Source organism: Nelumbo lutea, chromosome 4, assembly GCF_056320005.1.
Source record: "Nelumbo lutea isolate HS-2025 chromosome 4, American lotus-T2T, whole genome shotgun sequence".
In the NCBI taxonomy this organism is placed as follows: domain Eukaryota; kingdom Viridiplantae; phylum Streptophyta; class Magnoliopsida; order Proteales; family Nelumbonaceae; genus Nelumbo; species Nelumbo lutea.
Window position 1 is genome coordinate 37,739,365 of NC_142687.1, and position 55,786 is coordinate 37,795,150.

The following is a 55,786-nucleotide window of genomic DNA, read 5'->3' on the forward strand; positions in this document are numbered from 1 at the left end:
AAGCAAAGAGGAATTTCAGTAAGTTGTCAATGAGATTATGGCGAGAGCACTACAGAGCGCACTATTGCAAGTAGCATATAGGCTTTCTTCACAAACAAGATCTGACCTTGGATAGACTTATGGAAAACACAAATACTCTCTTGGTATCCGAGAAGCTAATCTTAGAAATCCTTTGTGGCATTTGTTGGGGAGAAGCACATAATGCGCTCCAGCTTTACTCTCATTAGGGTCATCCAAGGTTTCCATTGAAGTTTAACCAGTGGACTAGATAAAGACAATTGATTTATTTGTCACACTATCTTTCTATCTGCCAATACAGGATTCTAGTAACACTCTGAACTACTTTGTCATGAAGACTCAGTTTGGAAGGAGTACAAATACAAATATGTAGAGTGTAAAACCTTGTATTTTGTATTATTTTCTATGTATTTGTACTGTACATATTTGTATTTGTACCCTTTCCAAACTGAGCTGAAGGGTTGATCAATAAGCAGAACATAATAGGACTTTTTACAATGTGAGATACAATAAAGGCAGCCTATATATTACAAACAGGGAAAATTAAAGAACTGAGAACAACGTTGCTGCAAACTATGATATATGCAACTATGAACAAAGAAGAAGCAACTGCATCACATACATTAATCCACCTTTCCCACACAAGGAGGAAAAAAAGCAAGACCGATAAAATACTCAAGGTATGTTTAGACGATATATCAAAACGAATTTTATTCCTCTCAAGACATATATGAGCATTGCTACTTTTGAAGTTCATATTTACTGTTTCATTGGCCCAAAAATCATTTCTCACTACCTCAACTCATGTCTTTTTTTATCTGCCCCTGGCTCTTCTAGACCCTTCAACGTTACAGATCACTTTTTCTTTCTGGTATTGTAGATGGTTTTCTTTCTGATCACGCCAACTTGGTCTACATTCCCTCATTTTATCATTTATGCACGCTACTCTGTAGGATCCTTGGAATCAGTTCATTTTTTATCCTATGCTTTCTAATTTTCCAACTAATCCATCTCAAAATATGCATCTAATTGAATTATAAACATGGAAATCAACCTAGACATATAAAACAGGACATCTTAGTACCACTGGATATACACTTAATTGTTTTACTTTCTACCCATGCTTGCACAGATCAATTTGCAAACACCCATTAAGAGTTCAGAAAACCTCTCTTACTCTTCCTCACTCTTTTAGCTAAGGGTGTCAATGGACCAGTTTTGGATTGGACCCCATCCAGTCCAAAATCAATTTGGACAGATTGAATGGACCAACAAGACATTGGATTGGACCAATTTGGTCCAACATATTTATTAGATTGGATTGGACCTGATCCATCCGTAATAAATTTTTATTGGATTAGGTTGGATTAAGCCAATATCTGGTCCATTGATATAAGATAAGAATATAGGTCTCACAGGACCAGGTTTGGGTTGAAACCAATCTAAATCAAAATGAATTTGAACAGATTGGATGTTCCAGACATTGAATTGGACCGGTCCAAAATGGTCCAAAATATTCATTGGACTGGATTGGACCTGGTCCATTTATAATGGACTCACATTGACACCCCTACTTCCAGCAGTGCTCTGCCTTGTTTTCTTTTTTGAAGAAACACCGCTCTCATGCTTCCTTTCTTCAGCAACCAGAGTGGTATGGATGATTATTTTATTCAGTCCAATCATACAAGTACCCGATTAGAGCCACTAGTGAAAGAGAGGGGAAAAAGGGTTTCCGAGAAACCGCATGCAAGAAAAATAATTTGCTGTACTCATATTTTACACTTTGATAAATCCACCCACTAATTTCTGTTGCTTTTTAATTCCTTTTCAGAAAACCATTCAACTCGTATCCTCTGCCAATATTCCAATCGATGGGATTCAAACCAAAGAAAACAGCATAAAACATGGATTCTACTTACACTTCTAGTTCTATAAATCAAAGCTTCCACCTTTGGAAATCACAAAAACACGATTCAAGTCTGTAATTGTAAGGATAGATTCCTCATTATTTACTTCATGAAACGAAAATTGGCATTCAGAACCAACTAATGAAAGAATTTACGCTTATAATTTGAAGCAGAGCTTTCACAATTTCAGGAAACCCGAGACTAGTTTACTGATGAACCCAATAAAGCATACTAGGAAAACAACGGATTAAACAGAAGAAATCGTGCAATGGTGTTGAGTACGAAGAGTAATACAGAAATGCATGACGTAAAGAAATGGTATTTGGATAAGTAAATGGGTTGGCACCAGTTTCTGCCAATGACTTCGTCGGCATAGTAGCCGGTGGAGCTCTCAAAGACGGTGTTGACGTAAATGATCGGAAAGTCGGCTTCCAGAGCGTCTGATACGACAATGGAGGGCAGAGTCCCGGGATAGAAGAATCTGCCTGGCGTCAATTGAAGCTCGCTTTGCTTTTTCTCCGCGTCGGTGCATTTTAACCCCTGTACACAGCTTTGATACTCCTCGTCCATGGGAACCAGAAACAAATTCAGCTCTCTTTTTTCTATTAGAAGATAGAAATATGAAACTGACTGAAGTTGGTATTATGGGAATCATGTATATATAGAGAAAAAAAAAAAGCGAAATTTTTGTATTTTTTATTTTGTAAATTTACAAAAATACGAGACATGTATCAGGTTTAAAAAATAACAGTATTTCATTTTTTTTCATTTTTGTCAAGAAAAACAAAAGTGTACAAGTGTATACTGTTATTAGTTACGAGTCATGAATAGCGAGTTGGGATCTCACTCAAAACACGTTCTAAAACCCTACCAACAAGACCCAACACTGTACATCTCACTCTCACCGTATAAATGGGGCCTGCCACGGTATGAGATGTGTGGTGTCACATCATGGTGGAATGTAAACATCTTCTCATATGCTAAGACATTTATAATCGTATGTTGTTATTCATGGGGAGATGTTCCTAATAGGGTGAATGAATCCGAGTTTTTTATCTTCATAGAACCCTCGCTCATCACATCAATCCCACGACACATTGTAATTGGTTGAAGCGTTGCTGCATATTATACAGAGTTTGGATGGATTCCTCATTTAGAATGCCCCATATGCAGGGGCGGATTCGAGTTGAGCCAAATAATATTAGGTTCGAGTTTGGCTCGAGACTATTTTATAAGGCTCGAGTTCGAGTTTGATCTCGAGTTTGATTCGAGTCAGAACCTTGAACTCGAGCTTGGCTTGAGTCAAAAGTTCATAAGCTCGAGCTCGGTTCATTTTATATTTTATAAAAATATTTATTATATATTTTATAAATATTTTATTATAAAAATAAAAACTATATATAAAAAATTATTTTATATTTAAAAATTAAGAATTATAATAATTAATAATTATAATATTTTTATTAGATATATTATTTTCTATAAATTATATATATATATATATATATATATATATATATATATTATATATATTTGAGCCAGCTCGTGAGCCTTACGAGCCGAGCTCTAGTAGGCTCGAGCTCGGCTCGTTTATTAATTGAGCCACTGAATTGGGCTCGAGCAACTCGTTGCCACCCCTACCCACAGGCACATCCCGTGCACGAGTTCACATCTGTGCCTCATAGCGCATCCCCACTGTGTATTGGGAATATCTCTTGATGAGGACATTATCATTTCTAATAGTATCATTGGGAGATGCTCCTACTACACGGCGGAGATGTGTTGTGGGATGTTGTGGGGCGCCCCCTTGTGGGGTGCAGATCTAAACTCGTCGTGCATGTGGAACATCTCTCCATGATTGATACAGCACAAGGGATGTACATGTAAGGTGTGCAATGTGGGGAATTCATTCATATTTTATGTTTCTATTCATGAGGAGATGTTTCTAATGCACGATTACAATGTGTTGTAAAATTACTATGGGGAATGTTTTGTGGGAAGTAAATCCGAATGACCCACTGTATTATTGGCTACTAGGGGTGGAAATGAATTGAGCTTTTCACGAGCTACTCGAGCTCGGCTCGGCTCGGCTCGTTAAGTTCATGAACCTAGTCGAGCCTATGTATATGAGAGAGAGAGAGTGTGTAATACTTATTATACATATTATGTGCTTTTGGAAAAAATCTTATTGGTGGAGATACAGATATATAGTGGCCCCATTCACATTCTAAAGAAAGCAATTACCAAACAAAAAAAAAAAAGAGGGAAAAATCAATCCAACCAGCCAAAAACCCTTTTAGTTTCAAGCTTCAACCCTCCCTCTCCCTGTGATTGCAACTTTGCGACTGTGATTGGCGACTATGAAACTGCGACCTTGCCTCACCCAGTCACCCTCAAGCTCTCTCACTCTCAGACTTAGTTGAATCGACGCCTGACACCGGCAGACCAGCCGTACTCATAGCTCTCAGCCAAAAACCCTTTCAATTTCAAGCTTCAACCCTCCCTCTCCCTGTGACTGTGACTGCAAAACTACAACCCTACCTCACCTAGTCTCCCTCAAGCTCTCTCATTCTCAGACTCAATCGAATCGACGCCCGACACCAGCGGATTGGCCGTACTCACAACTCTCAATCAAGTCTCAACTCTTAGCCTCTCAGTCTTCTTACAACCGACGCCTGACAACTGATGTAGCAACGCCCGACAGTATTGTTACCTCTCACCTCTCACAGTCTCAATCTCTCAGATTCTTCTTCTTCTTCTTCTTCATTATTGAGCATGAGCTGAATCGAGCTCGAATATATGATTTTTTCATTCGAACCAAATTCGAGCTTGTATTTTCAGTTCAAATCAAGCTCAAGCTTTGTAATGTTATACTGAGTTGAGCTTGAATACCCAAATATTCAGCTTGGCTCAGCTCGAATCCACTCCTATTTACTATTGAGTCGGATTGACTTTTGGAAAAAGCCAAGTGGATTTAGATTGGTCAAATTGCAACACCCATTTTTTAATTTTAATAACCATTTTTATAGTTGCATTCAAAACTTTGCAAAATTTTATAGAACTTCACCAGCAAACAAAAACATTTAAAGATAACGGTAATTACTTAAACCTCTATACTTTCACCTCGATCTCTTCAAAACCTTCGCTTTAAAATAAGCAAATGCACCACTTTAATGTTATGTGGGAAGGTATAGGTAGAGTTATCATGGATACGACATCTTGACTCAATTATTACCCTTCCCATGAATGTATATATTGAAATGCCGAAATTGGGATTTCATACTAATATAAAATGATTCCAATACATAATAATAAAAATACATTTATCATAAAAGATAATAAATATTAATTTTAGTATATATAATTATATAATAAATAAAGATTAAGAGTTTAAAATTATTATTAATAAATATTATTTTTTTAAAGTTATTTTCTCGATTTATTACTTGATATAAGTGAAATTATTTATTTATAATATTATGTAAAATTTTTAAATTATTATTAATTTCAATATTATGTCATAATTATTTTTCTATTTTTTAGATATTTTTTTAAATTTATTACAAATTTTTTTTATTTTAACTATTTAAAATTTAGTTATGTTAAATATTTTGTTACTTAAAATATTTAATTATTTAAATACGTAAATAATATGTAAAATATTTAAAATTTAAAATATTAATTATTTATTGAATTTAATTAACCATAAAATCATAATTTATACTATTATTACATAATTTCAATATTAATTTTGCAATATATTAAATTATTATTAATTTCAGTATTATGTTATAATTATTTTTTTACTTTGAATAAAATTTTTAAATTTATTACATAATTTTGTTATTTTAACTATTTAAAATCTAGTTATGATAAATATTTAGTTAATTAAATATTTAAATAATCTATAAAATATTTAAAATTTTCGTTATTTGAATTTTATTTATTTAAAGCTATTACATATTATGAAATATTTAAAAAACATTTAAATTAATAATCTGGAAAAACATAATTTAAATTGTTAGTATATAATTTCATGATATATTTTTTAAAAATATAAAATTATTTTTTATATTTTTAATAAATATTTTAAAGTTATTATATAACTTTATTAGAATATTTAAATAATTCTTAAATTTTTAATCCAAACTTTCTTTAGATAGATATAGATAAAAAGTAGGGTAGATGATAAATAGGAATTAGAGATAATTTAGGAGAGAAACTCCCTACTAAATTAGAGATAATTTTGGAGATAAATAGGAATTAAAGATAATTTAGAAGATAAATAGGAATTAGAGATAATTTTGGAGACAGTGGGTGTTAGTGGGGAAGGTAGTTTAGGAGAAATTTTAGGAGAAGAGATTATTTAAGTTATTGGGAAAGTGCATCTCATTTGTTGTTTAAAAAATGATATGGAATAAAAAAATAAAAAAAAAAAGAAAAAATTCTTGACTACTTTGTTTTAATATATACATATAGATTTTTATTTATTTTAAATAAATTTATTTAAGAAATACTATTATTTGAAAACATTTTGAGGATTCGGGTCCCCACGGTAAACCCTTCCCTGTCGAGGATCGGGGATGGGGGTTAATTTCAAAATCGGGGTTGGGGACGGGGAACATGATGCTCGCCCTATAGCCATTCCTACACACCTTATAGTTTTACATATTTACTTAAACCTACCTTATAGTTTTCATTTTACTAAATCATCCCATATATTTTACAATTTATTTAATTATTCAACTTTTCATTAAGGAGTGTTTGTTTTGCCATTAGGCCCACGATTTTTTATTCCAAAAATACCCTTAACACTTTTTTGTATAAAAAACAAAATAGACCAAATATAGCCAATAGAGTGGTTGCCCGTGTCTTATTAAGGGAAAAAATAGTATTTTTATTTTATTTTGATTAAATTTACTTAAATGAACATTAGGGTCAACACTGTCATCTAATGGAAGATTGATTAAATTCATTGAAAATTATAAGTGGTGTTTTAGTAAAATGTTAACTATACGGTAGATTTTAGTAAATCCATGAAAGTATAAGGGGTATTTTAGTATATGACCCTTTCTATTATTTAGCTTTCTCTTAATAAATCCCATTCATCGCACGGGTCCCTTCTAGTATATATATATATATATATGTATGTATCAAAACATATTTATAATTTGAAATTTTTATTTATTTTAAATAAATTTATTTAAAAAATACTATTATCTGAAAATATTTTGGGGATTCGGGTCCCCACAGGGAATCCATCCCCATCGAGGGTCGGGGATAGGGGTTAATTTCAGAATTGGGGTTGGGGATTGGAAATATGATCCTTGCATCGTATCCATTCCTACATACCTTATAGTTTTACATATTTACTTAAACCTACTTTATAGTTTTCATTTTAGTAAAACATCCCATATATTTTACAACTTATTTACTTAATCAACATTTCATTAATGAGTGTTTGTTTTGCCATTAGGCCCATGATTTTTTATTTCAAAAATACCCTTAACACTTTTTTTGCATAAAAAATAAAATTGACCAAATATAGCCAATAGAGTGATTGCATGTGTCTTATTAAGGGCAAAAATAATATTTTTATTTTTATTTTCTTTTGATTAAATTTTATTAAATGAACATTAAGGTCAACACTGTCATTCTCCGCTGTCATCTAATGGAAGATTGATTAAATCCATTGCAAATTATAAGTAGTGTTTTAGTAAAATGCTAACTATATGATAGATTTTAATAAATCCATAAAAGTATAAGGGGTATTTTAGTATATGACCCTTTTTATTATTTAACTTTCTCTTAATAAATTCCGGATCCCGCTAGTTTAAAATTAAGACGTAACATTTTTTGTCAACCCAACCTGAATTAAAAAAAAAAAAAAAAAAAACTCAACCCAACCCTATCAATTTGCCGGGTCCTGTGCGGACACAAATCATGTTCAAATGTATTGGAACAGATTTTTTTTTGGGAGGAGATCCGGACTCTTCCAACCAACTGTTGGGAGCATTTCATTGGTAGCACATCCCTACCCATCTGTCCATGATAACGCACATTTTACTGCACCCAATTAAAGTGTGACACGTCAGTATTATTCAAGTTGAACAATTTATTTGTGCAAACAAATGAAATGAGAGACTCTCCATATTTTTAAATTGTAAAATAAAACAAAATACATTGAAACAATAAAAAGTTAAAAACATTTTGGTGGAGAATCCCATTTTATTCATAAGGTTGTTTCACCGGTTGGAGGGTTTTCCACTGCTGACAGTGACAGTCTGCCTCAACACTGGGAAAAAAGGGTCTTCCCGGAATCAATTGCATTCTTTAAAATGAGGGTTTTACTAAAATTATCTTAGTAATCATCTATCAGATTTATCCTAGAAAAATTAGAAACCTTCACACATCATTAACAAAATAATCAGTTCAAAATAGACAAAATCCAGAATTAACCCAATGTAATCAGTTTGGTTCAATTCAATTGATCGAATAGAATATTTTATGAATTTTAAATTAACAACTATCACAACCGAAATTATAGAAAGTTGAAATGTACGTGTCAATAGGATATTTTTGCATAGAAATATGCTAGTGGGTAGGAGTAGGGTGTTGGGACGTATTGACACTGTACATCTCGCTATAAAACTAGGGCCCACGCCCATCATAATAAGAGTGTGAGGTAGCATGTATGAGATGTACGGACGGTGTTTTATGTTGTTGGTGGAGTGGTAGGACGTATTATGTTGGCAGGTAATCCAGTCTCAGCGGGAAGGTCCGGTTTTAAACACATAATATTTAAAGTAATTAGGTCAAAGTGGTGATCCGTACATATATGAGTTTCTGAAACTAGCTACTTAATGTCCTTCTGTGCCAGTTCTAACCACACAATATTTCAAGCAGTTAGGTCAAGTGGCCTGCCACAACCTATCCTGCATTGACAACATTAGGTTTTGGTAACAAAAGCTTTGATAAGAGAAACTAAACTTAGAAAGAAGAACCAGGCCCTCAACTTCTACTTCTGATTTTTCAAGTGAGTTTTCTATGAGTGAGACAAAACCTGTTTATAGTGGGTGTGAAATATGGAATCCTCTTTGCAAAAAATAAATAAATAAAGACATGGTAGCAGCTGAGAGAAGGCTTAAGGAAAGGAAACATTAATCTAAAGCAACCTTCTTCTCTGATGGGGCTTGAGATGTAAGATAAAATCAGAGAGTCAGGGGCAGAATTGTACTTATAAATTTATGTGGTTATTATGATCTCTCAAGGACTATGCATAGACCATATAAGACTAGTTATTTCCCGTTTCGGCCGGGCTAGATGAAAACACTTTCATATGGGAAAGCATATATGTTTGGCCTAAAAAAATGGATGATCATGTGGGAGAGGTCATACCACGTTGGTCACTCATTGGCCAGAGAAATTAAAGCACACAAAAAAAATGAATTGGTGTTTCATCAATTCAATTGACTAAATTGCAGTTGATTTGGGCTCTCTCACTTTTTTACCAAATATAGCTTAAACTAGCCAAGGGCTTTATTTATAGTGAAATTGAAGATGGAGCTTTATAAAATTTTCAATTAAATGGTATTTATCTAGGTTCAATTCAAGTATTATTATTATTATTATTATTATTATTATTATTTTTTTTTTGGGATGGGGGATGGGCTATATATGGGATTATGTCTAATTTATCCAATCACATTTAAGTTGAGAGTAGCCAATTTCTTATTCTCTAGATAAATTTGTGTTTTTATTTTAACTTAAAGTTAATATTTATTATTTTTTTAGAAAAAAAATTTATTAATTTTTATTGATTTATTATTATTTTTAAATAAAATTACAAAAAAAAAATCATATTGTAACAATTCTACAAACCACCTTTGTGTTTTGACCCTTACAAATGCCTCATTCTACAAACCAGGTTGGTCACTCGTTGACCAGAAATTAAAGCACATTAAAAATGAATTGATGTTTCAATTCAAATGACTGACTAGCCGTTGATTTGGGCTCTCTGATTTTTTTACCAAATATAGCTTATATGCTATCGGTGTAGAGTATTAGTTTACTCCTGGATCCTTGATTTCTTTCTTGTCACCCAGAGTCTCTTACAAACTATTCCCACATCGTTACTCATAATACACTATCATATGTATTGGACAGATCTCTCCGTGAATGATAAAGGAGATATTCCCAATGTGTTGTTATAATGTCTTGCGGGTAAGGATGTGAAAAAAATATGTGGATATTGGCTAGTGCCCAAATGGATAAAGTAATTTTTAGTTATTCAAATTTAAATTTCATTCTCCAAGACTCCAATCATAAAATATATTAGAATTAATTCAATAAAAGTACAATCAAATCAAAGATGTGCTCAATTTCCAGCCTCCAAGTCTTTTATTTTTAAATGCTTTTCCATGTTAGAAAAAAAAAAAAATTGTTTAGTTATAAACCAAACCAACCTGAGCAGTCAAACCCCTGATAGTAGGGGTGTCAATTGGACTGGATTTGTTCCAATCCGATCCAGTCCAATATGAGTCTATTATAAATGGACTAGGTCCAATCCAATCCAATAAATATTTTGGACCAATTTGGACCTATCCTATTCAATGTCTGAACCGTTCAATCCATTCAAATTCATTTTGATTTAGATTGGTTTCAACCCAAACCCGGTCCATTTGACACTTGTATTCTTATCTTATATCAATGGACTAGATATTGACTTAATCCAACGCAATCCAATATAAACTTATTACGGACAGACCAGATCCAATCCAATCTAATAAATATTTTGGACCAAATTGATTCAATCCAATATATCTTATTGATCCGTCTAATCCGTCCAAATTGATTTTGTACTGGACGGAGTCCAATCCAAAATCGGTCCGTTGACACCCTTACCTGATAGAGATATTAAGCGGCATGCCGTGGCTTGTTGAAACTCCATAATAAGCATCTAGTCTTGAATTGATTTTTCTAAGATAGAGAAACTGATACCAAGGTTAATTACTTTAAAAATAAGGACGGCAGCTTAATTATAAAATGGGTCTGATAAATCATTATACAATAATGTAAAAAAGCAATTTCCTTTATGAACATACTCCATATTGGACATATGATATTTGAATCTTACATAGAGTTAAGTAAGAAATCTGTACGTAGCAGGGTCTGGTCAAGAATTAATTGGATTGTGATGCATGGGGTGGTTTAAACAAAATGCCCATGTTACATTCAGTAAATTGACTGTTGTGGGTCAAATTAAATTGTTTCATGTATAACTTTTGGAAAATTGTCTAAAATTCATAATGGCTTTTTAGCATTTCATTTAAATTTATGTCAAAACATCTAGGCACCATAACTTAAACAGACTAGTGGGTGTTGGTAAATTACTATTTTACCCTTTATTGTATTTGACCAATTTAACAATATCCCAGAAATACCCATGTTATTGTTCCACCCAAAAACCCATTTTTCAGCTTCCTTGGAATACTTTCAAGCAATACAAAAGTGTCTCACAACCAATAGAAATCTTATAAATAAGGCAGTTCGACACTTAGGGCATTTTATTTATACAAATATATTTAATAAGGCTGACTTTTCATTAAGGGGCAGTTTGGTCACGAAAATTGCATTTATGTTGACATGGACAACTTTTGTTAATGTACATTTAGGGTGCTCTAATGGATGGTGAGTTTTGGAAAATAAAAACTTACTGACATGGAGTTACTTAGAAATGCTGAAAAGTCATGGTGAGTTTAAGAGAAATGCTGAAAAGTCATGGTGAGTTTTAGACAATTTCTTTATTTTTTATTTTGAAAAGTTATGGTGAGTTTAAGAGAAATGCTGAAAAGTCATGGTGAGTTTTAGACAATTTCTTTATTTTTTATTTTTTTTTCTATTTGGTACCACTATTGTCATTGCCACATAAGCATTTCTCAATGTAGAAAACACCAAAAAGAATATTTTATTGGGTGCAACTATGATATGGAAAAGATATAATATCCGAAAAATAATTGACCAATAAAGTGGAATCTTAAACGTTGAAGCAAATAAGGAGTAATTTATCAAAATTCATGGGTGAGTTTTGATTGGTCAAAAATCTTTCCACACCATATCTTTCTTGCACCATAGATTTACCCTATTTTACTAGACCACACATTTTCTGATTTCGAATGTATGGTATGGGAAAACATTTTCTGGAAAAGCTCATTACCAAACATTAGGTGTTGTTTGAAAAAAAGGATTTTGAATGTAGTGCTAATGTGGCACCATTTTTTGAAGAAACAATATTGGTTCCAAACACTAGCAAAGTTTTCCCACATTCCTACCACTAGGCATTGGGAACATTTCCCATGAATGATAAATGAGATATCTCGAATGCGTGCCTATATTGCATCAACTGTCCAATGTAGTACTCGACTAATACAATGAACATACAAGGATCAAGAGACTTTGAAACACCTAAGATCCATCATGCTATAGTTATCAAGGAAATTCTGATATAAATACCCGTATCCATCATAGCAGTCAAACCTTTGCGGAATGAATGATGAACGAGTGCCTGAGTCAACAGGTGTGGTTTTCCTCAGTTAAATCCTTCCTTTGCTTGAGGTTTTCTCAGCTCTCTATCTCTGATGGGGAGAGAATAGAGGGCAGCTAAATGATTTAACATATTGGGAACCATAACCTAGGAGTCTTTATATTTTGACTTAATAAGATCCCATTAAGCCTATATGGGTCAAAATATGGTATCCACCCATTAAACCCCATACCTAGTTATTAAAGTCTATCGGCTTTACATAAATGAATCACTTAATTAAGCCCACTTATAAAATAGCCCATCAATGCAATTGTTTCATTGAATATGTATGCCCACATAATAGAGATTAAAACCTAACAATCTCCCACTTGGGCTACATATGAAATCTGAAACAATTATATTGAACAAATTCCTTATGTGTACACCTTTTATGCTATTTTCTTTAGACTTCTCCTTAGTTTCAATCTGGTCCATTTCCTATACGAATATGAGATCATGACGGCTTTTGTCACATACAAGCGTGATTAAACCTTTCATGCTCACCATATCAATACATTCAACAACATAGATCAAGTATGGATGAGTGGCATGGAAATTACATGCAATGTGATCTCAAAACATGCCTATTTCCAACTGGTTCTACTTTATTCTTTAGAGAGATCATTCAAAAATTCACAAACATATTCAGAGATATAGATGATGAAATGAATCATAAGACTTTATTATGCATAAATTTAGATGATGTAGCACAATCCGGTCACTCCTAGCTGGCACTCGCGTGGCTCCTGAGATGTACCTAAAACAAGAGGAAGGAGGAATAACTCCCGGGGGGTTTCCCGACAGGAACACTCCGATGCTTAAGTTAGTATTGCATACAAGAAGCGAAGGGAGAACGAAGGATAAGAGTGTAGGTTGCGCTAGTGATTTTCAGATACCTTGTTCCTTGAGGGTAAGTTCCTTATAGCTGAATTCCTTTGCTCATGGCCCTCTGACTTCTGACAGGGCAGACATGCCTGCAATTCGCAGGTTTGTCAGGTACGGCGGTCGGGCAGGGAGCCCTCCTATGGTATACCGAGCTGTTCTTTTGCGAATTGCCCTGAGCTGGGCCATCCCTTAAGTGACGGGCTGCCTGCAGCCAGTTATGCCGAGCTAGTCGACCCGAGGTCTTTGTGCCTCAGGGCATCCAAAGAAGAATCGGTGCGTTCTTACTTGGGAGTGGCCCGAGATCCATTGGGAGGAGCTCGGGTCTCAAAAGGGGTCAGGGTGCCCCGAACTCGGGACCCTCCAAAGTCCCTTGACCCCGGGGAGGAGGTGCGGGCGAGGCGGCTTTCGGTGAGTAGTTTACCTGCCGAGCTGCCATGATGAACTCGGTGGGACTTCCCCACCGAGTTATGCTCTTGTCCGTTGTTCTGTCATGCTGAGTCACTGTTTGAGCTAGGTCACGCCTACGTGTACCTGAGCTACGAGGTCGGGCCAAATCACCCTTCATCAGTAGACATGCAAAACATGCCTTAATCCATAGAACATCCAAAAGTAAAAGAAAAACTCTCACTAAATCAAGGTATCTTAAAATATGCCTATACCCATACGAGCAGTGTGGTGGCAATCCCCTGGTCAACGGATCCGCTATCATGGAGTTTGTCCCTATATGCTCTATACAAATCTGACCACTCTGAACAACTTGATGTCAATATGTTTTGACTTTACAGAGCTTCTGTTGTTGTTGGAATACAAAACTGTACACTTATTGTCACATAATAATTTTAATGGCCTTTCAATGCCATTAACTACACGCAGCCTAGTGAAAAAATTACGTAGCCATATCCCATGATTGGATGCCTCAAAACATGCTATGAACTCTGCAGCCATGGTTGAAGAAGCTATGAGCATCTGTTTGGCACTTTTCCAAGACATAACTCCCCCAGCCAACATAAAAACATAGCCCGAAGTGGATCGTTTACTGTCTTGGCATCCCGCAAAATCAGAATCAAAATACCCAATGATCTCCAAACTGTCTGATTTCCTATAAATCAACATGAAGTCCTTTGTTCTCTACAAATACCGCATGACCCGTTTGGCTGCTTTCCAATGATCCAGTCCTGAGTTACTTAAATATCTGCCCAACAGTCCCACTATAAATGCTATATTGGGACAGGTACAAACTTGAGCATACATCAGACTTTCTATTGCTGAGGCATAGGGAACCTTTTGCATCTCCTTTATTTCAAGGTCTGTTTTGGGGCATGATTGCAACTGAACTTGTCTCCTTTAGCCACAGGTGTATCTCCTGACGAACAACCTTTCATGCCGAATCTGCTTAGCACTTTTTCGATATAGCTCTTCTGTGACAATCCAAGAATACCTCGAGAGCGACCTCGTAGTATTTGTATGCCTAGCACAAAAGAGGCATCCCCAAAATCTTTCATCTCAAAATTCTTAGTGAGAAATTACTTGGTTTCATGCAATAAGCCTATATCGTTACTCGCCAGCAGTATGTCATCGACATATAGCACCATGAAGATAAACTTGCTCCCACTGAACTTGTGGTATACACAATCATCAACCACATTTACCTCAAAACCATATGAGGTAATCGTTTGATGAAATTTGTGATACCATTGACGAGAAGCCTATTTGAGACCATAGATGGATTTCTTTAATTTACAGACCATAGACTTTGAATATTTGGATTCAAAATTTTATAGTTGAACCATATAAATCGTTTCATCAATGTCTTCATTGAGAAACATTGTCTTTACATCCATCTGATGTAGCTCTAAATCAAAATGAGCTACAAGTGTCATTATTGTCCTAAAGGAGTCCTTTGAAGAAACCGGAGAAAATGTCTCTTTATAGTCAATGCCTTCCTTCTGAGTGAATCCTTTGGCAACTAGACGAGCCTTATATCTTTCGACATTACATTTTGAATCCCTTTTGGTTTTAAATATTCATTTACAACCAATGGGTTTCGAACCTTCAAACAACTCGACAAGATCCCAAACGTCATTGTCTTTCATGGATTTCATCTCTTCTTGCATGGCATTGATCCTACATTGAGAATTAGAACTTTGAAGAGCTTCGCGAAGGTTGATTGGATCATCTTCCGCTAAGCCTATAGAATCTTCTTGTTCTAGGAGGAACACGATATAGTCATCTGGAATCGCACTTCTCCTTTGTCTGTTAGATCTCCTCAATGGCATTTCTTGAGGTTGTTGAGTTTGCTCTATAGGAGGAATTTCATTGTTGTCTTGAACCGAAATTGCTTCTTGAACAATGTCAGAAATTATTGTCTAATCACCGTCAATAATAATATCGGAAAGAGAAATGAGTTTCTCTTCTTCCAAGACAACTATTTCGTCAAAAGAGACGTTCCTTAATTTTTCCCCTCCAAACTCTACATCCTCAAGAAATCTCGCATTTCTCGTCTCAAAGAAGGACTGGGTAGTGGGATCATAAAACTTAAATCCTCGAGAGCGTTCTGCGTATCCAACAAAGTAGCAGCTAACTATCTTAGAGTCCAATTTCCTTTCGTTAGGCCTATAAGGCCTTGCTTCAGCTGGACATCCCCAAATGTGTAGGTGCCTTATACTGGGCCTTTTTCTAGTCCACAATTCATATGGTTTTAGTTACTGCTTTGTTGGGTACTCTGTTAAGGATATACAATGCAGTTTTTAATACTTCTCCCCAAAGTGATTCAGGTAAAGAAGAATGACTAATCATACTTCTTACCATGTCCTTAAGCATCCTGTTTTGTCTTTCAGCAACACTATTCATGTTGGGTTTGCCCGGCATAGTGTACTGTGGAACGATACCGCATTCCTTTAGGAAGTTCTCAAAGGGTCCTAGACGTTGTTCTCCTGATCCATCATATCTGCCATAATATTCTCCACCACGGTTAGATTTGACTGTTTTAATTTTCTTACCAAGTTGAAGTTCGACTTCAACTTTATAAGACTTGAAAACGTCTAGGGATTGAGACTTCTCACTTATTAAATATAGGTACCCTTATCTTGAGTAGTCATCTATGAACATAATGAAGTATTGTTGACCATTCCATGCTAGTGTAGGGAATGACCCACAGATATCCATATGTATTAGTTCTAAGACTTCTATACATCTGTTGGCACTTGTTTATCTTTATGTTCGTTAATTTTCCCTTAATGCACTCAATACAGACTTGGAAATCTGTTAAATCAAGGGAATCAAGAATTCCGTCCGACACAAGCCTCTGAGTTCTCTGTTTAGAGATGTGATCTAAACGCTTATGCCATAAGGAAGTAGAATTCTCAACTAATTTACGCTTTGTACCTATAGAACTTTCATGTAGGATTTCATTATGGGAAGCAATGGTTTCCAGCATATAAAGACGATCAATTAAAATACCGGTACCAATAACATTTGAATTTAGAGAGATACTAACTTTATTATTTCCAAAACCACAAAAGTATCCACATTTGTCCAAATAGGAAATAGAAATTAAGTTCCGTTTAAATGATGAAGCTACAAAAGTCTCAACTAAATTCAAATAACAACCAGTTTTTAAAAATAATCTAAGATGTCCTACAGCTTCCATAGGAACTTTATTGCCATTGCCCACATAGATGTATCTTTCAGCATCAGTTGGTGGTCAGCTCCAGAGGCAACCCTGCATAGACATACTTATGTGAGTAGTAGCGCCAGAATCTATCCACCAAGTGTCTATAGGTAAGCTAAATTAGCCTCAGAACAAACTAAAGTGAGAGACTTACCCTTCTTTACACGCCAGGTGGTGTATTTGGAACACTCTTTCTTCATGTGTCCTGCCTTCTTTCAGAAAAAGTAGGTGAATTCATCATCTTGCTTCTTCGCCTTTTTCTGTAAGGGTGTTCCATTTGCAGTATCCTTAGCCCTCTTCTTTTTATTATTCTGAGAGGTCGATGCTAAGTGAGCACTTTCAGTCTTTTTCCTTTAGATCCTTTCTTCTTATTGCACACATTGAGAAATGAGCTCATTAAGAGTCCATTTATCCTTTTGAGTATTATAACTCACCTTAAATTGACTGAATTGTGCAGGAAGAGAAATGAGAGCTAAATGCACGAGTAAATCATCATTTATCTCTAACTTTAGTGCCTTTAGTTTTCCAGTAAGGTTTGACATCTCTAGTATGTATTCCCTTATGTTTCTCTTTCCCTTGTACCTCATAGAAATCAAAGTAGCCAAAAGGTTGCTAGTTTCCGCTTTCTCATTCTTGGCGAAATACTGTTGTATTGCCACAAGGGATTCCTTAGCATTATTGCTCTCAGAAATAGAGCCCTGAAACACTTCTGGTATGGAACATTTCATAATCATTAGACTCATGTGATTAGAGCGATCCCATTTCTCAACTTTAGCCTCATTTGAATTATCCTCAGTCGGAACGGGTCGCTCAGTCCTTAATGTAAGGTCTAAATCCATGCAGCCGAAAACGATTTCCATATTTTCTTTCCAGACCTTAAAGTTTGTACCATTTAGCATAGGAATGGCACTGATTTGAGCATAAACATTATTTGCAGTTGCTGAAACTGAATAGAGAACAAAAACAACATTTAATCAATAATACGAATTACAAAATAAGATACATAGCACAACTTGACATTTAATGTTTGCACAGAAATATCAATTGTAAATGGTACTCTCAACGCAACAATCAAACATTGATAATAAATCCTATCAAACAACAACCTTTCTTTGGACCGACTATTATTCACATGGATAGCAACTTTATAATATCAATATTTATCATTGCATGTGTGTTCACTGCCTGGCCAAACATCAACCTTCCTTTGGGCCGATCAATGTCCGTATAAATAATGAATACATAAAATCCTTACATTTCAAATCAAATTAATTTTACACAGCAGAGGCTACTTTGGTAACATGTTGTTTCAATCAACTTAATTTGAAAATACTGTATGCAACCAGTGTAAGTAAAATCCTTAGTATTGCATACATGACAAAAAAAAACTCAATGTTACTGTTATACAGATCTGATGCACGTAAATCACATATGTATATACATATCACAACCAGAATTATTTATTTATTTATTTTTTTTATGATTCTGGAAACGCATTGAGTTGCTACAATGCGTTTTTTTTGTCAAAACAGCCTTGCTTCATGGCTGTTTGGCATGCACATAGCCGAACGACTGTGCAACCTCAAACAAGTTACATAGCTATTCGACTATGTGCACGTAACCATACTGCGAATAATCATCGGTGAAGGTGATGAAGTATACGTGTTGGTTATGACTCCTAACATTCAGGGGCCCACATACATCACTATGTATAAGGTCAAGCGTGCCCGTACATCTTTTAGGCTCACCGTCGAATGGGAGTTTTGTCATCTTACCACGAAGGCAAGGCTCACAGGTGGGAAGATCTTCTACAGTTAGAAAATCCAAAGGACCATCCTTTACCAACCTTGTGATTCGGTTAATACCGATATGGCCAAGATGGTAATGCCACAGGCACGTGGGACTAACGGTATCACAAGTTCTCTTGGGAACGTTAACCGACATAGTTTTGGCTATGTTGGATTATAGAGAAGGATGTAGAACATAGAGACCGTTCTCTAGTTCCCCACATGCGATGAATTTGTTGTTTCTTTTAATAGTAATCGTATTGCTAAAGAAACATAATATCCATCAACACACAATTTCGAGTCAGAAATCAAATTTCTTCTTAAATTCTGTACATAAAGACAATCTTTAAGTACAAGTGATCATTCTCTAAAAAAACAATTTTACACTATCGATGGCCATAGCTGCAACGCTTGCAGAAGTTCCCAAGAAGAGCGTCACCTCTCCCTCACTCAGTCTTCTGCTTATTCTGAAACCCTGCAATGTGTTACATGCATGAGTCGAAACCCCATAGTCAATACACTAGGATGTAGAAGTAACCAACAAATTGGTTTCTATGACATAGGATTCGGGATTACCTTTCTTGGATTCTAGGTAGGCATGACAATTCCTTCTCCAGTGGCCGGTCTGGTGACAATGGTGATAGGCATCGAATGCCTTGTCCGTCTTTTGTTTCTTGGATTTGTTGCCCTTTTTTGGGGGCCTCTTCTTAGACCTCCTCTTCTTACCACGCTTGCCTACTTCCATAAGCATGGCGACGGGCTCATCCTTACAAATCAGCTCCTCAGCTCGTTGCAACATATTGCTAAGCTCTTGTAAGCTGATTTTCAACTTATTCATGTTATAATTCATGACAAACTAATTGTAGGACCGAGGTAAAGAGTTCAGAATGGCGTCTACCTTGGTGACATAGTCTAGCCCGGACTTTAGGGCTTTCAGCTCGTTTATGTATCCCATCATCCAAAGACAATGGTCATGCACTTGCTGTCCCTTGGTCATTTGAGCGGTCATGAACTTCTTCAAGATCTTCTGCCGAATAGAACGATTCTGCTCTTTGTACCTAGTTTTCAGACTGTCCAATATGTCCTTGGCCAACTCGATCTGATTGAACTGCCTTTGTATTGGATTGTCCAAAGAAGCTATGATATAGCAGTAGGCCAGGGAGTTCTTCTCCTCCCACTCCAGGTACTCCCTTCTACGGGCCTTAGAAGCCCGATCACCTGGACGCTCTAGGGCGGGGTTTTTTGCAACTTTATCCAGTTTTTCAGAAGTCAGTAATAGCATGAAGTTACGGTACCAGTTAGCGTAATTAGGGCCCTTAAGTTTGTTGTCATCAAGAAGCTTGGTGAATTGTCTGTTAGCCATTTTCTGGTAAAATAGCAAATATTAGTCCACAACCTAATTTGATTCATGTTCATTACATAGATATGGCTTTTAATTTATGTTCCATTCCCATTTGTTCATCTCCGAGATTTCCCTCCTATCTCAGTGATAGAGATAGTGACTTGTCTCTAGAAATGTGGGAAACCACATAGGGTGCATGGAGCCAACTGTTTCAGCTACAAAACCCCACCACCTTTCTATGAAGGATCATATCCACTCATCATATGAGTTTTCCCTTTGTCCTCTGCAGACAAGGTTCATAGTCATTTTTAGGTAAACCTTTCTGTCCAGTGAGTGCTCACCCGTCATATTCGTGAACGCCAAGGTACCGTGAGAGAGTTCTCATTTTCTGGTGAAACCCCTCCCACATCGGTCTATGATGCCCCTATCATCTTATGAAACACTCAGACAAGCCCAACAACAAATGGATAGCCCATTTTCTGGTGTGTTTCCTCATTACTAAAGGACCCATCCTCATGCTAATGACGAAAGGCCTTTAGAGAGTTCATCACATGAACCTCCCTATCACATGCACTCATATTTGCAGGAGGGAACAAAAAATTATGCCCTAGTTTGATTTAGGTCAAGACAAAGTGACTCTCACTAACTTTCATAAAGTCAGATTTTGGTGGGCCAAAATCGGCTAGGGTTCCGCACATATCCTCTTCAGGAGGTGTGGGGCCCACCACTAAGGGAGGTCATCTAATGACTAGCATGGACACCATGGCAATGATGTGCATTCAGCCATGGTGTGCGCAAGAGCCACTATTGAATCAGCATGGGCCAAGCACTTATGGCCCATGAATGTAGCACATCACACATCCATGCATCACATGTAGGGAAAAATTGATCCAATCAATTAATATCTGTAAAGCCCATTTTAAAGCCTATAATATTAACCATTAACATTATCTAGGTATATGGGCCGAAATTAGGGTTGATCAATTCGGTTCATATAGCTTTATCTACGAAGTGGGCTTTTAGCAGTTTTAACAAATTAAAACTAGGCCTTTACAGGTTGGGCTGATTTAAATATTCAATTAATTAGCAATCCTTAGGCCCATTAGTGGGAGAAATAAGGCTTACATTCAGCCTTGATCGAACCCTAGATTTGCTCCAACCAGTTTGGACCAATCTGGTTCGAATGGGTATAGGGTTTGAACTTTAATTAAATATTTAATTCAAGAAATTAATCTAAAATTAAAAACTGATAAAGGAAAAATAAGAACCAATCATATAGGGCTGTTCACACAATCCATCCTGCAAAATAGAGGTTAGATCACAGTTTGTAGTTTCATAAACTGCAAATCGCAGATAACGATTTTCTCATCTGCAAAATCTCCTTCCTTGCACCGCCATTTTCGATCCAAAATAAAAATAAATAGAAAACCTAAATTCTATTATAATTATATCAGATCGAATGCCTATACATTCAGTCTAAAAAAATTATTTTATAGACCAAATGTAATAAAAAAAAAAAACAAGAAACTGCATAATCGTAGGTTCCCTGCCCCAATCAAGATTTCGATCTCCATGTGTACGAACAACCCATAAATCAAGAAAATTATAAAGAACAATTCTAAATAATAATCAGATTTATAAAATTTAATTTCTGATTAATCACCCATCAACAAGAAACAAATTTTCCAGAAAAACCTTATAACTGTGCAAATCGGGTAGAATGCCTTTTGCCCATTTGCGCAGGTTCAGATTTGATCCAATTCGGTTCAAGATTTGAACCATGGCTCTAATACTACTAAAGGGATGAAATATCCATCGTATGGATGCCCGAATCTTGCAGAATAGAATGGGCGAATTTCAAAAATTTCTCTCCACCCTACTGGGAATTGTATTCCCTATTTTAGAAAAATCGTATTTTTCAAGGATCAATCTTGAACCATGAACCGAACCAGATCTGAACAGAACTAGTAGGAAAGGGATATATCTGATATGGAGAAATAGTATCTCCCAATGAAAGTGTTCACGCCCAAGGAAGGAACCAAAAACTGCTCCCACTGAAGATGGCGCAGTGCAGAATGGAGCAGAATTAGCAGCGTTCTTCACAAGAACCAGATCCTTCGCAAGAATCAACTGGATGGCACGTGAGCACTACTTCTAATCAGCCCTTTCACAAAGGACTAATATCAAGATCGAATCTTGATCACTCCTATTGACAAGAGGAGATCGAACTGGCAGATGTGGCGGCAACAGGAAGGAGGCGGCAAGAAAGAATTTGCGTAGAGGTGCTGAATTCTTTCTTCTGTGATTTCAACTCTGAAGAGGATGTGAACATGTGTCTTCTAAAGGCTGCCACCCCTCCTCCTTTTATAAAGCTTAAAGCCTAATCCCATTAGGAGTTATTTGGATCAAAATTCTCTTTAAGTGATAAGGATAAACCCTTATCTTATCTACAGATTAGGTCAGCCCCCTCCTAACCCTATTAGGAGGTTTCCAGATCTGAATCACATTCAGATTTGGACTCTCTAAGTGGATAGGGTTAAGACCCAATCCTATCTGCTAATCTAATATCAGAATTCACCCCTTATTTAACTGATCAAATCAGCCCAGTTCGAAATGGGCTTTAGGCCCAATAAGGTCATGTGCTCACTTAGCCTTCCAAACTACTGCCTAATTGGGCTTCCTTGTATGGCGTGGGACCCAAACATTGATCTATACATTAGCTACATGGGTTCAGCCAAGCTTTTGTTACAAGTGCTGGCCAAATACTGTTATGGACAGTGCACCCCCTGAAACCCATCACATGGGCTCTATGGGCCCAACACTTACCCTAAGTGGTCCCTGGGCCAAGCCACCTTGTAACACCCAATGATTGTGGGCAGATGCAAGATTATCCCATCAGGTATTATCCTCAATGGCGTTACACTTAACCTCTCAGCCCATAATGATCAAACACTGCCCGACAAGAGATGATCTCTCCCTCGGCTGCAAGGAACAGTGTTGCACTTTCTACTCACATGGATCCCGGGAATTAAAACCTTTTGCAAACGTTTAGAAACCGTAATATATATACTTCTATATCTCATATAAAATATATTTTGCAAAACAAATCTCAACGATTGAAATTGATTGCCGGCAGTCTTGGTTTCCATCAGAGAGAGTGCATCCCCGATCATTATGATCACCCACTCAGATGAATTCTCAGACTGTCCCAACATACCCAGGTTTTGATCCCCGCTAAGGATCTTACTGATTGGCATATCAAAGACAGACCAATCTGACACCTAGTGCAGTATCATAATCGAGTCTAGGGGTCATGTGTAACTTTTCAGTTTTGTCCATCAATCTCCAAGGTCCAGGGCAATACTGGAAATCTGGTCTGATTCAAAGATTCAATTAATCATAAACTGCATGTACCTCGGGTCTCACCCTAGTGGCAGAGGCAGGCCACCCCAACCGACTTGGCGGCACATCAGTGTCAGCCTTAGCAGGATAAATCTCCCCAGAATTATCCAACGGCTATGAACAATCTAAACCAACACAAGTCTCAGAAGTGTCTGATTTAAGGGTATTACACAAAAACACACCATAGAAACATGAATCAAATATGTACTTTATTAATTTACAATAAATGTCATAAGTACATCAAACCGATTCGAGCTAAGGGCATACAAAACTGTCTAATAGACCATAATTTCATTCTCTATATTCATTCTTTTTTTGTTCAAATTTTATTGCAAAGATGATCAAGGCTCCCATGGCTCCTACTCTGTTTCTCCTTTTCCTCCACTACTTTCAGCCTCGGACGATGCAGGTAAAACGTTTTTTATGGTTTTCTCCACTACAAATTGATAGCCTACCATCAGTTGGGATTTTAGTGGGACTTGTTATCGATTTATGACAGTTTTGTTTGTTTATGTCTTTCATCAGATTATGGAGAGTTTGATCGGGATGAGTTCAGCTTCGGGAGCAGGACAGCTCCCAAGGGGCCGAGTTAGATGGACCGACCTTGTCGAAGCTGGGTTCAAGCTCTACAACCGAGCTCCACCCTAAGGCTGGGATGCAAGAAGACGCTAAGCCCTCATCCAAGCCGCCTGCCAGTGTTATAACCTGACTCATCTTGATCATGGTTTGGCATAAGCTCATTAAATGATCTCAACTTTGTTGATTCTACCAGTTGGTCGCTTACAGTAGTCTTGTTTAGTAGGTGGGGGATTGAGTTGCCAGCCATTATAAACGGTTCGATCAAAATCCTTTCTACCGCTGGTCTTGGAATGGCCATGTTCAATCTTGTTATGTTCTGGCTTCTAAGGTTATTCAGATTTTGTTTTCATTTTCTCTGTTAATCGAGAGTTGATCTGTTTCAAACCATATCATGGTAATCCAGGGTACGGCCAAGAATCATTGCTTGTAGGAACTCAGTTGCTGCCTTCACCATGGCTGTCTGGTTCCTCACGGGTCCTGCAGTCATGGCTGCAACATCCATTACTGTTGGTCCGTGAGGTGTTCTCTTACATGTCGCCATCGTACAGGTAAAAGGGGTTTGAACTCTGAAGATGCTTTCTCAATGTTGTCTGATAGTCTCCATCAGCCTGCTTTCCTAGCTTTAAATTTGCTCTTAAATTGTTAGTGGTAAATGCTCATTTTCTGTTTGTCCCTTTAATTCGCAGGTAGCTCTTCCCTAGGGAATTGTACCCTATGTGTTTGCCAAGAATATAATGTTCATCAGAACATACTGAGCAATGGGTCTGTATTCAACATCACTCTTCTTGAATGTATCAATTCATGCATGCATGAATGTATATATGTTAATGAGTCATCTTCTGGCCTATCTACCATTTCTGTAGAAGGAATGGTATGTGGGATTGGGAATACATTCATGCATGCATGACAAGTTCAACAAACAGAGAGGTATAGAAAATACTGAGTCAACATCAATAATTAAGGAATTCCTTCTGGGTTTGAATATTTAAATAAAAAATCTAATTAAATAAAATATTACTAATTGTTAATAATTTATATGTTTTGGTACAGATTATCAGTCTCAGCACTTCTTCAAACAAGCTATTGACCACACAGAAATAAGCCCAAGAATACATTGCCTTGACAATCGAAGAATTGGACCTAGATAACCATGACTTCATTGTGGTAATGGTGATTTTTAAACAACAAAGTTGAATTGGATTGAATGAACATGAGCTACGTTATGTTAGCAAAAGAATAATAAAATGTATTTTCATAACAACTTAAAATTATAATATCATAACAACTTAAAATTACAAGTGTGGAATGATTAGTGAAATAATTGATGCAACAGCTTTCATGTTAGTCGTTATATTTGGATACAAAGCTGAAAAATTGTTTAATTATATAACAAAACAACTTATGGACCTTACACAACAGGTACACTTATTAAATTTATTAAAAATACTTTATATTATTATTTAACTATATTTCTTCTATACTTTGTAGAGTCAATAAAGTCGAAAATATTGACAAAGAAATTGCAAACTAGTGTTTTTAAATTTTTTTGGATCCATTTTATATAATCATGTAAATAGTGTATTATGGATACACTTTACTGATATTGCACCCAATGCATATACTTTGTGGATGATTTCTGTGATACGTGAGATTTGGTTTGTTATATCCTAGATATTGGATTAGTTCATGAAATGCTTTTGTTCCAGAGAGAATATGTTTGCCTAAGCATAGAAAACCAGGTTTGTTCTCTACCTACTCAGGCAAGAAGAGATCTAGCAAAAATGTGGACCCAATTAATTCCACACCTGGTCCAATTATCTTAAATTCACACTGTTGCCATTAGCCCTTGCAAGGTAGGGGCCTCCCCACTAGTATATATCTATTGAAGGGATAGGGGTGGTCTCTCTCTCTCTCTCTCTCTCTCTCTCTCTCTCTCTCTCTCTCTCTATCTATCTATCTCTCTCTCTCTCTCTCTATATATATATATATATGCCACCGGTTTTGGGTCGACGGTTCGATCATTTGGTTTGAAGGAATGGCCCGTTTTGACAAAAAAATTATAGAACCGTTCTGACCATTGGTTTTTGGGTCAACGATTTGACTGTCCAATTCGAAGGGATGGCTCATTAAGCAGTACCATACATGTATGAGGTCCATTAAGAAGTATCATACATGTTATGTCATTTAGTGTGTGACTCATACGACCTGAAAACAAAACTGTTTTAGCCACCGGTTTTTGGGTTGAGGGTTCAGCCATCCAGTTCAAACGGATGACCCATTTTGACAACAAAAAAAAGGCCAAAAACCATTGAACGGGTCAACGGTCCGACCGCTCGGGTCAATGGGTTGTTGATCGATTCAACAATTTTTTGCCAGGGACCGGGATTGGGGTAAAATGGAATGGATTACTTGGATGGTTCCCAATTAAAAAAAAACAAAAAAATAGCAATTCGATCATTCGGTTCGAATGGACGGCCCGTTTTGACAACAAAAATTACGGACAAAAAGTTGAGTGTGTGAGGTCCATTATGAAGTATCATACATGTTATGTCATTCGAACATGTGACTCATACAACCCGAAAATGGAACTGTTTTGGACATTGGTTTTCAGGTCGACGGTTAGACCGTCCAGTTCAAATGGACAACTCGTCATGACAACAAAAATTAAAAAAAATAAAAAAACAGCCAAAAACCATTGAACGGGTTGACGGTTTGATCGCTTGGGTCAATGGGTTGTTGACCGATTCAACGGTTTTTGGCTAGGGACCGGGATTGGGATAAAATGGAACCGGTTGCCTGGACGATTCTCAATTAAAAAAATAAAAAATGGTCAAAACCATTGAACGGGTCAACAGGTCATCCTTTCAACCACTTGGGTCAATGGGTCATTGATCGATTTAACGGTTTTTGGCAAGGGACCGGGATTGGGGTAAAACGGAACCGGTTGCTTGGACGATTCTCAAGCCAAAATGTTTGTCCATCCGGGTCAACGGTGGTTCAAAACCATGGTTTTTTGGGCTTTTGGATTTTTACTATTCAAAGGTTTCTTCTATTGTTGGCTTTGTTCAAGCGTGTGTGGTATGTTCTTTTTTTTTTAATTTTCTGCTTTTGTTTTATTTTTTTTTTGTGCTTGGTCTTCTTCTTCAGGATCCTCCAAAATGGTTTAGGGTTTACCACCATTTTATTTCCAAAATGGTCTAGGGTCTTCTTCTTCCCTTTTGTGTGTTTGGTCTTTCTTTGATTGAATGTATGTTTAGCTCTGTTTCAAAGTGGAACTTTGGACTCGATTTTCTGTTTTTTTTGTTCATTGGTTTTTCCAGTTTGGTGGATTTACCGCCAATTTTTTCTATGTTTAAGGTCACTTTGGATTTATCCTTTAAGGTTTTGGAATCCCTTGCAGTGTCCACCCTTCTTATGACTATGACTACAAAGTTATTTCGTCTAATTATTGACATCTAGAAAAAAAAATGGCCCAGAAACATAATCGTTCTGGCCACCAGTTTCCAGGTCAACGGTTCCCATGACTATGACTACAAAGTTATTTTGTCTTATTATTGACATTTAGAAAAAAAATGACTCGGAAATGAAACCATGCTGGCCACCGATTTCCAGGTCAATGGTTCGACTGTCTACTTCAAATGGATAGCTTGTTTTGACAACAAAAATAAAAAATAAAAATAAAAATGGCTAGAAACTGTTGAATGGGTCAACCACCCTGGTCAACGGGTCATTGACTGATTTAACGATTTTTTGCCAGGGACTGGGTTTGGGGTAAAATGGAATTGGTTGCCTAGATGGTTCTCGGGTAGAATGGTCCTATTGTCTGGGTCAACCGAGAGTTCTTGATTTGAAACAAAGGACAGCTATGAAGTAGAACTTAGAACTATCATTGTATGATCGTATTTTTTATATGAGATGCTTTGCTGAAGCAATATTTAAAAAACGAGCACATGATGATTTCTTTTAAGTTTTTATATGAGTTTCAAGACTTGGGTACTTATAATTACAAGTTTCTTATTAAAAAACCGTTGTCTTTTTTAATGTAGCAAATAGAAATGTTGTAATTCCATTCTAGCCCTTGTGAAGTAGGGACCCCTTCGCTAGTTATTAATTAATGTAATTAGTCTAGACAAGTGTAATTATTATGTTAATTAATAAAATTTATTATTAATTACTTTAATTAATAAATAATCATTAATAAAAAAGAATGATATTTAAAACTGACCGTAAACCAAATAATTACTAATTAGGTTAATTAATAACTATATAATTATTAACTAATAACTAAATAACTAATATTTATGTTAAATAATTACTAAATAATTATTAAATTTAAAAACCATTAATGTCTTTAAATTAATTAGTTAAATCAATTTGGGTAGTTAAATTAATTTCTAAAATATTTTTGATATTTTCAATAATTGCTAGTATCATTGAATATTATTTAGTAAATATCAACACCTAAACTATAATTTTCCATAATTTTGGTAAATTGGAAATTTTAATTACTAAAAATCACTGATTTTGGTAATTTAACTTCTGAATTTTTTGAAAATTAATTATTGAGAAGTGAATAATTAATTAAAATATTAATAAATACAAATTCAATGATTAAAAATTATCAATAAGTTCTCATTGGATAATTTTTTCAATAAATATAAATTTATTTATTTTACATTTTTGATAGTTTTGATCTTATTAGTATTTTTTAGCAATAATTAGTTATTAATATTTTCACTAATTTTGGTAAATTTATTAATATTTAATAATATTATCAAACAATAGTTACAATTCTTCAACAAATTTTCAATGGAAAATTAATTTCATTAAATATAACTTTGTTTTTTACATTTTTAGTAATTTTGATATTTACTATAAATTTTGAGTAATAGTTAGTGATTTTGGTAATAGTTAGTGATTTTGGTAATTTAATTACTAAAAATTACTGATTTTGGTAATTTAATTTAATGAAAGTTAAATTATAAAACTCCCAATTATTCAAATAAATAATTGGAAAATTTTAATAATTTCCATAATTATTGGATACTACATATATAATTGCCATAATAATTGGAGCTATATTTATAGGTTGGGGCGTGTTATGGTTTTGGGGATGACCCTCTAGGTAGGAATGGCAATGGGCGTGGATCATACTCCTTGTCCCCGACCCTGAGTTTTAAATTAATCCTCGTCTCTGATCTTGATCCCCATTGGCAAAAAAATTAGGCTACATCATCAGTCCCCTACAAGATGGGTTCCCCATCAAGAACCTGAATCCCTGAATTTTTTAATTAATTGTTTATTTTCAAAAAGTATTTATTTAAAATAAAGGAAAATTAAAATATAAATAGTATTTTAAATAGCGTAAGTAATATATAATATTACTCAATATATAGTATTACTTATGCTATTTAAATTTTCAATATTATAGTATTTTCAATAGCATAAGTAATATATAACATCAATGTCTGCTTTACCCTTTAATATTCATTGTTTTCAAGCCTTTTTTCTACATGAAATAGCTAGAACCATTTTCAATTCTTTTTATTTAGGCAAAATCAATGGTTGAACCATAATCTAAACCCACGACCCAATCACCATAACCGTTCTCTGTCCAATCCATATATATCTGAGAAATTTCTTCTTATCATAAGCCATTTCAAGTGATCTTCCCCTGAACAGGTTTAATGGAGACCAGAAGTCTACACTGTAGCTTATATGCATGTGTCAATAAAACTCAACCCCCCTCTTCCTATATCTTAGACAGTTAGACTTACTCCTTGTTCCGAAAGGAATTAAGAAACTGATTAAGAAGCGCCAACTTTCTGCAGGTAATGTGTTGTAAATCTTCTCTCAAACACTAGAATCGAACCCCGCATCTGTTAATGCCGACCTGACAGTCTACAAGACTACAGCTTGAGGAAATGAGGAATTATTTTCTGAAGCCCTTCTTGAGTATTGGGAAACTTCAAATATATAAAATTTCAAATGGGTTACATCAGTCTTCTCGTGTATAACAAGAAGCGTGAACTCGGCATGTGCATGGATTTATGCGTGGGGGCATTCAGATCCTCAATTTCTGCATTTTCTGTCTCTACTTCTTTCCCTCTACTAAATTATTCGAAAAAACACCGAAACAGCTTTGTGAATAGTGTCTGTCACTGTTTTGCCATCCAAAGAAATAAAACCCTGAACATGGGATGAGAGGAATAGTCTCTCTCTCTCTCTCTCTTTCTCTCTCTCTCTCTCTCTCAATAGTTTGACATGCTTGGGTTCAATCAGTAGACATCTCCATGCGGACTTCTCTCATATAAATTGCTGTTCCCTTTTCATCAATCTGTCTACCCATCTCTGTGCTTATTCATGGATCATCCATCAAATTTCAGATCCGTCTCGCGGGACTTCAAGGTACTTTTTCTCATTCTTCCTAGGAAACCTCCCTGTTTGTTCATCTAAAGTATGAAGGTTAGTTTGGTGGCAAGATACTGTAAAATGCGTTATGTGTAATCAACTTGATCCCACAGTATCACTTCCTTCAAATGTTGGATCAAATTCATGAAGATCTTTACCTCTTCTTGTAACGAGTAAAAGTTTTCGCTAAATCTCACTTATTTCCTGATCTTGTTACCATTGTTCACTTCACACTGTTCAAGTTAAGGGATCTCATCTGGATAGTTCTAGCCACCCATATTTCATATTATAATCTAAGCATGAAATTTCACATGACAAATGATGTTTCATTTTCCCGTACATGTGAAAGACATCCTGAAACCAAACAATCCAACTGATGAAAAGCTCAACTTATACTTCTTTATCCCTTTTCTCATCATGCCCACTGTCTAATATAGAAATCTCTTGTATCTATCTGGGTAACTTTTTTTTTATCTTTCTCCCTTTCTTTTTTAATCCTGCTCCATATACTCTCAGCTTCAATCTGGCAAAAACATTTGAAATTTGTCTCTTTTGATTGGTTTTCTGTTTTCTAAATCTTCTTACTGCTCTCCACCCTCGTAGAAACCTCCCTTTGAGCATTAATTCTTTCTAGGGGAATATAAGATCCACTCCACCTCAGAATTCATAACTTCATCGTACAGTTTGGGTCAGTGTAGGGGGGGAAGATGCCAAATTCACGGGGGGATGGTGTTTGTAGGTGGAGTGGATCGTAAATACATTGGGGAAAATAGTTCCCTATTCTGAGGTGGACTGAACCATAAATTTTCCGTCTTTCTTACTCAAATATGGCATTCTTCTCAGACAATTGGTAACACGCACAATCTCTAGACGACTAAAGTGATGCTTCCTCAGTAGATCAACTTCTCTTGGAGATTTGTTTTGATCTTTGTTCAATGGAACTGTAAACTGGCTTTGAATAATTTGGTTCATTTGAGCAATGGATCAACCAAAGATAGCATGCACAGCATAGAACATTTCGACTTTCTATCCATCTAAATGAATCCTAAATCCCCATATCTTTATTGAGGGAACAATCAAAACCTAAGTGATCCTGTGGACCTTGCTTTTCACATATTTGTTAACCAGAATGTAGAATTGAGACCTTCTCTTTCATTTTCTTCTGATTCAACATAGCCTACCTATTTTGTCCTTGAGATATATTCTTCAACAGAACCAGTTTAAATTAATTCACCTTATATCTTCTTGCATTCATGTGGTTGTTCTCAACTTACTAGGTATTTTTCCAAGGCATTAATATACATTTGAATTTTGGTCGCTCATACAAACCAGGAGGATATTTTCCCTTAATCTGCATTTGAAGATTGAGAGGCTGATTCTTCATTTTGAAGTCAATGGTCATTGAGAAGGAATCTAAGACTTCTAGAGAATATGCTCATGAACAATGTTGAAAATTTGGAAAGAGGAAATCAGGTTTAGCAAAATATAATGTTCTTTTCTTAACTTTCTCCTGAAATAGTCATCACACTTAAGCAAGTACGAACTTCTCATCTACATAAAAACACCTTGTTCTGTATGATTTACGCTTATTATATAAAATCATGTAATTTTCTTACTAAAAGATCCTTATAGAGGATGATATTGTAGCTCAAAAGTGTACATAATCTTGCAATCAATCTTATTAGTTAAATGTACTTCTTTTTCACTGGATCTTTCCCATTGAAAGTATTAAGAGGCTGATTCTTGATTTTTATGTCAATGTATCAGTGAAAATGAATCTAATATTTTCAAAGAATATGGTCATAGACCACACTAAAAATTTTGAAAGAGGAAATTAAATTTAGAAAAATGTAATTATCTTTCGTAAGATCTACTCTTGAACCACTAAACTTAGGAAAGACTAACTTTTCATTTACAGAAATTGCCCTGTTCTGCATTTACACTTATTATATAGAAGCATGTTATTTTCTTACTAAAAGGATCCTTAATAAATGGTGATTAAAGCTCAAAAGTATACATAATCTATTATCCAATCTAATTAGTTAAGTGCACTTATTTCTCACCGGATCTTTCTCATTGCATGATACCATATGCTTGATCATTTATTGTGATCTAAAACACTCTGTTTTGCAAGTTCTTGTTCCAGAAGTCATGCATCAGGTCTAAATTGACTGGTCCAATTTTTCCTCCATCTATAAACATACTCTAATTGTAATATCAGCAACCATTCTTGTAATAGATTCTAAATTAGTGTGACTAGGGACTTTCTTTGATAATTAATAGGCAACCCTACTTCTCGCTTATGTTTTATATTTTGAATCAGTATTAACTTTTTCAGAAATATACTTTACTTTTTTATGCAAAAGATAATCAATATTCATTTGAAGAGTGAAGTTGTTAACACTTGATAATAAATAGTATATTTTGTAAAAAGCGATCCTCAAAAGTCTAAATCTAATGCTTATATGGTTTCAGATTGTCATGTTTTCACCATCTAGTTCTTTTCTTACATGATTTAATACAGGCTGAAGCATGGAAGCATACACTCCTTCTATCATTTCAGAGCCTAGGAGTAGTTTATGGTCGCCTAGGTATTGCTCCACTCTATGTATTTGGGACAATTTGCATAGAGGATATCAAATCTGAGGAGGGTTTATATGGACTGCTTTCCTTTGTGTTCTGGACAATGACTATCATTCCTTTTGTGAAGTATGCCGTCATTGTCCTGAGAGCTGATGATAATGGAGAAGGTAATCATATTTAGGATATGTATTTTCTATTCCTAGTTTATTTATCATCCTTTAGAGCCTTGGCCATCAAACACCAAATTGACCAATCTGTGCAGGTGGTATATTTGCTTTGTACTCATTGTTATGTAGGCATGCCAAAGTGGGTTTTCTGCCAAATCATAGAATTTCTGATGAGATTCTAAATTATGAGATGGGAAGCCTTTCGAAGACCAAGGTTTACTCTAGAGCTAGAAGAGCAATTGAAAAACATAAAAGTAGTCACTATCTTATGCTGTTCTTGGCATTATTTGGTTCCTGTATGGTGATTGGTGATGGAGCTCTAACTCCAGCTATTTCAGGTCCGGAATCCTGATTAAAATTATCTTAGTTGTCTTGGATTTTTGTTGCACAGTTACATTTTTCTGGTCATCCTTTTAGTTACTTCTATTGATGGCGCCTAACTTGAAAGGAGCTTATTTGTTTCTTCCCTCCTTCTAGTTCTGTCAGCTTCATCAGGTCTTGAACAATCATTGTTGGATATATCAGATCACTGTAAGCGACCTCAATCAAGTGAGACAGATACGATACTCTAAGACATTCTTTTTGCATTATGAATTTCCATTTACTTGATTATTTTTTTTTTCTTTCTCCCTTTTCTTTTCAGTTTTTCCTTCCCCAAGTACTCGAGACTCAATATCAAAAGCTCTGAAAAGATGTAAGTTCTCTGCAGTGAAAGCCAACAATTCATGATTGGGAAGTCTGTGGAAAGGCTTGGTAATTATTGATTTATTTACTTGTGGGGATTTGTATTATAGTGTTTTTAAAAATTATAATAATTTATTTATTTGCAACACTTTTCAACAAGTTCCTCTTAGTGAAATGGCCATGGGCCTTATGGACTTTGTTTTTTTCCTTCCCCAAGTACTCGAGACTCAATATCAAAAGCTCTGAAAAGATGTAAGTTCTCTGCAGTGAAAGCCAACAATTCATGATTGGGAAGTCTGTGGAAAGGCTTGGTAATTATTGATTTATTTACTTGTGGGGATTTGTATTATAGTGTTTTTAAAAATTATAATAATTTATTTATTTGCAACACTTTTCAACAAGTCCCTCTTAGTGAAATGGCCATGGGCCTTATGGACTTTGTTTTTTTCCTTCCCCAAGTACTCGAGACTCAATATCAAAAGCTCTGAAAAGATGTAAGTTCTCTGCAGTGAAAGCCAACAATTCATGATTGGGAAGTCTGTGGAAAGGCTTGGTAATTATTGATTTATTTACTTGTGGGGATTTGTATTATAGTGTTTTTAAAAATTATAATAATTTATTTATTTGCAACACTTTTCAACAAGTCCCTCTTAGTGAAATGGCCATGGGCCTTATGGACTTTGTTTTCAAAAAACATGTTAAAGAATTTATTCCTGTGAAGAGCAACTTCTGAAAATTTCAGATTTTCTCTAAAGTGCATGTGTGGGTGCACAAGTAGATGTAGGGATGTTAGTTGGTCAGATTATGCAGTAAACCCACCTTGACCGGACCCTATCAGCTTGGGTTTGTTCATCCTTGATGCATTTTGAATTGGGTTGGATTCAGATTGGAGTGACTCTTGGTAGGTTAGGTTGAAAACATGACACATTGACAACCCGACATGGATGAGGGAAAATCATTATAACTTAATAAAGTTCCAACATTTCATTACCTAAACTCCAACTGTTATGTAGCTTCAATAAGAGAGTGATATTGGCTATCCAAATGTTTTTTCTTTTTTAATTTTTTTGGTGATCTAAGGGAAAGGATTTCCAAATTAACCAGATCTAAAAGCCAAGATTAAAAGTTTCCAATTGGGCGAAAAGACATATTGGAGAAATGGCCACTTGGGACACCCAATAGCCTATAAATAAATCAAGTGGGAGGCTTCCAAAGGACAGTAATAATCTCAAAGTTTTCTCTTCTTGAGTGTTTTTCCTCTCTTGTTTTATCACTATTTTTCCTTATTTTTGAGCATTTTCTTTGCCATGTTTGAAGGAATTTCAGCCTTTATTTTCATACAACTAGATTTTAAGAAAAGCAATCTGTTACAAGTTGAAGGGGCTAACAATGGATATGACATTAAACAGAATGGAATGGCGAAGCAAGATTCATGTAACTGATCCCGTATAGTTGGGATAAGGGTTAAAAAATGATGATGATAGAATTAGAGTTTGGGCATTGCATCTTAGGGGCAGAAGTTTCGTGACACACCTTCAATTTAGATTATCTTTCTAACAGTGGGGGAATTTACTAAGTGATCGATCAAAAAAGGCAGTACCTTAAGTGGTATGAGTATGACTTGCCCTTAATTGTTTTATGCAGATTGATTGAGTTCTTCTCCAACAATTTGTGATTCAAAATTTTTGTTTATAATTTATTATGGATGTAAGCTGAAAAATATTCTTTCATAAGGGTTAATTACCATTGGCAGACTAAGCTTGTGGATATACTTCTGTGCTATGTTTTCTTTTGGCATTATATATGTATCTATGCCATGCATATGCATATATGTAGTATATGTATCATGTATGCATGTACATACTAATAGGATCTTGTGTTTATTGAAAAAACAAAAGCATCTGTATACTGTATTTCTGTATATTTTTCTCTAGATATATTTGCTTTCTACATTTTCACATTTATTCCCATGAAGAATTTCTTAGCACATGCATGAATATGTTTATAATGTTGGTCCATCTAAACTGCATCCTCACTATATATGGAAAGACAGTTCATGGAAAACTTATACTTCTGTTACCGAGCTATAAGATGTCCATAGAGTATGACTATTCTCCTCATCCGTTCAGAATATATTTTCTGTATATATGTCAACAATCAACATATGTGATTGCCACCTATTTATATCTGTAACTGTAAGATCTAAATTGACCTACATATATTGTTTTACCATATAAGGTCGTTACCCAATGTTGGTCTCAGGCTCCCTGCTGTCTGGGGTCTTGGAAGGGGTAGACTGGGAATGGTCCTAACCTTTAGAATTTATTTTATTTTATTTTTTTCACACAAAGTGTATTCCCACACAAAGTGTCTTCCCTCAGACTTGAATCTGTGTTCTCACACTTGTCAGCCCGAGACTTTACCATTAAACCAAGTAGATGATCCCTGTTGTTTATTGTATAAGAGTAAAATCAATTTGTAAGGATTGATCTCTTGTTACCGGATAAGGACCTAAGAGTTGAGATCCTATGAAATTCTTCTTACTAAGTACTTAACCCAATTTCATTGGTTAATTAAAAAAAAAAAATCATTTTAAATGCTGAGTAGTTAAGCAAATGTCACTCTTAGTCTTGTCTAATGATCATTTATTTTGACAATATGCTATAGGCATGTCAATTCACACCACGTTTTCTGTGACAGATGTGCCAGTTCCTGCTGCATGTGCTATATTGATTTGCCTCTTCACACTGCAGCACTATGGTACCCATAAAATTGGGTTTATTTTTGCTCCTGTTGTCATTATTTGGCTCTTATTTATCAGTGGAGTGGGTCTATATAACATCATTCACTGGAACTACCACATTATACATGCCTTTTCCCCAGAATATATGTATAGATTTATAAGAAACATTGACATTAAAAGTTGGAGGTCACTGGGCAGCATCCTTCTATGTATAGCCGGTAACTTATCATGCATTGACACCAAGTTTCTATAGTGGAGTTCCTTCTTCCAACTCAAAGATAACATGTTTATTGATTTATTTTGCCATCACCACACCTTCTGCAGGATCAGAGGCATTGTTTGCAGATCTAGGCCATTTCTCAAAGAAATCAATCAAGGTAATAGACATCAAAGATATCCCAATTGTGTTGTAATATCTAACTTAAGTTCACTACAATTATTAACTTTTTTATTACATCTTTCTGCAGATAACCTTCATCTTCTTTATTTATCCTGCCCTCATTCTATGTTACACGGGCCAAGCAGCATTCATATCTAAAAATTGGTCTTCTCATGGACAAGTTACCTATCTTGGTCAATCTATACCAAGTAAATTGCTTTTTGGCTGTAATTTTCCTTTGAATTTAACCATGCTTTGTGGTCCACCCACAAAAATTCCTAACTCATTTTTTTTGGATTATGACATGGCTAGTCCAGAATCTTTCCATCATGTTTTCACAGTACTATCTTTACTAACATCTGCGGTGGGAAGCCAAGCAACTATCACTGCTACTTTTTCCATTATAAATCAGTGCCTGGCACTTGGTTGTTTTCCAAGAGTAAAAGTAATTCACACTTCAAATAGGATACATGGGCAGGTCTACATACCAGACATCAATTGGGTATTAATGTTCCTCAGCCTTGCAATCACAATTGGTTTCCAAGACATCAGACTGATTGGAAATGCAACTGGTATGCATTCCTAAATTCTCTTATTTCCATAAATTTCTTGAGCTAATTTTTAAAAACTGTATCTAAGCAAAGATTCTTTTATTCCTCCACAGGTCTAGCTATAATCTCTAGTATGCTAGTAACAACTTGTCTCATGTCTCTGGTGGTCGCTTTGTATTGGGAGAAGAATTTGTCTGCATCAGCATGCTTTTTGTTCATCTTTGGCTCCATTGAAGCAATGTATTTGTCAGCCTGTCTGTTAAATTTTCACAGAGGGGCATGGTATCTTGTTGTTCTTCTAGCCATTACCATGATAAGCATGTTAGCATGGCATTATGGCACCATGAAGAAGTATGAATTTGATCTCCAAAACAGGGTGTCCATGGATTGGCTTACAGATATCAGCCCAACTCTTGGAGTTGCAAGGGTCCCTGGAATTGGTTTTATTTACACTGATATTGTGACAGGGATTCCGGCCTTCTTCTCTCACTTTATTACAAACCTTCCTGCATTCCATCAGGTACTCATCTTTGTTTCCTTCAAGTCAGTTCCAGTTCCTCATGTCCCACCAAGCAGGAGATACCTTATAGGCAGGTTGGGCCCCAAAGAATACAGGGTGTATCGTTGCATTGTAAGATATGGCTATTGTGATCGTATCAGAGATACTGATGACTTTGAAAATGAGTTAATATGTACAACTGGGGAGTTCATTTCCATGGAAGAACATGATTCTGAAGCCTTGAGATCTCCAGAAGGAAAAATGATTGTTATTGGGACCCCAATGCAGGAGGGAAAAACTTTAATTCCAATAGATGAAACCAGCTCCAATTTGACTTCAATTGTGGACTACAATGAAATGCAGAGAACTCAGTTGGGTGGTACATATGGGAGTAGCCATCCTCCTATGAAGAGAAAAAAGGTGCGATTTTTGTTGCCTCCAGAAAGTCCTATGATGCAGGCATCTGTTAGGGAGGAGTTACAAGAACTAGTGGATGCCAGGGAGAGTGGGACTGCATATTTCCTGGGTCAGTCACATTTGTCAGTACGTGATGGATCAAACATTTTGAAGAAATTCTTGATCATGTTCTATGTTTTCCTTGACAAAAATTGTCGAGAGCCTCCAGTGGCCCTAAACATTCCACATGCTGCTCTAGTAGAGGTTGGTATGGTTTACTCTATTTAAAGTATTGCATTAGAGTTTGTTTACTTCCTGTAACTCAATCTCCATCCTTAAACTTCACTAAGCAAATTAAATGCCACATGATATTTTTCATTGTTTCCATAAATTTTGAGTATAATTTTTAAATAAATAAAAAATGATAGAGCAGAGAATAAAAGGCCAAGACAGCATTTTTTTTGAAGGCTGCCAAGAGAGCATTTGCACAAATGAAAGAACAACCAAATTATATATTGTATTTTGATGGTCAGAAGCCCATACAAATCCAGAGTTTTTATCCAAGATGCAACTCAAGAAAGCTTCTAGAACTCAGAGGGGATCCAAACACCCTGGTTTGGAGACCTTTTACAGATGCAATTCAACACACCAATTTGCCAAAAGAAATGGAAATAAGACTGTCTACATCTTTTGCCTTGTTCTGGAAAATTCTATTGTTTCTCTCTGCCCAGATGGTGCTGATCACTGCTGCAGGAATTGTTCTCCATACACTTTTGGCCAACTTGGATAGTCCAATGCAATCCCAACACCATAGCAGATCCAACACTGTATTTGGCATGGCCCAAGATAAACCCACAGAAGATAAGAAATGCCCCCATAAAGAAACAAATACAAAACAGTGTAGGAACAAATGGTTATTTTCCTCTTCCTGTTAACCACATAACACATTGTAAATCTTGGATCTGCATTCCTCTCCTCACCAGGTTCTTGGCTAGGCATCTATCCAAGACAGCCACCCAGGCTAAAGCATTTACTTTGGTGGGGGCTTTCGAATTCAAGATAATAGCTACAGGAAGTTCAAGTCTGTCTCCTTCTAACAAGTTTCTGGCAAAGGACCTCACTGGAAATGATCCATCTGTACTCTAGGTCCAGCCTCAGCTGTCTTCTTCCAACAAGTTTATGGCATGATTGGATATCAGCTCAAACAACTCTCTCACTTGATTAATTTCCCAATCCTGGAAGCTTCTTCTGAATGAGGGGCTCCAAATGATGTCATTATTTGAGACTTCATAGCACTCTGCCATCAAAGCTTCCTGATTGTTTGCCAGAAGAAACAATTGAGGGAACATCTCCACCAATGGCCTTTCTGTTCACCACTTGTCCTTACAAAAGCTTAAGCGCTGTCCATTTCCCACCTTCAGAGCCAGACCTCTACTCAGCAATTGATACATGTCCATGATGTTATTTCCAAAGAGACCACCCTAAAGAATCAACACTAGAGCTGGTTACACAGTCACATCTATTAGTGTCATATTTAGCTGCTAGCAGTTTTCTCCACCAGCTTTCCTTCTCATTTCCAAATCTCTAGATCCATTTACCTAGAAGGGTTTTATTAAATAATTTCGGATTTTTATCCCCAATTCTCCTTTTCCTTTTGGGGAACATATTTGTTCCCAACTGACCAAGTAAATTCTTTTTTCCTCATCCCATCCTTTCTACAAAAAATCTCTTTGAAGTTTTTCCACCCTTTGAGCCACTTTTCTGGGATAGGTAAAAGAGAGAAAATATGAGGGTTGATTTGAAAGGGAACTATTGAGGAGATTGAAAACATTTGGCCTTCCAAGAGGCTAATTTTCCACCATAGGGTCCCAAATTAATGAGGAAGTACACTTAGCTCCTAGAGGCAGACCTAGGTAAATGGTGGGCAGAAATCCAAATCTGACAGGCTAGAACCTCTACAAGTGCTTCAAGGTTCTCAATCCTACCAACTAGAATCAATCTGCTCTTTAAACAGTTCACTTTCAGACTTGTAACTACTTCAAACCAACTCGGCACCCCTAGCAGAATTCTCAATTGATTTGCTTCTGCATCAATAAAACAAAGAGTATCAACAGAAAATTGTAGTAGTTGGATTTCTCCCCCTAGGCTTGATTCAAAACCTTTCCAAATTCCCACTTCCCCAACTTTGTTCACAAAAGCAGTTAAGATCTCCATCACACAAAGGGGATTCCCTTGTTGAAGGCCTTTGGTACTTTTAAAAAACCCTGCCGATTGACCATTCACTAGGACTGAGAATTTTGGAGAAGTTATGCAGACCTTCATCCAGTTTCTCCATTTCTGACCGAAATTCATGCTCTCCAAGACAAAGTCCAAGAACTTCCAATTCAGATGATCATAGGTTTTTTCCAAGTCTAGCTTACACAACAAACCAGGCCTACCCACCCTCTTCCTTGAATTTATCAATTCATTAGCCACCAGCACACTGTCTAGCATTTGCCTGCCTGGCACAAAAGCAAAGACCTTCTTTAGTCTTCTGCTAGAACCTTAGCCAAAATCTTATAGAATCTGCTCAGCAAACTAATTGGCCAAAAGTCCTTGATATTTGTTGCACCCTCCACCTTAGGAACCAGAGAGATGAAAGTTGAATTCAGACTTATCTCTAGGGTAGCATTGTGATGAAAATCCTGAAATACCTTTAGCAGATCATCCTTCACCACCTCCCAACATTTCTTTTATAACAAGTTGGTCAGACCATCTGGTCCTGGAGACTTGTCTACTTCCAATTTTTTAATCACTTGCCAAACTTCCTCTTCTGAGAAAGGAGCTTCTAGTTCCCTTTGTTGTTCCTCTGAAAGCCTTTTGAAGATCAGGTCTACTAGGAGGGCTCTTCTAGTCCAATTTTCTTTAAACAAATTTGAAAAATACGTTGTGGCAATGCTTTTCATTTCTGTCCATGTTTCTTCCACTTCTCCATATAATTCCAACCTCTCCAACTGATTAAACCTTTGCCTTGCATTTGCCATCTTGTGGAAAAAGTTGGAATTTTTTGTCACCGGATTTAAGCCATTTAACCTTATCTCTTTGCCTCCATTTCAGCTTATCTTTATAGGCTAGTTTGTCTAGATTTATCTCAGCTTCTGCCCTTTTTCTCCTATTCTTTTTTGACAAAAGACCGACCTCTTGTTATTATTATGTTATGATAGATGAAATAACACAAATGAGAACAGGTGTAGTGGGACCTATACCTTATAAATTATCAAGAGGTTTTTAGATAGAGAAATTGATAAATTGAAGGATCATTTTAGGTCATTTTATTAATAATTGGAACATATGGAGTTACTATTTTGAGTGCTGGTTGAACAAGGCTAACTAAATTGTTCATCATCAATTTTATGAGATATTTCAATGAGCAAACAGTATTCGATAAATTTTTTTAATTTATATGATGAATGACATAATATACAATATTTGTATAAATTGATGAATCAAGTGATAGATGAAATTGGACAAGAACAATGTTGTCTAAATTGTGATCAATAATGGAAGTGCTTATAAAATAATTAGAAAATTGCTAAAACAAAAAAGAAGAAACCATGTATTAGACATCGTGTTGAATTTATTATATTGATTTGATTTTAGAAGATATTTTGAAAATTCATATGGTTTTTAAAGTCATTGAAAAGGCCAAGAAGATATTGAATTGAGGGGTGGCTCAGTTGGTACGTTAGCTGGTTTGTCCCAGCAGAGATGAGGATTCAAATCCTGCTATCAATATCACGAAATACCAATAAAGGAAAAGAATGATTTCAGTTTTTATTCATAAAAAACGACCAAGAATACAAATTTTATCCGTAACCATATCATGGTTCTTAACTTAACGAGGAGGTTTACAAACAATGAGTTAATATGTTGAGGGCTTACTTGATTTGAAATTCATTATATTGTTCTTTAAAGTATTAATTGTCAAAAAAGTAATATTATGACACATGGTTGATATGAATCTCTCACTATTTGTAGTATGTCCTTGAGTGAAAGTAACCATGTGTCCAATAAAATTATTCTTAGAGTAGATGTTTTATTTTTTATTTTTGGAAAGAAAAGATTACAAATAATGGAGAAAATTTAGGATGAAAAAGCAATTAAGGTGAGAGAAAAAATAAATGGGAATATGGAGAGGAAGAGAGAAGGTAGGAGTTTTAAGAAAAGGTAAAACAAAAACAAAAATACAAAGAAAAAGGAGAGCGAAGACACACCTAATCTCACATGTGAATCTAATTGTACAAATTTTGAATGATACAAAAAAAGAGCCTTTAAGAATGTTGCATTTTGGTTGCACAAGTGAAAGGAGAAAATGACAACCCAGTGCAGAGATTCCCACCAATGCAGGGTCTAGAGAGTGATAGATGTACGCAGTCTTACCCCTGTACATACCAGAGAGGCTGTTTCCAAGATTTGAACCCTAGTCACCTAGGCTGCAATGGAGCAACCCAACGGTTGCACCAAGGCCCACCCTCACATTTAAAAGGAGAACAACTATCAAATTTGCTCCATAGCCATTAAAACGGCTGTCAAATTTGCTCCAATAAGGTTGTGTTTGGTATCATTTGTCCTAGAAATGTTGGGTTTATCAACAGATTCAATACAAATATTTTGATAAAATATGTCACTGTTTATATAAAGATTCTATTCTTAGTATTAAATGAAGGTACCATTGCCACTTCATCAAGTGCCATATTTGATGTTTCTATTATATGAATGCCAACACCATCCAATGCACACGTATTGGAAATGGTTATTTGGTGTGATGTGATAAGAAAATTTCTCAAAAATTTGTATTGGTTAACTTTAAACATTTCTAGTAGAAATTGCAATGATACCAAACACAATCTAAGTAATTGCATCACCGCTCATCAGATACACTTAAGTTCTTACTTTAATCTCTGACATTTTAAAATCTTGATGATGACAAGAATCTCTCTCATACTTGAACATTTAAATAGGAGAAACTACAATAACCACCTTTTTTATTATAATGAAACCTTTATCCCATAAAATCTCATTAGACTTCATACTTTTTGGAGTTTAAGACTTTCCAGTGCCACTCTAACAAACAAACTCTAGTAGTTGTAGCATCCGTCTTACTTTTTTTTTTTTTCTTGATACACAACAGGGGGTAGCCCATTCCCCTCTCGTAACCTCCCCCCCAACCCTAGTGGCAGTGAAATTTGATCGCAGGTCTCTACTCCGATGAATCAAGTTACCCTACCAACTGAGCTATCATCAGTTGGTAACATCCCTCTCACTTGTTGCTTCATCAATGGCCGTGGTTTGATTCTTGTCCGGTGGGAGGGGCTGGGGGTGGTGATGGTACTCCACTGCGGCCTAAAGTCTGAAAGCTGTTGGGAGGAAAGCCCATTACACATATTGCACTTAGCCTTGTGAAAATAGGAAAATATGGGTCAAGAGATGTAGCTAATAGAAACATTCCACCAAGGGTTTAGGATAATTAATTGAGAAGATATTTGATAAAGCCTTTGACTAGTCAAAAGTAGGGTGCAAGTTGGGTGTCCCATTTGAACAACATACTGTGTTGGGCTTGGGCTTTTGGCGTGGGCCCATTGAAATTTTAACCAAATCTCAACCCAATCGTACCCAAGCAACACCCCCTAATACCGTAATGCATACACTACACGAGCGCGAATGGATAGCTTTTGCAGAAAAAATTAAGGGAAAATAAGGGAGGAATCAATTACTGAATCAATTTTCTTCTCTTTCTTTTTGGTCGAACAGTTACTGAATCAAAGTCCTAGAGGAAAAGGATGCAAGCTTGTAAGTGTGAGACAAGATAGGTTTGTTTCTTGTTTACACTTTACACACGGCTTATTTCATTGGCAGCTGAGGTGGAAGTCCAAAACTGGCCCACACGGTTCACTTTGTTACCAAATTGGCAAATTCTATGTGCCAAGTTGCAATCTAGAAGCCTCTTCTATGTGGCAAGTAGAGATTCATTTTTCTTACTCATCTTCCCTGAAACTATTTCAATAAGACTATGTTTGGTTACCTTTCCCTACCTTTCCCTTCCTTTCCCTACTTTTTCCTTCAAACCAAACACAACCTAAATGTGTTTGGAATAGAACTGAAATGAGGAAGAGCACTATTCTTGGCCAATCATATCAAAATTTTGTATGGGATCAAGAAAACCGAATGATCTTGTATTAAAGGGTACAAGGTATTTATAGATACAAGGTGAGAAGCTGGCCAAATGCTAGCTAACTTAAACCAATTTGCAGAAACAGATTGTCCACGTGGAGTGCAAGTGAAAAACCTCTTAACTGTCTTCAGTTATCTCCAACACGCCCCCTCAAGGTGGACCATGAGAGTGTCGAATGCCTAACTTGGGAAGTAGTGAAGTGAAACGATCTTGTCCAAGAGGTTTGGTGAAGACATCAGCCGATTGATCCTGAGATGCATATGGATTGTGTTAGTTTTCTTGGACTAGAAATGTTAACGGATGAAGTAGCAGTCAATTTCAATGTGTTTTATACATTCATGAAATGCACGATTTGTAACGATGTAAAAAGTATCTTTGTTGTCACAAAATAGGCGCATGAGTAGAGGATGGGGAAGGTCAGTGAAAAGTCACTTGAGACATAATAATTCGGTGGTAGCTTCTGCCATTGAACAGTATACGTAAGACGTGCATTGTTTAGGAGAGCCTTTGAGATAACGTAAGACGTGCATTGCAACTCCTCAATGATGTTGTCGTGGCCTTGCGGGCTCCCCATGAATTGACTTAACGTGTGAACAATACATGTTATTTCTGGCCTTGTGATGGTCAGGCAAATGAGACGACCCACTAGGCGCCTGTATTGATTTGGATGATCAATGGGAGGCCCAGCATCTGACCCAAGTCGATGTTGCTCGAATGGGAATTGGCTGGGAAGACATCCAAGCATGCCACAATTTTTTAATATATCTAGAGTGTAATTTCGCTGTCCAAAGAAAATTCCAAAGAAGTTCCAGAGACTTCAATGCCCAAAAAACATTTAAGAGGCCAAGGTCTTTGTTAAGGAAGCACTGACGCAAATATTCCTTTAGGGCAGCAATATGGGAAGATTCATTCCCAGTGATGACGAGATCATCAACATAGGCAAGAATGGCCAAGAAACACTCAGGTCGTATAACGTAAAAAGAGAATGATCAGCAGAAGATTGAGTGAAACCCCGCTGTTTAAGAGCAAGAGACAAGGTATCAAACCAATTGTAGGAGGCTTGTTTGAGATCATAGATGGACTTGTTAAGGTGACAAAGTCGATGGTCATTGGTTAGAAGTAAGCCAAGAGGAGGAACTTTGTAAGCCTCCTCGTGGAGAGTACCATGTAAGAAGGTGTTGTCAACATCCATTTGGTGAAACTCCCAATTCTTGGCAGCAACCAAGGCCAAAAGACACCGAACTATGACTAGCTTGGCTATATGCGCAAATGTTTCAGTGTAATCAACTCTGACTATCTAGGTGTAGCCTTTAGCAACTAAGCGTACCTTATAACGCTCAATAGAGCCATCTGACCGGCGTTTTATCTGGAGGAAGGTCAGTAAATATCCATGTTTGTATGCGTTCCAAGGCTTTGGAGTTCAGTTTCCATAGCTTTGTGCCAACAGTGAAACTTCTTGGCTTGAGCATATGCGGTTGTTTCAGAAGGGGTGCCCAATATGGTAGTGGCAAATGCTGAAGGGGAGTCCATGGTAATACAACAAGAGATAGGGTGATGTGTGGAGGAATCAGAGAAGGTAGTGGATGGAATGGTTGGACAATGAAATTCAACCAAGTCTGAGGGTGGACGTCTAGCACATGTTGAACGGGCGAGGGGCCCGTGGGCCTTCTGGGTGGATCAATGGATGTTCATTTGAGTTGGTGGAAGAAGTATGTTGGATGGGATTACCATGAGTGATGGTGGGCTCTGTAACAACAGCTTGCTGATTAGGTGGATCAATGTTATCAATGGCCAAGTCAGATTCTGTAGGTGGATTAATGGGCACACCATCATCTATAGTAGGCCGTGGTATCACTAGAGACGTAGCAGCAACGTCATTATCTGTAGGGGATGAGCAGTATCCCGATCCAACCTCAGTCGATCGGGTTTTCATCAGCATGGGTCGGTTTCGGGTTGTGTAAATTTTTAAATCGATGATTCGGGTCAGTTTTAGTTTTTATACAAGAAAATCGAAACCGACCCAAACTGAACCGACTTAGTTCCTAGTTCAAAAATGAAGTTCCAAAGCTCATTAAGCCACTTAATTTTTGAATGGTTGTAAGAAAGTTTGGATTAGTGAATAGTGATTAATGAACAAATTTTGTGATTAACTTTTCACTTAAATTTTATCATAGGAGATGGCTGAAATGATGTTCAATTTATGACTATTTTTAAAATTAACAAGATTTTATCACAGGAATGAACTTAAAACCGAAACCGACCCAACCCGATTCAAACCGACCATGTCGGTTTTACTTAACATTGGGTCGGTTTCGGTTTCGACCCAACCCAACCCGTAAACAGCCCTAATGAGCAAAAAGAAATGGAATTTCCTACTCACTTTTCTTACCCACACTCTATCTATCGTGAATTGAAGCCACACATCTCTCGATTCATAATAGAGATGTGTGGGTAAGAGAAGTGAGTCGGAAATCTGGACTCCTCCACTTTTGAGAGCGCTTGCATAACAAAAGCACCCAACACTCATAGCTGAGAGTATGAAGGTGGTTTACTGAACAACATTTCGTAGGGTATCTTGCCACTGAGTAATGGAGGGGGCAAATGATTGATGATATAAGTTGCTATGCATTCACCCTAGAAATGAATTGGTAAATTAACCTGAAAACGTAAAGCCCATGCCACTTCAAGGAGATAGTGATGCTTGTGCGTTCTCTCGCATTGGTGTTGAGAGAAATTCTGATCAGACTGTACATACTTAATACGTGTATCAAACTGAGTTTTCACCATAGCATAGAATTGAATGAAAACTTGTGACTTAGATTTCAGTAAGAAACCCAGGTTGCTCTAGTACAATCATCATCTATGGTAAAAAAATATTTCGCACCAGATAGAGAAGTAATACATTGTGAGTAGGTCGGTCCCGTTGTATAAGCAGTGTGATAACGTCTCAGCCATGCCTCATACAATCGTATCTCAAGTTTCTCAGCTTGAAATTCTTTTGCACCGCATGAGCAGGTCGGTCCCGTTGTATAAACTGAGAGTTCGTCCCAGATTGCCTTTAGTTTGGTGAAGTAGGTCGAGACTGAGAGATTTTCTTGGTGCAGCAAGGCTGATTCTTGCTTCAAGTGGAAGATGCGCGGTGCATTTCCTTGAGAGAACTGCTCCTCGAGGTCTTTTCAGATCTCTTGAGCACTTTCAACTGTATGCCACACTTTCATGTACTTCTTTGGCCAATTGAAAATCCATGATACAACCATGGAGTTGCATTTCTTCTTGGCGTAGAATTCCATTGTCTTTGTTGGATCTGGTTTCTTGAGAGTGTTGTCGACTAAGCCGATCTTGTTCTTGGCCCAGAGTGCGTTTTCCATGGCTTGCCTCCAGGTAGCATACATAAAACGAGAATAGTTTCAGGGCAGGTAATACGACGATGTTGGATCTGCGAATTCTAGATCTGTGAGTTCTAGAGAATAGGCAAAACAAAGGAGATTTGAAGGCGAAGCACCTGTTGCTCTAATACCATATCAAAATTTTGTATGGGATCAAGAAAACCGAATGATCTTGTATTAAACGGTACAAGGTATTTATAGATACAAGGTGAGAAGCTGGCCAAATGCTAGCTAACTTAAACCAATTTGCAGTAAAAGATTGTCCACGTGGAGTAACAGACTGTACAAGTGGAGAAACCTCTTACAGTCTTCAGTTATCTCCAACAAATCAACACTCAAGATAATCTCCAACTACATGGATCATTTGCATTTTCTAGGTAAGTAACCTGCTGGGTGGTAGGACATCTATTGTTGAATAATATATATATTTTCAAAAACCCAATTTTTATTGAATAATATATACAAAAAGATATACAAAATCTAAATTTGAAAAAAATAAAAGATGTATGGTTTAAAGTATCGATACACCCTTGTTGATACACAAAGGTGTATCGATATACTTTGAACCATAATCAAATTGGATTGGATATATAGGTCGATACAAAGTTGATTTGTTTATGAATTCAAATTTGGATTGCAAATAGATATTAAATAGTATAAATAAGTTAAATTAAAAATGACTTTGATATTACATTTTATAAATAAAATTAGATGAAAGTTATTTATATGAAACTTGAACATATATAGGAAATAGTACAAATGTCGATACAAAGTTGATTTGTTTATGAATTCAAATTTGGATTGCAAATAGATATTAAATAGTATAAATAAGTTAAATTAAAAATGACTTTGATATTACATTTTATAAATAAAATTAGATGAAAGTTATTTATATGAAACTTGAACATATATAGGAAATAGTACAAATGCAGCATTCAAGTCAACTTTACTAATAGATAAAATATAAATTTCAAGTATATATCAACATATATATCCCTCTATTAAGGGCCAGTCTGTTTTCAAACTAGTTTTGATTTGTGTTATCAACTCACAAGAAGAGAGCAAATTTACATCGAAGAATCTGATCAGGCTATTTGTAGTCCTCCTACACAAATTTCTAGTCAAACTTAGGCCAATATAATTCAGAAAAAAGAGTTTTTTTATGTTAATAAAATTACAATTAGACTTCAGAATTCAAACTTCCACATGCCACTAAAACCGTTGTAATTTGGGGGTCGCTTAAGTATTGAAGACTTGGGTACCTTACAAGGAAATTAGAAAAGAAGGTTCAGCCGTTCATTTTCTTTTATCCCTTTATGGGCTCGATACAATTTTTCCACCTCTTTCTTTTTCATGTGGCTGGAGGGTCAGAGACTGTAACTTTAAATGGGCTTAGATTTTTGGTTATAGGCTGAGTGTGGGTCCAAGAATTTAGGCTTTTTTTTTTTCAGGTTAAATCAGGCATAATTTTTAGGTAGTCCAAGTCCGGCCCTACCATATTCCAACCTCAACCTACTTGACTGTAACAATGTAAACTATTAACTCAGGCCAACCCAACTTGTATATATAGGGGTGTAAGTTGGGTTGGCCTGAGTTAATAGTTTATATTATTTCAGGCTCAGGTTTCAGGTTGGACAAATTGAATTTTGACAAAATCCCAACCCTAATCTGTAAAAGTTGTACCCCAACCTATATACATACATAAATATATATTTGCATACATTATACACATATGTACACATGTATGTCAAATTTGAGTGTTGGTTGGCTTAGATTAGACAGTTGGGACTTGACCTTGGATTGGGTTTTAAGCCCAATTCTTAGGGTTGGGCCTTCATTAACCATAAATCCATCCCAGCCTAGCCTGTTCAGTTTGCATCCCTAACTTTGGCTAATCCCTGATATTCTATCTTTTATATAACAACTATCATGACAGAAGAATAGATGGTGAGAACTATGCAAGGTTAATTTTAGCTCTTTGTTTTTTCAAAACACACTAAATTATCAAAATACCTTCATAATTTATGGGGCATGAAATGAAAATTTCAAAATGACAAAATGGGCAAAGCCATTCCCCTTTTGTCTATTTCTCAACCATTTTTTGATTTTCCCATAAATGCTAGCCTAAACAAACATATCATTGGAGAATCATTTGACAAGAACCCTACATCATTCTTTGCTGAAAGTTGTTGCCCCTATCTTACTGACGAAGAGCTGTTCGGTATGTCATTGCTAGATATAGAAGAATATACAATGATACAAAAAAAAAAAAAAAAAAAAAAATTATTTGCATCTTTATGCCATCATTGTAGATGAAGGTATTTTATCACTATTGTCAGAGAAGAAAAACCTATGTCATGTATACCATGCTAGTTATTTTAACCATGATTCATAATGTCAATTTGGATGAAAAATTTTCCATGTAGAGTTGGAGAAATTTCGAAGATGTTTCACTAATTTTGCTAAGATATTTGGAAAATCTAAAAGATTAAGAAAATTTTCTAGAAACATTAAATTAGTTAATAAACCTTAAATAGGAAAAAAAATAAGTGATTCATAATAGGTATGTTTCTTTGTTTCCCTTTTGGTCTTTAGTCATCTTCTCTTCTTTATATATGTCAATTGGTTGCTATTTTAAATTTATGTTTTGATTAGGTTGAAATACTCTTTTGTAGTTATATGATTTTTTTTTCTGCTTTTGAATTATAGTGACTTACTGAATCGTATCAAAGTCATAAGCCAGTTATCCAATCACTAATTCCCCGCTCGTTCATTTAGAAAAATATGATGATCTTATGAAATATTGAAAAGTTTTTAATAATATTCTAAAGTTTTAAACTTTAGATATATGGCCTATCAATGAAATCGAAAATTTCGACTATATTGACAAAATATTGGAGATATTTGAAAAAGAAAAAGATTCCCAGAAGAATTTTCGTATCGCTACCTAACAAATGGCAATATATCGGGGATATTTTGCCAAATATAGTCAATATTGTGAATCATGATTTTAACCATATGAGAATGAATATTTTCAGTAATTATTAGGTTATCAAAGTCTAAGTAAAAAGGGAAAATCATCCGAACAAATAATAAAAAGGATACTTTTAAGATTTAACAAGCTTTAAACAACCAAATGAGAAGTTCAACAATCGGCTATCGAGCGAGTTCAGCAATCAGCTATTAAGTTCAGCAATTGGCTATCAAGTCTGGTAGTTTTAAACAACCAAACCACCAAACAACAGTAAGGAGCATAACTTACTGAAGGCATGAAAAAAATACTCCTACAATACACACCGGGCTGGGATACCTATCACAATTGAATACACTAGTGTTCAATATGGGCCTCATCTGTACTGAACACCGGTGTGTTCAATCATGATATAAATTACCCAGCCTGGTATACATGATTTTGCCTCCAACCAATCCGGGCTTAATCTACAACAGCCATGGTAGTTCAATTTCCAAAATATCATGTTCAACCATTGTCACCTTCAACAATGGATCGGATAGGCCACGGTGTTCTTTGATGGTATCCAGACCCATTGAAATCAGGAAATATGGTACTTTATAATCCAAGGAGCCCTTTGATTCTCCATAAATATAACAGCAAAAACCTAGTCTTAATTCCATATTCCATGGTCTTAAAATCATCATTGACCAAGGTGGTGGTTGAAATGTTCAACCTGGGAACTCGTCACTTATCCATTTCCATTTTTCCTTGGCTTAGATTTTTCCAAAAACCGATGAATTGATTAGCAGGCTATTGATCTGGACAGTTGAACCGCTAAACTATTTGACTCAAAACAATAGTTTTTGGGTCATTTTTTATTTTAATTATTTTTGTGTTTTTAAACTTTTAAGAATATCTTAGGTTGATCTGTTTGGATTAGATTGTCAAACCATTTGACCTAAGGCCTTGTTCATTTCATGGATTCTAGTAGGAGGAAAGTCGGTCAATTGGATTGTGCCTCCCACATTCTTTATGAGGATTTAGGTGGGCATGGTAAATATGTTTTCTTTGGGTACCACTTACCCAAGGAAGTGTTACCCTTCTCTCACTTGGGAAAGTTAGCTTTCTCGAGTGGAGAGTAAATGCTCAAAATACAACATGCCAAAAATACCCATTAAAAAAATATAATCCAAAAAACATGGACTTGGGCCCAATGGTAAAAATGATAAAAGATAGAAAAATTAACCACTTACATGGGAAAGGGGGTGAGGCAAAAGAATATGGGAAAGTTGAGAGGTATCATTTATTTGGGTAAATTTAACAAAAAAACATGGGTAAGTGCATTTACCTGGGTAAATGGCCTCTTGGTAAATGAATAAGGCCTAAAAACTGGTGGCCAAAGTAGCTTTGTTTCTGGGCCAGTTTTTGAAACCTTGCCAATTCAATAGGTTGCATGAACGATTGGCAATCACAAGGTGGGTTTTTGGCACCAATGCATTTCCCAGGTGTTCTGTTTCTGTTGATGTGTCATGTGTGTTACATCGGCAAATAAACGTAGCCAATAAGAAAATTGCATTTGGCAATCTTGTTTCTCGGAAGAGCGTTTTTGTAATGATTAGCTTTGGGATTCGAGAAAGAAAAGGTTTCTTTAAATGTCAAATTGATGTTTCTTGAATTGCCTTAGTGATCCTAAATCGCCCTAATGACAGCACATCAAAATTTGAAAAAGCTGACTACTTTTTTGAAATGTCATATAGTTGTCATTATAAATATATTATAATATTAAGTCAAATCACTTTAAATGCCCAGTTAACCTACATCCTGATTTTTTTTTGCGTTTCTCAAAAAATAGGTGAAATGAAACACTTGTAAAACAGAATGCTTGTGAAATGCACTGATGCCTAACACCCACTTAGTCTCTTGGATCCTTTAAAAAGCAACCAACTGTGTTAAGGTCCATAAAGCATGAAAAAAAAATTGTGTCAAGGTCTCCAACAACGAGTATTGTTTGGGCCTCACAACAATCACCAATAGGATAAAACCACAAAGTATTTGAAATAATAATCAAGAAATCCAATAACAACAAAAATAATGAAATTCAAGCAAAGACAAATAAAAATAAGTACCATTAAAAACATAAAGAACTTACATGGTCGGGCCTTACTATCTACGTCTACAAGAGAGATGAAAATTGTTCTTCACTGTGAAAGAAAATGAGAAATAGTACAGGTACCTTGTAGCTTACAACCCAAACCAACCCTTAAACCTTGTACACCCATTCTCTCTTTATCTTTCTAAACTCAAAAAACAAAAATAAAAGAAAAACTCCACTCTTACACCAAGAGCATCCTCTTTCTCTCTACCTCTCTTTTCTTTCTCCAACAAGAAAAAGAGTAAAACTTCTTTATCTCGAAAAAACCCTTACATATGAAAGAAAACTTTTATATGTAAAACCCTCTTTAGCCTAAAGAGGAACCACACCAACCATTAGATTAAAAATAATCCAGTGGTTGAAAAATGAGACACAACCCCAACAATCTCCACCTTAGCTTATTTTTCAACCACCTTGGAGATCTACTGTTTGTGCCACCACCAGTTTGCAAGTCCCACAAACTTCCATTGGTCCTGACTCCACCTGATATACCTATGTAACTACACCTATGCTAACAATCCTAATTAACTCTAGAGAGGGACATCGATCATTCCTTTCTCTCAACAAGAATATTCTTTTTACTATCATCTATAACTTATAAACTTGTAACACTAGTCCCCACCTTATCTGTGGAAGAAACATTTTGTGTGGCCACACTACCTTGCGTACTCCATTTCCAACATCTCACAGTGGTCGTGGAAACCATTGTACTCCCAATTAGGTGACACAAACCCTTGCATTTTTCTCCATTTAGAACCGTAACACCACGTGTGATTTTTGTAACTCTACCTACAACAAAGATCTTAAGACCCTTGGAATCCAACCGATTAAGGGGGTGTTCTGTAGTGTGGATGAAAAATTGCTGGGTGTGGATTAATCCACACCACACCATAGTCCACAATTGTTTTGAACTGTAGAAAAACTGTGTGGACAGGACCAGTCCATACCCACAGTGGTGTTCTATAGTGTGGTGTAGACCAGTCCACACCACACTTTTTTGATTCCATATATATCATGTACATGGAATGAATGATATACACAGTTTAATCATAAATATCTAAATTTCGCATTTTGTATGATAAACATTTTAAAAAATGCATCAATGAATTAATATTAATAAAAAAATATCAATTTTTTATAAAACAATAGTAAAATAGTTAAAAAATTATAAAAAATATATTAAATATTTAAATAAAATATTATTTCATTGATAAAAGCATTAAAAAATATAAAACTTAAAAAATTAAATAAGATAAAAAATATTTTATTGAAAAATAATAAAAATAATATTTAAACAATTGATACGAGAAATTTTTGCAAGGTAAGCATGGCATCTAACGATTTATGCAAACTAATAATCCACTGATTCCCGAACTAGTTGTAAGGCAAGTATAATATCAAAATATTGTTCAATTGGTTTCCTACAATGGTGTATGGATAAATCACCACACTTAAAATTAGTACTTAAATATAAATAAAAGGATTACCATTATAAGAGAGATAAGAAGAATAGTGCAAAGTATGTTGCACCCAAAGCACGCAAACAACATAATATCCGACTTGTGGAATTTGTTATGCCTTCATACTGTGTGTTGATGATGTGTCGTATAATCTCTGTGTGGGGATATCTGAGCATCATGTTCAATCAATTAATCTACCCACTGAAATGAATTTGGGTAGTTCTCCCATTTTGGGCAACGAAATAACTACCATCCATAATTGGCATTGATTTTTGCCATGACTAGTTCCACCAGTTCCTTACTGCATGAGCACATTAGGGTGCGCATATGTCCGGCCATCATTGTACAAATTTATCAATATAAATACAATAATGAGATAGGATTAATTCACACAAATAAAGAAATCAAATCAAATGTACCACAAGTAAGTTCAAAATGTTTCAAGCATATCCAATATGTTAATCATATTATCTGAAATTCAAATTGAAACTAAAATTGGAATGGTTCAATTTCGTGTTGCACCCACATCATATTTGCTATATTGTAGCCCTAATATTGTTTATTTGTATATTTGCTTGTTCATCCTCCTCATCAGTATCACTCTCATTGGTGTTGTTTAAATCCTCACTAATAATGTCTTCAACTGTCCATCAATCTTTGTCTTTGTCATGAATGGCTTCTTGCTTTATAAAATTGTAGGTGATGAAGCATGCCATTACGATGTATCATTGCATTCGTAAGTTGAAACATGGCATATTCTACAAGATAAGAAATTTTCCCTTCAATATCCCAAAACACATCTTTATAACATTTTTTAGTGATGAGTGTCTGTATCTAAATGGTTCATTCTTTGATCAAAATCTTCTTCTTTGCCCTCTATAGTCATTAAATGATCTCGTTAACTGGAATAAGATGTTATATATCCAAGCCCATAAGGAAATCCAGAATCAACCACATAATATTTTCCTACAAAATCTATATACAATCGAATGCATTAGACATGGGTAAATAGACATATAGTGAATATCAAATTAAATTA

General features: G+C 35.8%; 1 protein-coding gene and 2 pseudogenes across 2 annotated transcripts; 2 read left to right on the forward strand and 1 right to left on the reverse strand.

The window, feature by feature from the left end:
- Positions 1-2,540, reverse strand: part of LOC148855260 (adagio protein 3-like) — a 4,866-nt pseudogene extending 2,326 nt beyond the window's left edge.
- Positions 2,541-23,996: 21,456 nt separating this feature from the next.
- Positions 23,997-29,061, forward strand: LOC148855261 (putative auxin efflux carrier component 1d; annotated as a pseudogene).
- Positions 29,062-30,183: 1,122 nt separating this feature from the next.
- LOC148855262 (potassium transporter 6-like) lies at positions 30,184-38,976 on the forward strand. Of its 2 annotated transcripts, none has more exons than XM_088982517.1 (10): positions 30,184-30,580; positions 33,108-33,333; positions 33,429-33,671; positions 33,811-33,864; positions 33,977-34,027; positions 36,718-36,978; positions 37,085-37,137; positions 37,228-37,348; positions 37,457-37,711; positions 37,804-38,976. In XM_088982517.1, the coding sequence occupies exons 1-10, from the start codon at positions 30,536-30,538 to the stop codon at positions 38,871-38,873; spliced, it is 2,379 nt and encodes a 792-aa protein (XP_088838643.1). In that variant the 5' UTR covers positions 30,184-30,535; the 3' UTR covers positions 38,874-38,976. The 2 variants fall into 2 exon arrangements, with proteins under 2 accessions (XP_088838643.1, XP_088838642.1); XM_088982516.1 differs by having other exon boundaries at positions 30,286-30,580; positions 33,811-33,882.
- Positions 38,977-55,786: the final 16,810 nt, after the last annotated feature.

Coding starts and splice junctions, on each gene's coding strand:
- LOC148855262 (XM_088982516.1), top strand. CDS start 30,536: ATGGATCATCCATCAAATTTCAGATCCGTCTCGCGGGACTTCAAG. Junction 33,672..33,810: donor TCTAACTCCAGCTATTTCAG/GTCCGGAATCCT, acceptor CCCTCCTTCTAG/TTCTGTCAGCTTCATCAGGT. Junction 34,028..36,717: donor ATCAAAAGCTCTGAAAAGAT/GTAAGTTCTCTG, acceptor TTTCTGTGACAG/ATGTGCCAGTTCCTGCTGCA.